The sequence below is a fragment of the Schistocerca nitens genome, chromosome 4 (assembly GCF_023898315.1).
Source record: "Schistocerca nitens isolate TAMUIC-IGC-003100 chromosome 4, iqSchNite1.1, whole genome shotgun sequence".
Taxonomy (NCBI): domain Eukaryota; kingdom Metazoa; phylum Arthropoda; class Insecta; order Orthoptera; family Acrididae; genus Schistocerca; species Schistocerca nitens.
Window position 1 is genome coordinate 853,978,919 of NC_064617.1, and position 72,089 is coordinate 854,051,007.

Sequence of the window (72,089 nt, forward strand, 5' to 3'; positions counted from 1 at the left end):
ATCTCCTGACAAATGATAAGGGTAGTCAGAATGGTATTCAGAAGTTATATGTTTTTTCTGTTATGCTTTCTGACTTGTTCCATACCCAGGAGATCCATCTCCTGTTTGGGTCTATGGAACATAAACTGAATCTGATCTAATCTAAGTGAATGAATGGAGGAATTCTACTTTCTACTGGAAATCGAATTTCAGAAGATTTACTGTCAGCTGAGAGTTTTTTTCTGTGGCAATGAAGGCAACATAGTTCTTCCTCTGAGGTAAACTGCTTGTAGAAGTTCATACCTATACAGTTGTGCTATGAAGATTATCCACAGCATTGGAACCTTGTTTGATCCAATTGTAAACAGTTGCAGTACCGAAGAGGAGGACAAACATACTGCTTCACATGTTGATTTAAATGTTAAAATTCAAACTAGTTGCCTAATTCGTTCTGATCCAGTGATTCCTACTTTTTTGGTCACCATCTAATCCTTATTATTTCATTTTCGGAATTAATTTGTGGGTGTATTGTATTGTGTGTTGAACTGGGAACCTAGAAACGACAGAGATGTTTCGTCCCACTGTGGAATCCAGGGTTATTGTGTGGTTTGGCCCCCAGTGGCGACCCCCCCCCCTCCCCCCGCGCCCAGGAACGTCTCATACCAGAAGACTGTAACACCAAATGTTCGCAAGGTAGAGTAATTATGGTGTATGTGTACATGGTGACAGTGTTTGTGCAGCAAACGCCGACATAGTGTAACTAAGGCGGATTAAGGGGAACCAGCCCGCATTTGCTGTGACAGATGGGGAACCACTTGAAAAACCGTCCAAAGGCTGGGCAGCACACTGGACCTTGACACTAATAAACAGGACAGATTCGTGGCAGAGACCAGCACACCTTCCCGCTCAGGAAGCAGCGTCTTAGACTGTGTGGTCAGTCAGGCAGGCTGGAATTAATTTAATTATCATTCAGTGAAATGTCAACATTTCCTTTAATTCTTTGGTTTGACGTCATGAAGTGAGTAATTTAAGCATGTATGACATTTTTATGTAAAAACTTTAAATATATCAGACTGTTTTACAGCAGCTACTGAATGCATTTCCACTGTTATTTTATTTCTTTCTCCATTGATAACATTGATTATCTGTTTTCATAAAATCATTGCCTTTTTATAGCAGTTTTCGATATGCCATAGGATGGTTTCTGTTTGTGTTGGATACACAACATCCAACACACACTAAATAAGGTCCTACATCCATCACTGAATGTTTATTTTCACCACTCGAGTTCGTTTTTTGCTTTGTGACATTGATCCCAGAAGTGCAGCGTTCACAACTAGTTCTGACTTCTACAGTAGAAGTCTGTTGAGTAGCTATTGTCTGTACGTCTGCTGTCAGTGGGCATGATGCTCATTGTTATTGTTTTGCAAGATGTTCCTCAAATGTGCCATAGGACATATGGAAATTTGATTTTTATTAGTAATTTATTCGCCCAATGATCGTTTTACAAAGACATAGGATTTGTCAGCTTAATACAAGCAAATCCGTTAGTCATGTACACATTGCTTGGAAATTCCTATTACAAGCCTCTAGGACCTGTAGAGGGGAGTAAGTATATAATATTTTGAATAGGAACACATATCTAGAAATGTGTTATTTTGTTTCTATGAAGGTTTCAATTCAGATGTTTAACTCATTCATTTTTGTGTCAGGAATTGAATTAGGTGTGACACAGTACAGTTATTAGGTAACAATTCGAAAGTACACGTAATGGAATATCCATTTATCACTTAAGTACATTTGTTTCTATTCACACTTAAGCTTTACATGTTTACATTATTCCATAACAAAAAAGAACTGAGGATATTCTACATACAGAATGTAATGTTTAAGTGTTAATACAAACAAATGTTCTTAAGTGATAAATTGATGTTTTGTTATGTTATGAACATGAGTTCCTGTTCAAAATGTTATGTACTCACTCCATGGTACAAGTCCTAGAAGTTTTTAATGGGAATTTCCAAACACCATATATATATATACACTCCTGGAAATTGAAATAAGAACACCGTGAATTCATTGTCCCAGGAAGGGGAAACTTTATTGACACATTCCTGGGGTCAGATACATCACATGATCACACTGACAGAACCACAGGCACATAGACACAGGCAACAGAGCATGCACAATGTCGGCACTAGTACAGTGTATATCCACCTTTCGCAGCAATGCAGGCTGCTATTCTCCCATGGAGACGATCGTAGAGATGCTGGATGTAGTCCTGTGGAACGGCTTGCCATGCCATTTCCACCTGGCGCCTCAGTTGGACCAGCGTTCGTGCTGGACGTGCAGACCGCGTGAGACGACGCTTCATCCAGTCCCAAACATGCTCAATGGGGGACAGATCCTTGCTGGCCAGGGTAGTTGACTTACACCTTCTAGAGCACGTTGGGTGGCACGGGATACATGCGGACGTGCATTGTCCTGTTGGAACAGCAAGTTCCCTTGCCGGTCTAGGAATGGTAGAACGATGGGTTCGATGACGGTTTGGATGTACCGTGCACTATTCAGTGTCCCCTCGACGATCACCAGTGGTGTACGGCCAGTGTAGGAGATCGCTCCCCACGCCATGATGCCGGGTGTTGGCCCTGTGTGCCTTGGTCGTATGCAGTCCTGATTGTGGCGCTCACCTGCACGGCGCCAAACACGCATACGACCATCATTGGCACCAAGGCAGAAGCGATTCTCATCGCTGAAGACGACACGTCTCCATTCGTCCCTCCATTCACGCCTGTCGCGACACCACTGGAGGCGGGCTGCACGATGTTGGGGCGTGAGCGGAAGACGGCCTAACGGTGTGCGGGACCGTAGCCCAGCTTCATGGAGACGGTTGCGAATGGTCCTCGCCGATACCCCAGGAGCAACAGTGTCCCTAATTTGCTGGGAAGTGGCGGTGCGGTCCCCTACGGCACTGCGTAGGATCCTACGGTCTTGGCGTGCATCCGTGCGTCGCTGCGGTCCGGTCCCAGGTCGATGGGCACGTGCACCTTCCGCCGACCACTGGCGACAACATCGATGTACTGTGGAGACCTCACGCCCCACGTGTTGAGCAATTCGGCGGTACGTCCACCCGGCCTCCCGCATGCCCACTATACGCCCTCGCTCAAAGTCCGTCAACTGCACATACGGTTCACGTCCACGCTGTCGCGGCATGCTACCAGTGTTAAAGACTGCGATGGAGCCCCGTATGCCACGGCAAACTGGCTGACACTGACGGCGGCGGTGCACAAATGCTGCGCAGCTAGCGCCATTCGACGGCCAACACCGCGGTTCCTGGTGTGTCCGCTGTGCCGTGCGTGTGATCATTGCTTGTACAGCCCTCTCGCAGTGTCCGGAGCAAGTATGGTGGGTCTGACACACCGGTGTCAATGTGTTCTTTTTTCCATTTCCAGGAGTGTATATATATATATATATATATATATGTGTGTGTGTGTGTGTGTGTGTGTGTGTGTGTGTGTGTGTGTGTGTGTGTGTGTGTGTGTGAGAAAATGCGCTGCTTTACTTGGTTGAACTCAACATATTATGTCATTATGTTTGTATATTGTTGGAACAAGTTAGTTTGATATTGTGTAAAGTAATTATGCATTGCTCGTTTAACCTCTCAGCATTTATCACTGTACACACCAAATACATGCATACATACATACATTAATACTTGTCATATGTTTTTTTTCAGCCTTTGATCACAATATAAAGTTGTTTGATGATGACTACTTTCAGTCGGTAATAACCATCTTTGGATCTACAATGCAAAAAATATACACCTAGTGGGCTGTGTATCTTTCAAAACAATACAGTATTTCATACTCTCATACATACTGGGAATGTACAGATAAAATAAGGTAAAGCGTACCTGCTTTACACCATGTCCTAATGTGATAAAGCCGTACTGGCATCATCGAAACATATAAATACACTCAGCAAAGCATTGTCACGTATAACTTAAGTATGATGTAAGATACGCCACATCTCCACACAGTCTGTACAATGCATACTGAAGTGCAGTAGCTGCCAGAAATACGTTTGCCGATATGCGTCACAGATGTCGCTACTGTGGGCTTGGATGTATTCTTCATTTACGTAAGAACCATAGTATGATGAAAATACAGTAGGTAAAATACCATAATAAGATGAAAATACATTAGGTAAAATACATGTAGCAGACTTTTATATTTTGGTAAGTGCTATAGAAACCAGTTGCGATAAAACAAAAAACGAATAAAGTAGCATATAAAATCATTTAAAGGAAATATAATAGGTTTTGGCACTTTCTTGGTGAATTTATGATCGAAAATAAAATGTACATAATACACTGCTGATAGTAAATTATAAATTACCTATGAAAGATTGTTTTGAAATATACACTGCCCACTAGGTGCATATTTTTTATATTTTAGACCTGAAGATGGTCATTACTGACTGAAACTGGTCATCATCAAAGGACTTTTTATTGTGACGAAAGAGTGGAATAAAAAATATTTGACAGTACCTGGATCACTGTTTGTATTCTCAACTATGTCGCAACTTGTAAAATTAATGCTTGTTCCATAGATCACAAATATAACATTTCGTAATGATGTGGAATGTGTCACTTTAACATAAGTCTTATTTACACAAAATAATTAATTTTTCTACAGTTACTACATCACGTCTAAAAATCATCTAGAGTAGAAGGAGTTGTCATTCAGAAATTCTTTTAATTACTCTTTAAATGTTGGTTGGCTATCTGTCAGACTTTTAATGCTATTTTGAAAATGACCAAATATTTTTGTGGCAGCATAATTCACCTCTTCCTGTGTCAAAGTCAGATTTAACCAGGAATAGTGAAGATCATTCTTTCTTCTAGTGCTGTAGCTATGCACTTCGCTGTTATTTTTGAACTGGTATGGGTTATTAAAACAAATTTCATAAGTGAATATATGTATTGCAAAGGTACTGTGATATCCCTAGTTCCTTAAATAAATGTCTGCAACGTGGACTCCAGCTATTATTCTGATTACACGCTTTTGAGCAATGAATACTTTTCCTCTTAATGATGAATACTCCAAAATATGTTGCCATATGAAAGCATGCACACACCCAGAAATTTTGAATATTCTACCTTAGCAGCAGAGTTCTGTTCATAGTCTATATTTATCAATGGTGTTATGTCATTTACTCAACAGAACTGCATATACTGTGTTTTCTCAACATTTAGCAACAGTCCATTTGCAGAGAACTGCTTAATAATTTTCTGAAAGACATTATTTACAATTTCCACAGGTGATTCTTGTTTGTTGTATGTGATTACTGTACTTGTATCACCAACAAAAACAACTGGAGTTGCATCTTCATGAATATGGAGTGGGAAGTCATTAATATATATTAAGAACAATATGGAACCTGAGATTGAACCTTGTGGGACACCATTCTTGATACTTCCCCAATTAGAGGGCTCAGCTTATTTTTGCAGACTATCTGTACCTACTGTTAATTTCAACCTTCTGTGTTCTTCCAGTTAAATATGAACTAAACTATTTGTGCACTTTATCACTCATGCCACAATACTTAAGCTTATCTAGAAGACTTTCATGATTTACACATTCAAAAGCATTTGAGAGGTCACAAATTATCCCAATGGGTGATGTTCGGTTATTCAATGCATTTAATATTTGATCAGTGGAAGCATATACAGCATTTTCTGTTGGAAAACCTTTCTGAAAAGCAAACTGACATTTTGTAATTACTTCATTTTTGCAAATATGTGAAGCTACTCTTGAATACATTACTTTTTCAAGAATTTTGGATAAAGCTGTCAGAAGTGGGATTGAGTGGTAGGCGTTAGCATCAGACCTATCCCCTTTTTTATGCAATGATTTCGCAATAATGTATTTCAGTCTATCTGGGAAAATGCCCTGTTTCAGTGTGGCTGTGAATCCTACTTATCTGTTGGAAAAAAGCTTTTAGTACTCTGTTGGAAATACCATCAATTCTGTGTGAGCTTTTACTTTTGAGTGAATTTATTGTTTTCCTAATTTCGGTAGGATGGTGGGTTGAATTTCAGGTATGGCCTCTTCCATATACAGCCTTGCATTTTCAACTGAATAGCTGAATCCTATTTTCTCTACCCTTAAATAATGGTTATTAACAATATTGTCTACTTCCAATTTTTTGTTAAAAAAACTTTTCATTGACTGTGTTTGAAATACAGTCTCACTGTACTTTCAGTTGCCCTGTTTCTCTTTCAACAATATTCCAAATTGTTTTACTTTTATTATCAGAGATGCTAATCTCAGACATAATGCACATACTTCTGGTCTTTCTAATAATTTTTCTTAATTCAGTGCAGTAGCTGTTATAATGTTTGTTTCTGGATCATTGTGCCTTATAGCTATAAGATATATTTCACTTTTCTGTTTAGAAGACATTTTTATCCTTTTAGTAAGCCATGGCTTTTTAGATAGTTTCGTACAATAATGTTTCACTGTTTTCTTAGGGAAACTATTTTCAAATATACTCACAAGAGTTTCAAGAAATAGGTTAAATTTCAAATTAGCATCAGTTTCCCTGTACATCTCACCCTAGTCTAAATGTTGCAGGCTTTCCCTAAAATCTTCAGTTGTTAATCGTTAATTGAATGCACCACTTTGGAGGACTGGTTTGCATTACTGTATGGAGGTAAGTCAGATACTGAAATTAGCTGTGTGTCATGATCAAAAAGAATATTTTTAACAGGAAAAGTTTTTATTTAATGAAATTTATCTTGGTATATAAACATTTTCCATCAGTGTGCTGCTTTCCTGTACTACTGGAGTAGAAAAACCAGTAACTGACATCAAATTGAAAGAACCAAGTAGTACTTAAAGGTCAAGCTTTCTATTGGACCCTTTCAGAAAATCTATATTGACATTCCTACAAACAATAAATTTCTTCCCTCTGTCTGCCAGATAGCACAACAAAGGATCCGAGTTTTTAATAAATGGCTGAAAATTTCCCAATGGGGACCTATACACAGCTGGAATTATAAAAGTACCATTACTTAGTTGAAGCTCACATGCACATGCTGTTATAAGTTGCTGTACACAAAATTTTTAGTTTCTGAAGTTTTCACACTATGATAATGTTAACATATATAGCAACTCCTCCTCTCTCCATAGTGTCTTTACCTACATGTGCTGAACGCTTATACCAACCTAGATTTACCTTTCCCACATCTGAAGTTATATGATGTTCAGAGAGGCAAAGTGCATCATCTGTTCCACCCTCAGTTTCTAAATCTTCTAAATAAACAAGAAGCTCATACACTTTGTTTAGTAATCCTCTGATATTCTGATGCAATATATAAACATTACTTTTCACTGTGCTTTTGTGAGAATCTTGCCACTAACAAGCATTATTTTACACTGTTCTTTCATGAGAATCTTGTGATATTTTAACATTTCTAATACTGCCTGTCTGAGCTTCTCATTAAGATTAATTTCAATCAATATTCGATGATTGGACACTGATATTAGCCTAAAAAATTAGTACTCCCATGAGTTTCAGTCCCCCTCCCCCCCTTAAAGATTGTGCTATCATCCCAGCCAATTTACGCCTTTCTTTCCTAATGAGATGCAGGTCATATCTTGTAAAGTCCCAGTTACCAATACCATCAACATTTGCAGGCCATTTTCGGGCTATATGACCATGTTTCTATCCCACTGTTAAATCTCTACGTCGTTCCATCTGCACGTTGAGATGCAGGTCATATCTTGTAAAGTCCCATTACCAATACCATCCACATTTGCAAGCCATTTTCGAACTATATGTCCATCTTTCTATCCCACTGTTAAATCTCCACGTCGTCAGAACTGTCTGTCTAAGGAAACTGAGTGGGCATCCCCTTATGATGAGAAGGATGTTGAGCTCAGAAAGATAGTGAGCACTTGTATTACGCATTATCGACCTAGGCTGTATGATTTTCCTGTGAGGAGCATTACATTGTGAATATTATAACGTGACAGATGTTTTAGTTGTCACTGTTTTATCAGTCTCTAATCTGAGTTTTACAAGACATTTTTAATTGTATCTGTATCATATCATAGTCGATTTTGCACTTCTTCGGGATAACACACATGCAGACTGGTTCCGCGTCCACGTCCTGTGCTTTCCTCAATCACGATTTTCCTTTCTGCCTCAATGGGACAAAAAGCATTTCATTAAGTCAAAAAGAACTACCACCGTGAACTGTCGTGTACAACACGTGCAGTGTGCACTTCTGTTACAACTATACCTTTTTCTATACAATCGATATAGTGATACAGCAATCGTTGTGCATTCAGTCGCGATAGATGGATTTGGGTGACTGAATAGTGAATATATTCTGTGCATGTGGTGTGCTTTGCAGTGTAGTTACACTTGCTCGAATTTGTGGATGTTGGTGTTTACAAATCTTTAATGCAATGCCACCTAAAGCCAAACCTGCCCAACCTAGTAAAAAGACGGTCGAAAAGAAGAAGGAGAAAGTTATAGAAGTATGTATGATTATGCTGTGCACGCAAATCGAGTTTTACCTGTTAACCTATAACAGCTGTTTTATTGTGTTTATTTATTAGCTTTAGAGCACATCTGGCTAAAATAATTGAAGATTCGTTTTATTTATTTAAATCATGCTTGACATGCTTTGTATTTTGAGTGATTTTTATTGGTAGAACAGATAAACGACGTGACATTTTTTTCAAATGTGGCGGCGTAACATACTACTCCCTATTTGGATTCGGGAAATCGTATTTTCGTAAGGTATCATTATCCTTGAATCACCAGAAAAGTTCTTAGAACTGAAGTATGCCTGCAATAACACTATATTGCCGTACTAGGAAACATGTCATTCTAGTAGGCATGTCCTTGCATTCTCAGATGTGAAAGTAGCTTAAGTGATCGGTTGCAATGTTGAAGTTTTTATATGGAATCGAAATCGCAGTACAAAATGATATTTTTTCGAACATGTAAAATTTTTCAAAGGGCTAAGTTACGTTAAAAGTCACGATAAAAGTTTGTTGAAACAACTGCACGTCCACATGATCCAGCCCAACAAAATGACGTAGGCCAAGTGGTTAATGTGTCCGCATCGCATTTAGAACAGTTTAGTGTGAAATTGCCGTCCCACCATCAAATTAAAGATTTTTGTCTTTTCTGTATATCTCTTACGTGAGTGGTTTTTCCGAAAGGAGTACGACTAACTTTGATTCCTATACAACGACCTTTATTACCCATTGTTAAAGCTGTCAGTGGCTCAGAAAGTATTTCAGCATGCAGCAACAAAAATATTGAATAATTTGCCCAGTAACGTAAAATGCCCGTCAGGTAGCGAAGCAAGTGCTAAATCTAATTTAAAGTAATTTCTCCTTGTCTATTTTTATTCCATTGACGAATGTCTAGGTGAAATCTGATAGCCAGTAAAATAATAATAATGTTAAGTTTAGTTGCACTAACAATGTGTTGACTAACTTTAATACTGGTCATGTGTACATTACCTGTAACTTACTCTTTCCATATCAATTCAATAAATGATTCGTTCAGATGAGCTTTGGAACATGTGGCAAATGTTGCCCAATTACAACCATGCTTCCTCTAGTGACATCATTGTCGATGGGGTGTTGTATATTACACAAAAGGACTTACACCTAAGATCAGTTATGTGTGGCTGGAGGACCTAGATATGATTTTTAGCTTATTCATAGAGTTATTGGTTTGATATCATCCTCTACATCTTTCTCCTCCCCCATCCCACTCCTGGTCTACTTTTTCTTTGCTATACACCTACTGCTCCCACAGAAAGCAGTTTCTCAAACTATTTATGAAATGTTCCGTAGATCAAACTCATGGTGAAATTTTCTGTTGCAGAATATCACAATAGTGATGCCTATTCATTATGTTAGCATTTGTGAGTGTGTTAATCAAATAAGTTATGTCTAAGTGAAACAGTCCTTTACGTCATTCTTTGTTAGCCAGTATTAGTTTCTCTGCAGACCAGTAACAATCATGAAACTTCCTGGCAGATTAAAACTGTGTGCCAGACTAAGACTTGAACTCTGGACCTTTGCCTTTAGTGGGCAAGTGCTCCACAATCTGAGCTACCCAAGCATGACTTGCAACCTGTCCTAACAGCTTTAAATTTTGCTTGTACCTCATCTCCTACCTTCCAAACTTCACAGAAGCTCTACTGCAAACCTTGCAGACTAGCACTCCTGGAGGAAAGTAACGATCAGTTTACGATGCCTTAGGTGAAAAACAGTGATCATACTGTAAATTTTTGTTACATATTTTAATCTCAAGTCACACAAATGGTAGACCTGTGATGACTGGTTTTGATGTATAACCAAATCAGGAAAACAAGTCCAGAGAGGTACTGAGATTGTACTCCTCAATGTACACAAACACTTACATGAAAAGATAAAAGATATGTTAAACAAGTAACCAAGGACACTGCTAATGAAGGATCAGCATACCTTCAAAATTTTACTTTGTAGTTATCCCAGCAATACAAGTCCTGGGAGATCAGGGCCTGTGTATTGGTTACTTCTGAGATAATATAATTCTGTGACTCACTCAGGTCCCTGTAGTTCACTAGCAGTGCACTATCAGTCATTCAGCTTGCGCATTCCCCACTGTCTGACAACTTCCTTCAACTAGTCACTATTTCTTCTCCATATCTTCTTAGAGGCTCCCCTGCTCTGCCACTGGACTAGCATCTTCATAGGAAGTTAAAATTGACCATAACTTTCAATAGTTTTACTGAGTTAATGTTTTGCTACTGACTTTATACTCAAACTGCAGGGATCCTTTTATAATACGTTAAAATTATGTGCCTTATTGTGACCCAAATCCAGTTTACTTTCTTTTGCTGGAGCTCAGAAGGTATGTAAGTAAGCAGTTATACGTTGCTCTGAGTCTGACTGCGAGGCATTTACTTGTTGCTGTGTAATTGCAAGGCACTGCCTGTGAAACCGTAATCCTTATAAATCATGATCTCGGCCACAAATTAATCTTGACACAGATATTGTCAATACAACAAAATCAGTAAAAATAAATATGTGAAGCTACTTTTCCAGCTTCTTTTTTGCATGTCTCTAGCAGCTCCCATCTTCTGTTATTCCAATAAGTCAATCTCATTTCAGGTTTTACGATTTTCAGTAAGCAAAATGTTTTCTGAAACTTTGTGGTAGATTAAAATTCTTTACTGGAATTAGGCACTATGCCAGAATCTTTTTTTCTGTGGGCAACACTTTTACAGACTTGAACCTGTTAGAGGCAAAGGCAGACTGCGCTGTAGAATGAAAGATTCATTATGGAAATTATTTCTGTTTATTTTAAAATTGAAACAAATTAGCCCTCTGTCACAATTTTTAGTCTCATTAACCAGCTGTCAACACTTCTAAGAGTGCCTTCATCAAAATTAAAAGTTTAAAGTGACCTATAACATAATTACACATTTATGGAAAAAGAATTTTTTAATATAAAAGTGTTAGTACTGACTAACAATACAAGACAGAGACAGTATTACATGTCGCATGTAAAATAAAAAACGGGCCAAAAGGGCTTTAGACTAAAAATTGTGACAGAGGGCTCATTTATTTCAATTTTAATTTATAAATGGTCACTGAACCAAGCGTCCATGTTCAAAACTTTGTTATTTTTTATTTTTATAATATTGTAAACACTTGCAAGACTGCAATGCAGTTGGTGGTGCCTATAAGAGATACTGAAATTGTCAAAGACAAATTGTTCATCTGTGTTAGACCCTGTGGTTGTGCTAATAGACAGTGTACAACCTGTGTAATATGTGAATAAAATATAATTGTTGGGAAACCATTGATTTATCAGTGCTTAGTTAAGGCCCTATTGTTCATCATCATCGGGAATACAGAAGCGTCAGATTCCACCCGTCTACTTTGACCCATGACGTCACCAATATGGCGAAAACAGCCATTCACTACGACTCCAATATGGCACCTATGATGTCATTATGTAAACTTGACAACAAAGATGAAAATAAATCGAGAAACCAACACACACATCTTCCTCCAAAAATATAATCAAACTAATGGGACAAGCTGGGAAATTGTGGGTTTTTGGGTGGGGACAAACTAAATTTAAACACATATTAACACAGACCACCATACAAATGATACAAAATGACGAAATAAACTGACAACACAAAATTCCCAAATTCCCCTACACGCAATATCCTCTGGAATTGGTCACTCCCCATAACCTATATAGCTCAACTGCAATTGTCAGTCCTCCAAAAATTACACCACCGCCACAACTATTGGTACCACAAAACCAACACCTAGACAAGCAGAACTGGAATTGAACGTATCCCTTGATCTGCATAGCTCAACAGCAGCTCACGATACCAAAACACCCATAGCTACAACCACACATCGGAATCTGACATTTCCCTTCACCTGTATAGGTCAACAGCAGCACACGATACCAAAACACCCATAGCTAAGACCACGCATTGGAATAGGACACTTCCCTTCACCTATATAGATCCACAGGAACTCGCAATACCAAAACACCGATTCCACCAACCAAACAACACAGAAGTACCCCATGAACCATCATAACACCCAAAAAATACACCAAAAAGAACGACTACTTATCTCAAAAAAAGTTCCGGCACACACACACACACACACATTACAACCAAAAGAAACTCCCAACCCACCACCACCCCAACCTCAACCCTCCTACCAAAATCAAAGACCCATCAACAAATAAAAACAAACAAACAAAAAAAAATCTCATTTGCATGCAACAACTCAACAACAACTGCAACAAAATAGATCCTTCACAACATAATCCCAAAACAACCACCACCTCCCCACCCACCTACCTCCACAAACATTACCAACTATAAGCCCCCCCCCCCCCAAACAAGCCACAGCCACCCACCCTCACAACACCACCTTAACCAGCCATCTTCAGCCTATACATTTTACTAGTTGCCCTTAAAAAAACCTAAAAATGCAGTAGCCCTCTGGGACACTCTTCTGCCAACAGTGCTCATCTAAATGAGAGTGAAGGCAAGAAGAGCACCTCTTCCCACTCCCAATAACTGACTTAACCGCCCCCAAAACCCCTCGTATTTGTACAAGCCCCAGTCTCATAATTTTTGAATTCCAAACTTTGGGTAGCTACTAAATGCAGATACCGCCTTTCGCCCAACTCCCTATAAGATGAAAAAGCATCTGAAATTACTGTACTGCCTTCTTCAATAAGCTCCTCAATTAATCCCACCAATTCCCTTTTCGTCCACCCCTCCAAAACCCTAAAAATGCACTCTGAAAAACCACCCCCAGCTACAAGCCCCCCCAAACCCATAAACAAACCAGAGACTTACCCCTCCCGTACTGCTTCTTCCCAAACTGCAACTCGTCAACCTCCACCACCACCCCGGCCCCACCCAACTTACCCCTGTAGTAAATATATTCAGAACACACTTCCCTACAAAATGACAACCACCCAAGAACTGTCCTCTCACTCACACCAATCTTCCTGCACACAAAAACCGTGAGAGAATCTGTAACAAAAATAATACGTCATCAACACAATCTCTCGCATGCCCAACCTAGACCTCTCGAACCAGGTACAACGCCTTATGGAGCGCCATATGTTGTTCCTATGGCACCGCCACATGTAGCTGTCCGTGGTCCGAGATGCAGGAACTTGTGCCAACCACATTTCCTGCTGACACACGCCACACCTAACCACTTCTGCCAGCAGCCCATACAGTTGCAAAAATTTTATAAGGGACTATGCATTGTCCCCCATGTCCTCACGCAAACGTTCACTGTTGTATTTATCCGTCATATCCATACCTAACGAAAGCAGCCACAAATTAAATTAAACAAATTAACACATGGCATACAGCAAACAGCAGTACAATAGCTGAGACACAACAAAAACTAAATTGTTCACTCACTGAAACCAACACCTGTCATAGTACAGTCAAAACCAATACCTTGCAGGATGAACAGCAGTACCAAAATGAACCCAATATAACACACAAACCACAAACACACCACCAGAAGGCACCACCCATTGCAACAAAATGACATCTATAAACACAACATACTCATAAACTAAACTGTGTGATGTCACACACAACACCCCCCCTTACGCCACGGGTCAAAGCCAAAGGGGCAGGATTGGACACCTTTGTTGACCCTCCTGAGCCAGTTCAATCACTATGTGACATGGACTCTTAGAGTAGACATGCAACCTTTCTTTGCTGTCAGACAGACATATTATATCATTGAGTAAGCAATCAAAAATTTTGTGTTTGCAGCAGTGTGCACCCATTTTTGTGCTAAAACCTTAATGTGGAGTAATTAATGTCATTTTTGCTTCTGGTTTTCATTGTTCCTTCTGAACTGTATTGCATCATTTACAGAGAACTTCAGGATGGAATAAATATACTGTGAAGCAGTAGTCAGAATGCTCAAATCCTTAAACAAGTGTCTGGAAGATTAATTTAGAAGATAAAGATAATAATTGACTGAAAATAAGCAAATTATGTCAATTTACAGATTTTTCTGGCCCAAAATTTTGCAATGATTTTAAGCACTAATGAGTCTGAGGTCAGTTGTTTTACGAGTTCCAAAATGTGCTGTTTCCAATTTAAATTCTCATCAATATGGACACCTAAGAATTTTGTAGTTCCTTGTTATGTGTTACACTTATAATTGGTGTAGTACCCCAAGATGTGCAGAATTGAATATGGTGTGAGTTTTTGAAATTGAGAACGAGACTTTCGCAGAAAATCGGTCAGTAATACTTTTAAGAGCTTCATTTACCACTATTCTGTTTCTGTATGTATGCTTTGATTGTTTAGGATACTAGTGTCATCTGCAATGTAGATTAATTCTGCCTGTTGTATACTAGATGGAAGATCGTTTACATATATGAAGAACAACAGTGGACCTATGATTGAGTCTTGGGAACCCCATACATGATTTCTCCCCTTTTGGAATTGTGTAATGTTGGTGAATTACTAACTACAAATTTCTGAATTCTTTTCGTACGCTGTGTCATTATCCATTTGTTAGCTACACCATCAGTCCCATAAAACTTCAGTTTACATAGGAGAATATTGTCATACAGTCAGATGCCTCTCATAGGTCCAGAAAATACCAACTGGTACTATTTTATTATTTAATGCTTGAGAAATCTGCTGAGTAAACATGTAAATGGCGTTCTCAGTAGAGTAACCCTTCAGATATCCAGATTTTGATTTACTGAGGTGAGATGCTGTTCTAGAATACATCACATTCTTGAAAAATTTTGGAAAATGATGGCAGCAGTGAAACAGGTCGGTAGTTATTGTCATCTCTCTTATCACCTTTCTTAAAGAAAGCAGTGTTCAAATCATACTTGGAGTTAGACAGCTTTATTTCGTTTTTTAAAATATTTTGTTGATGAATTCTGAATTTAACCTTGAAATACGATTGGCCGACTTTGTTAACTTTAGAAACTATCTTCTGTATAGTACAACCACTGTGTAAATTCTGATAACAACATGATCATCTTATCATTACCCTTTATATTCTGCTACATTAGCAGTATACCACCATCTTCCAATAATATCTACTGGGCTTGCACAAACAAGCCATCTCACAACTATGAAGAAACTAGCTTCATTCTACAGCACTAGCAAATCAGGGATTCTCATTTTGTAGCAAAACCTGTGCAAAACTCACATTATTGTTTGACTTAGCTACTCATAATTCGTTAAGATGTTACCTCGCTCTATATTAGTAGTCGGTATACTTTTAACTTTTCCAACAATATCAACATGGTTCTGTGGTTAAAATCTTAAGTGTTTCCTGTGTTTTTGGTAGCATGTTGTTAAAGTCCACCTACTTCTAGGTATACTTATATGGGTATGGTGTCTGTTCTTTTGGACATGTGCAGATGCACACATATTCCCCGAACTCTTACGGGCCTTGGTAAGAATGTCTTCCACGAGTAATGAGTGTGTTGGGGTGGGACACTACGAATGTAGTGTGTGGACATACGAGGCGAGGATGTGGGTCTCTTGGGAGGCGTGTGCGGGATAGTCCCTGCAGTCGCACTATCCTCTGTGCCCTTGGTGGCTCAGATGGATAGTGTGTGTGCGCCATGCAAGCAGGAGATCCTGGTCGGGGCACACATTTTCACCTGTCCCCGTTGATATAGATCAACACCCGTTAGCAGCTGAAGGTATTAATATAATTCTAAATATATATCCTGCAGTGGTGTTGAACCATCACAGGATAACACTTCGGCCTACTTGTCCATAAACTACTGCCATTTTTATCACTTTCTCTCTGTGTAGCAGCTCTTATTGTTGTCGTCTGCTCCAGAAAAGAGCTTATTTTGTGCTTTAGGTTATTGTAGCATGAGAAATTCTCTTCATCTCGAAGTAGTCTATTTTTAGTGCTTATCAGGGAAATGATTTAAAAATACTTTTTAATACAGTAGTTTTGCCCAAGAAAGGCAACTGCATTGACTTTTAGCTCTTTCTTCACTTACATGTCCAGTAATCATCCGTTATTCCGCAATTCATTTGGGTGAAATGATAAGACATAATATACTGTCTGTGGTTTATATATGGGATGTCCAGTTATATTAATTATGTAAGGCAAAGGCAAAAATAATAATCTTTAGCAAGAGTCCAAACCATGAATCAAAAGCTAGTTTGGTTTGTTTGCCCTTTAGTCTCATCGAATAAAAATCAATTTAAAGTAATAAACACATTTTGTACAAAAAGTAAATTTGCTCTCTTTCTTGCAGGATAAAACATTTGGTCTAAAAAATAAAAAAGGTGCAAAACAGCAGAAGTTTATCCAACAAGTGCAGCATCAAGTTAAAAATGCTGGTGCTGCAAAGAAGAATGATGAACTCAAGAAACAAGAAAAAGAAAAGAAACTGAAGGAACAGAAAGAAATGAATATGTTATTTAAACCAGTTTCAACACAGAAAGTTGAGAAAGGTAAAGTTTTAACAATAATGAACCCACTGAGAACTGTTTTAAATCTTGTTTATTCATTAAAACATTTTTTTAAAATTTCAGGTATAGATCCCAAGTCTGTGTTGTGTGCATTTTTTAAGCAAGGCCAGTGTACAAAGGGAGATAAATGTAAATTTTCCCACGATTTATCATTAGAACGTAAAGCAGAGAAGCGTAGTATGTATGTAGACATGCGTGATGATGAAGATACAATGGAGAATTGGGATGAAGAAAAACTGAAAGAGGTTGTTGAAAAAAAGCACGGTGAACAAGAAAGGAAAATGCCTCCAACTGATATTGTAAGTAATTAAAATAACACTCAAGCATTTACATTGTCAGTATTTTTCTGGTGGAAATGTAGTTTCTTTTCCTTGTTCAGAATTTTTTGGGAATCAAGGAGACAACGAAAGGCAGAAGTGCTGTGTCATTGATAGGTACACAAGCAAAAGGAACAGAGCTTGGCTGGCTTTCAGAATGTGCTTCCTTTTTCTAGCTGTAGGAAAAATGCACGTGTGCATGTGCACGCACTCTCTCTCTCTCTCTCTCTCTCTCTCTCTCTCTCTCTGTGTGTGTGTGTGTGTGTGTGTGTGTGTGTGTGTGTCTGGCGTGCACATGGTATGACAACCAACCAGCTAGCAACTAGAATGAATGGCCACCACCAAGCTGTTGTTGCCAAAAACAAGGTGGACCACCCAGTGGCACAAGATGCAGCAGAGTATGACATATGGGATGATGGGATGTCAGTGGCTGGTTCACAACCTGTGCCATCTGGGTCCTCCCCACCACCACCAGCTTTTCTGAGCTACGCAGATGGGAGCTATCTCTACAGCACATCCTTCGCTCCTGTAACTGTGTGTGTGTGTGTGGGGAGGGGGGGGCGGCACAGGTTGTGAACCAGCCACTGACAACCCATCATCCCATATGTCATACTCTGCTGCATCTTGTGCCACTGGGTGGTCCACCTTGTTTTTGGCAACAGCAGTTTGGTGGTGGCCATTCATTCTAGTTGCTAGCTGATTGGTTGTCATACCATGTACACGCCAGTGTGTGTGTGTGTGTGTGTGTGTGTGTGTGTGTGTGTGTGTGTGTGTGTGTGTGAGAGAGAGAGAGAGAGAGAGAGAGAGAGAGAGAGAGAGAGAGAGAGAGAACTATACAAGCTCTGTTCTGTTTGTTTGTGTACCTACTGATAATGCAGCACTTCTGCTTTTCAGTGAGTCCTAAACAATTTGTAAGTTTCTGTTCCTTTATTTTTAATTTTAAGTTTCATAGTTGTTCACTGAGGAAATTGGATGAAACTCTTAATCAGGTGACACAAGATTCAGGGTCATATGCAAGAATTTCAAGCCATCACTACAGATTGTTACATTATAGTACTAGATTGTGTAGGGTAGGTAAATCTTGGGGAGGGACAAGATGTATATGTAATAACTGGAACATAATTGCTTTCTTAACTGTTAATCCAAATGTGCACATGGTTGAGGTGTTCAATACCTGAACAATCTTGCCTTGGCAATGCTTTGCATTGAGTTAATAAAGAGCTGGAAACTGAATTGATGACTGTAATTGGATATACATTGCACTGGCGCCAGTTGGGATATTGGGAGGTGAGGTTTCAATACACCCCACCTGCATCTCAAGGGAGTGGGGGAGCTAAGGTGAGCAGAGCTAATTAAAGTGCGTGTCATTTATGATGGCGACCTAGTTTAGGTTCGTTCTGCGCATCTGACGTCACAAAACACAGTCAGCCAATGAACAGAGAACTACGTTGCCAGAGCTCGACTGCAGTGCAGAGCACGGACGAGTGTCTTCAGTTTTAGAAACGTTCAGTCATAAATAAAGTAATTGAACAAAAGCAATGTCTTGATAGTAGACTTTCTTTTATAGAAAGTTTGGAAAAAGCATTCTTTATGCCAATTGCTTCATATTCTATTAATTAATTAAGCCAAACAAGCAATAAGCCTCCTAATTCAGGCGATAGCAAGGAAAGGTGTTTGTATCATTCTCACTAACCGCTTTTTCGCAATAAAGAACGGCGGTAATTGTTTATTTTCTATTGTACTTCAACGAAACGTGAGTAATTTATAATCATAGCAACAGTGTTTGTCGGTATTTTGCGTGATATTTTAAAGTCCTCCGGGAGATATATAGAACGACGAGCTGCGTTAGCGTAATGGTTAAAGTGTATGGCTGCTGAGCGAAAGGTTCTGAGTTCATTCCTTGATCGGTGCTTAATATTTTCTTTATTTAAAAACAATATCGAAGTGTCTTACTTCATGAATTTTACTCGTTTGAATGTAATTTTTTGAAATTTCTAGTGGCAACTAAAATCCACCATACGGAAAGTATACGCTATGGACTTTTACCTCTGCACACTCTTCAAAATTTTGTGCAATGGTTTACTACATCTAATGCTGCACAATAACTGCATTGAACAGCGAAACAAAATTAAGTCATTTATGGGGAGAAGGTATCAGTCAAGAAGATGTGTAAAAATCAAATTTTTGGGCCAAATAGTTTTTGTGAAATCAAATGATAAAGTGTGTCAAAGCAGTCGAAACACCATGTGTCTGCACAGGTGAGCAGTGCAATGATGACAAAATCGCTCACATCGCGGAATGCGAGGAGCACGTCTCTGTAGCAGCGAAAGGGTTAATGTGGCCGTGGCAGCTTTACTTCATAAACTGCGCGCTTCCCCCTAAACGTAAGTTTGCAAACTATACTATGGCGCTGCTTCTCTTGGCGCGCACAACTGGCAACGCAGCAATCTCCCGCGTCTGGGCGAGCATGCGCGAACCGCCAAGATAAAAGAACTGAACTATTGTAAGATTACAGATAGTGGGGAGGGGCCCATGCATGATTAAATCCATGTTGTTATGGTTAGGTGAACTAAGTTATTTTAGGGCGGGATCATGGAAGCAATTTTCCCTGGCGAAAAAGTTTTTCAGGTGGTATAGAGATTTCTGTTATAGGTATAGGAAGGTAGAATGTACTACACTGGTATGCGTGATTACCAATAAGAAGAAAGAAAAAAAGTAATGATAAGGACAAACATGAGATGCACAAAATTATCAGTCGGTGCCCTGTTGTGCAGCGAGAGGCTGAAAAGAGTTGAACTTACCTGTCAACATTATTCTTGGGCTAACGGTGAGGGTAAGCTAATAATCACAAACGTGTCATTACTGTAAGCTGTTGGCTGCATTCTGTAAATATGAACTCTGTATCTCATTATCAGTATATTTTAACTTATCCCATGCATAGAATTCAAATGGATCTTTCTTCATTCATTGCTGTAATATCACTCCTCTCGGCGATGCTTTCATGCATTATTAGTTGTTGTGTGTGTGACAGTGAGATAGAGGGATTTAATTTGAGCTAAAGTCCTCCAGAGGGACAAAAAAAAAAAAAAAAAAAAAAAAAAAAAAAAAAAAAGGACTGAAAGGCTTTTGGTACGATGGGATCCTTGTATGATCTGATGTTGATTATGTGAAAAAAATCACTCCAGTTCTAGCATTAGTTTATTGCATATGGGCGAATTGAGTGTGTTTAAATACACGTGTTCAGCATATAGGAGGGAACATTAGAGGTCAGACCAGCATCTGCTCGCAAAAAGTGTGAAATCTAGTTGCAAGCTTTGTCACTCCAGCTAGAAATCCATGAGTTACCAACATAAATTGGAAAGGGTCCAGGTCATCCCTATTTCCTAGAAGGGTTGTTTAAAATAGTCTTGAACAACTTCTTCCTAATAAAAAGGGTGAGCTGAGATCTGTCGGAAAGGAAGTCCCAAATCCAATCACACAGCTAGTCCAATATTCTGCAACCTCTTATGTTGTTCACTTTGTGACAGTCTGGAACTCCAATTAGAAGAACAAAGTCTTTCACAACGGCACTGTTGTATAAAACATTGTCTGACTTCTTACAACGTCATTTCAGGGTACAACTTTGAACTTTCGATGATTACCTCCAGTGTCTTTATCAGGGGCAACTGATTATCAAAACATCTGATGTTGTGGTCTTATGTAGCCCATAAGACAGCTTCTGATTGGTTGGTAGGTATGTTATGCTGTCACAGATGGTGTCAACATCTGCACTGGTTACGCTCCTGCTCCCGCCATAGCGTAAACATTGGGACGAATCTCTCTGGCTCTTCTCTGCATCGGGAGCTCACTTCCAAGCATTGCTACCATTACGTCCACTGTCTTGGTTGAAGATCTTTCAACAATTACTTCCACCTTGTTCCTCAGGGGCAGCTGACTGTCAAAATTGTTGCTGTGGTGGCCTTCTATAGCCCATAAGACGGTTTCTGATTGGTCAGTAATTACATAAACCTGTCACAGATTGTGTTAGCACTTGCGCTGGTGGTGCCATCACTCCCGCCGTAGCATAAACTTTACAACAAACCTCTCAGACTCTCCTTTGGATCAAGAGCTCACTTCCATGCCCTACTAAGATTACATCTACTGTCACGTTTGAAGATTTTCTCACACATTCTTGTTGCCGCAGACTATTTAATTAGAGTCCCAGTTTGTAGGAGCCTGCGATAAAACTTCTGTTTTGTCAAACAGTTCTATGTTTGTGAGGCTGTGTTAAGCAACTGCAGATTTCTCCAGTTCTTGGTTTTTAATATGTCAATGACATTCTGCACGGAGGTCGAAAATGGTGCAGATGCACTTAACGATGTAATTGCTTGTTCAGTCACAAGGGATGTTATAAATCCCAGGGATCTGGAGGCAGAGGCTGTCCTTAACAGGGCGTAGCATCTCCTTTACCTTCTTCAGAGGTCCATCCACACCATTTGTGACCCCTGTGCACAGCCTCACAAGCAAACATAAAATACTGTTTGACAAAACAAAAGTTTTTCCTGGGCTCCTATATACTGGGACTGTAATTACAGCACAGAAATAAGATTTTCTGAGAAAATCTTCAACCAAGACAGTGGTCGTGATCATAGCAATGCTTGGAAGTGAGCTCCCAATGCAGAGAAGAGCCAGAGAGATTCGTCCAAATGTTTACGCTATGGCAGGAGCAGGAGCAGGAGCACAACCAGTGCAGATGTTGACACCATCTGTAACAGCATGACATACCTACCAATCAATCAGAAGCTTTCTTATGAGCTACATAAGGCCACAACAGCAGCAGTTTTGATAGTCAGTTGCTCCTGATGAAGACAATGGAGGTAATCGTCTAAAGTTCGAAGTTTTACCCTGAAATGACGTGGTAAGAAGTCAGACAATATTTTATACAACAGCGCTGTTGTGAAAGACTTTGTTTTTCTAGAAGGGTTGTCGAGCAGATGTGTGTGACTGTAGGCCCATATCACTGACATCAATCTGTTGAAGAACAGAGGAGTAAGTTTTATGTTAGTATATTACGACCTTTCCTAGAGATTGAAAATGTCTTCTGCCATAATCAACATGAATTCCGCAAAGAGTGATCTGGTGAAACACAGTTCACTCCACATACACAGCATACAGGTTGTTGGTGCAGCTACTTACTTCTGGAAAGTAGTAATTGGGGTTGCAGACTGCAACCAAGTTAGCAACATAAGAGGTTGTGGAATGTTGGACTAGTTTTTAATGGGATTTGGGTCTTACTGTCAAACAGGTCTCTGCTATCCCTTCTTAATAGGCTGTAGTTGTTGAATGTGAAACATACGTGTGTGTGGGGAGGGGGGGGGGGTGGCTTGCGCTTTTGTTTGTTTGTTTTTTATACTGCCAGAGGCTTTGTGACATGGTTCACAAACGGTTCTATTATGTATAGCAAACAGCAAACCCAAAACGCTAGACAACTGTAGTAAAATGCAAGTAGTAGTAGTAGTATAGAACATGAACACTTCGTGCAGGGTCTGACTGTTAGTTATAATGTACTGCAAGTAAATAGACAAAAAGACACAGTGGTGTTTGATTATCTAAATGAAAATTATCACTGGAAACAAGTCACAACTGTAAAATATGTGGGAGAATGCATTCGGAAGAGTTTAAAGTGGAACAGCTACATAAAACTTGTAAGGAAGGTATGTCAGAGGCTGAGATTTTTAATAACCTAAGGAGAATGTACCCACAAAATGGGTAAGTTGCAAAACCTATGTTTGCTGGTTCTTGGGTTTTTCATGTCAGTCTGGGACACTCGCCAGGTGGGATTAATAGAGAAGACAGAGATGATATAAAGAACAGTGTCATGTTTCATCTCGCGTTCATTGAGTAAGTGTAAGAGTTAGACAGCGTTGCCTAACCAACCTCAGTACAAACACTACAAAAGAGGTATTCTTCATGATGAAGAGATTTACAATTAAAATTCCACAATGTATGTTCTGAGAAGAGTCAATTAACATTTTGCTTCCTGCCGTATGCAGCTCGCAAAATGAGATGACGATTATAGAAATCTAAGCTCGTGAAATCCATTCTTTTCACAAATCTTTATGAACAAAAATGTACCCCAAGTACAGTCCACCACACACCAAAGAGTGGTTTGCGGACTTTAGACATAGCTGTCGCCACAGGAAACAATATCTGGTTATGATTTAAGAACAAACTTTTCAGTGATATTGAGTTGTTACCTTAGATGACACTGTGGCTTGTTCCTTACCACATTCTTCACTCTTTGAGTTAATCCTCCATCTTGGCCATCAATGTGGAATGTTAAACTGAAATAATTAATGAGTATTTGAGAAAAAGTCTATTGCTGATGAACTCTGAGGAAGAATATTGCCTGGTGTTAAGTTTGGACATTTGTTGAGGAGGAGAAGAGGGGTAATGGAAATGTGGGAGGAGCAGCTAATAAGCCCTAAGATGACACTATAGGGTAGCTCTTATACGGCTCATTTTTCAATGTTTCATAATTTTTCTTGGTCCAATCCTCAGTTTGATTCCACTCCATGTGTAAGTGAGCTGTGTGAGTTTTTGGCTCAGTAGGATAAGTCAAAGTGGTGCCCCTGGGCTTTCAGAATTTTAGAATCCATAAAAATAAAACCATCAGCTTCACAAAATGTTATTTCTGTAAGATAAACTAATTCATACCTAATGTATGGTAGGCATGTTGTCTCTCTCTCTCTCTCTCTCTCTCTCTCTCTCTCTCTCTCTCTCTAACTGAATATGAATTCATGTCAAATTGGTTGAAAGATGTGATGGGTCAGTGACCCAAGATGTAGAGAAACTGCCGAGCAAACTTAGCTGCTCCCTTTTGCAGCCCATCCTGGAAGCTCCCAGTAGTCTTTAGCTTTCGAAGGAAGGGAGCTGTCATAACAAGGACAATACTTTTGTCTTAAGTTCATTTATGGAAGAAAATTTATTTAATCAAGTATTACTTTCATGAAACTGGCAGCCGATTGCCATCTATCAGACATTAAAGGTGGTTTTCACAGTTTGTGGACATGTGAGTTAATTGTATATCAGTGTGTCGCTCTGTGTGTGAGGGAAGTGGCTATTTGTGTAGCAAGAACACTAAATCTGATTCGAGGGTTGAGAAACAGTATCTGAATTTCAAGCTGTGTATCAGCAATTGAGGCAACTACAGAAAGATGATGGAAGGTCAACCTTGACATAGTATGTGCTTAAGATTTAAATATTATTGCTATAAGGGGCATTCAAAAGGAAACGAACCAGGGGCATAATTACAGAAACCAGTACCCTGGCTGTTGAGACACTTGTCCCACTGGGACACAAAGTGGTGAATTTCTGTCTTATAAAGTTCCCGGGGCTGCGATGTGAACCAGTTCCGCACATACAGCTGGACGTCGTCATCCTCACAAGTGCGGGAAAGGTTATGCTGACAGTCTTCTTTGACCAAGATGGCCCCCTTCTGATTCACTTCCTGCAGCACAGGACAACAGTGAATGCCCAGCGTTACTTGCAAACCTTGAGCACCCTTCGCCAAGTGATCAAATCAAAACAACCAGGCAATCTCACCGTTGGGGTCATTCTGCTCCACGACACTGCAAAGTCATACGGCCAACATAGCCACGGCACTCCTGCAGAAATTCAAATGGAAGGTTCTCGGCCACTCTCCATACAGTCCGGACCTCTCTTCCTGTGATATGCCATTTTTGGTCCCCTTACAAAGGCTCTGAGGGGCAAAACGATTTGTCCCAGATGACAATGTCCATCTGCACGTGCAGAACTAGTTCACATCACAGCCCCGGGAATTTTATGAGACAGCCATTCACTGCCTTGTCACAGTGGACCAAGTTTCTCAACAGCCAGGGTCAATACTACTAACGTACAGGTAGTGTTTCTGTAATTAGGCCGCTGACTGATTTCATTTTAAATGCCCCTTGTACTAAAGAACTGATTTTTTTTTACTTTTTTTTTATTTCATAAAAACAGTCACAATCACATTTATTTTCTATTGTGAGTGCTTTGTCAGTAGACTGCCAGAAAATTTTGAGGCATGAGAGGTGTGGGTATCAAGATAAGACGAATAATATCTGTCAAGTGCGTAGCAGGTTTTTGAGGCAGTTTGAGAGAACAGCAACCTCGAGACAATTATAGGGAATATTTAGAGATAACTATTATCTTCTTGGAAAGCGCCATTTTGGAAAGTATCTTTCCCTGCTGCAGGGGCTATCTGTCATGCATAGTGGATGGCAAAAGTAATGTAGTGCTTCAAAATGTTTGTGTTCAGTGATACATTTGAATTAACAGCACAAGGAGGTAATTCAATTTGTGCTATTTATAATTTCATTAACAGTTTGTGTGTGTGTGTGTGTGTGTGTGTGTGTGTGTGTGTGTGTGTGAGAGAGAGAGAGAGAGAGAGAGAGAGAGAGAGCGAGCACTGTTATCAGTCCCTGCAGCCAAAGCAATATATATTTGTTTTGCCATGCTTCCAGGATTTATAAATATCAGTTTGTCATCTTTTGAAAATATAATGCGAGGGATTAGATAAAAAATTACTCCCCAAGTGGCGGCAGCGTGACACACATAAAAGATATTAAAATTCAGAAGCATTCAGAGTCAGTGGCTCCTTCTTCTAGCAGAAGGGTTGAAGAGGAAAGAAGAGGGATGGAAGAAAAGAACTGGAGGGATTTATGGAAAGGGATCGAGTTACAGAGCCCTTGGTCAGGGGAGACTTACTGGATGGGATGAGATGTCTGACTGTTGGGGTCTGCACAAGGTGTTAGTTGAAAACCTGAGAGCTTAAGGCAGAAGACAGGGTAATACACAAGGCATCGATTACTCCCAAAACACTGAGCACGAGTTAGTAAGAGTGGAAAGCTAAGTGTATTGGAAACTAAAAGGGAGTGAAGAAAGAAACAGTTACTGTGTAGAAATGCGTAGACCAAACAAATTAACATAAATTAAGGCAATGTGGGTGACGAGAACCAAGGACATATTGTAGTGCCAGTTTCTGACTGCAGAGATTTAAGAAATTAGTGTCTAGGGGGAAGAATGTAGATGGCATCTGCAACAGGATATTGTGTGTTGTCAGTATACATCCTCTGTTTATGCCTGTTGATTCTAACAGATAACTTAGTGGTAGCCATGCCAATGTAAAAGGCTGTACAGTGTTGACATAACAACTAGTGTATGACCTGTGTCATCTCACATTGAATCTCCCTGTGATGATATATATTTTGCCAGTTACAGGGCTGCTATAGTTGATGGTAGGAGGGTGCATTCGGCAAGTCTTACAGCGGGCACAGTCACAGGAGTAGGAGGCATAGGTTATGGAGATTGGACCAGAAGGAGCATAGGGTCTGACTAGAATATTGCAGAGATTGGGAGGGTGACGGAAAGATAATCGAGATCTGACGGGCAAAGTGTCAGACTGAATGGACCTCATTTCAGCGCATGATTTGAGGAAGATCAGGGTAGATGATTAATACATTCAAGACTAGGATAATACTGATTGACAAATGGTGTACTCCTAAGTTTTTAGTGATCTACTAGGCTTTTGTGTTAATTGAATCCAGTGAATGCTGTGATATGAGAATGGTAATGTATTGCTGTAAAGGCTCTGCATCTGAAAAGATATATTTGCCTCGAATGCCAAGGCTGTGTGGGAGGGATCATTTGACATGGAGAGGATGGCAACTATCAAAATGTAATACTGTTGTTTGTTAGTAGGTCTTATGTGAACAGATGTTCGTAGCTGCTCTGGTGGTGATGAAATCAATGTCAAGGAGTGTGACATGGAATTTGGAATAGGGCCATATGAAATTTAATTGGTTAAATGAATTGAAGAGATTCAAAGAATTTTGGAAGGTCAGCCTCTCCATGAATCCATATGACAAAGATGTCATCAATGTGTCTAAATCATATCAGGGTCTAAAGGCAGATGGGTCCCAGGAAAGCTCCCTCCAAGTAACCTATGAAAAGATCTTGGCATAGGAAGCAGCCATCCGGGTTCCCATGGCTGTGCCACTGATCTGTCTGTCTGTCCCTCAAAGATAAAGTAGTTATAGGTAAGTACGATAAGTACGAGGGTGGTTTGAAAAGTTCTCAGAATCACCACGAGAGGTCAGCGCTAGCACAACGAGCTGTTCACGCGATATTCACTGGACTGTTGCTGTAAACATGTGCCATGTCAGCGCTCTTGGAAGAGAGCTGTGGCGGTGACGTGGCTCTGTTTTTTCTCTTGCATAGTGATTTGTGAAGATGGGGAAGGGAGCGAAATAATAATAATAATAATAATAATAATAACAATAATAATAATAACAATATCGAGATTCGAGCAGTGAGTAAGTTCTTTGTAAAGAAAGGTATAAAAAAATGACATTCTTGCCGATTTCCAGAATACACTGGAGGGCTCTGCCACTTTATATTCAACTGTTGCCAAGAGGACAAATGAATTTAAATTTGGTCCGGAGAGCTTAGATGATGATCTGGGCAGTGGTCGGCCAAGATGTGTCACTACTCCAGAAATCATTACAAAAGTGTGCAAAATGATCATGGAGGATCACCAACTGAAAGCGCATGACATTGCTCATGCTTGCCAGGTGTTATTTGAAAGGGTGTATCACATTTTAACTGAAGAATTAGAAATTAAAAAAATTCAGCAAGATGGGTGCCATGACTCCTGATGCTGGATCAAAAACACACGAGAAGGGACAGAGCGGAACAATGTTTGGTCCATTTTATCAGAAATGAACAGGATTTTTTGTGCCGGTTTGTGACCACAGATGAAACTTGGGTGCACTACTATACCCCAGAGACAAAACAAAGCAGTGGAAACATGCTGATTCTCCGCCACCAAAGAAAGCAAAGACAATTCCTTTGGCAGGAAAGGCCATGACATCAGTGCTCTGGGATGAGAAGAGGATTCTGTTTGTAGTTTATCTCCCCACTGGGCAAACAATTACTGGAGAATACTATGCTGACCTCCTGGACAAATTGCAACAAAAGATATGCAAAAAACGCCAGGTTTAGCAAGGAAGAGTCATCTTCCATCAAGCCAATGCGCACCTGCACAAGTGCTGTTGCCATGGCAAAATTACATGAACTAAGGTATGAATTGTTGTCACACCCGCCTTATTCACCTGATATAGCTCCGCCAGACTTCCATCTCTTCCGAAAACTAAAAATTTTTCTTGGTGGATGGAGATTCACTTCAAGTGAAGAATTGATAGCCAGAGTTGACAACTATTTTGCAGGCCTGGAGGAAACTCATTTTTGAGATGGGATCAAGGAACTGGTACATCATTGAACCAAGTGCATTAATCTACAAAGAGATTACATTGAAAAAGTTTCAGTGATGTAAGTACTTTTTTTCAATTCCCTCGTGTAAAGTTGATTAAGATGAGCAGGAAGGACATTATAGGTTTAGAATCGAGTGGCCTGTGACTGAGAAAATGTTCAGCAGCAGATGATCATGTACATCAGGGATATTGGTATAGAGGGAAGTGGCACCAATGGTGACAATCAAGGTGTTTGGTGGGATTGGGACTGGCACAGGTTTCAGACGATTTAAGAAATGGTTGGTGTCTTTAATGTAGGAGGAAAGTCCTTCTACTATGGGTTGCAGGTGTTGATCAACTAAAGCAGATATACTTTTGAAGCTAGCAACAGTGGGGTGGCCAGGGTGATTGTGGATCTGCGGAAGAAGTTAAAAAGTGGGGTGGGTGTGGTTTGGGTTGGGTAAGTTCTATGGATTGAGTGTTAGTCCTAATGGATTGAGGCATTAGTCCTTGTGAGGGACCTGGGGTAAAAAGTAGGGACTACAGTTTTAATCACAGGGATGGGATCTTCATGGCAGATGCTATGTAGAGGTGCCAGACAGCTGGCATATATCTCCACCTACATAGTCCCATCGGTCGGTCAAGTATGTCAGTGGTAGATCCCTAGTCCCCTGGGATGATAATGATGGGAGTCACCAGTGTTTAGATAACAAAGAGCCTGGAGTTCTGCAGAGCACAGGTTAGCGTCATGTTGTAGGGACCTGAAGAATGGTTGTGAAGAAGTGTTGGATGTGAGGAATTCTTGGAAGGAATGATTTTGAGGTAGTGGTAATGGATCAAGTTAGGATCATTGTCAGAGCTGTTCAAGGCAAGGTTCAATGTCAGCGATACTTTTGGTACGGTTTTGGGATTGAGTAAGGATAATACAGATAATTCAGAAAAGGAGAGTGCTTTAGATGAGAAGTTCAGGACACTTTTCTATTGTGAATGGTTCTAGGGATTATGTGTTATCATTGGAGTGGAGGCAGTATTGAAGGCAAGGGGATGTTAAGGAGGTTGGCCAAGCTCAGTTTGTAGAAGAGTGATGGTGGTTGATGGTGTGGCTGTCTAGGTGTTGTCAACTTTTATGTAGCTTGTGTAGCTGTACAAAAAATCAATGAAATGGGCGCATTATTATTTCTGATAAAACAAGAACATTTTTCACCAGATTTGATTTGAGTGGTGAGTTTCTTAAAGCATATACTTGGCAGTGGAATGAGAATGAAGATTTGGTCAACATTCCACACCAATAAACTAGAGTTTGTAAACAATAAGGCAGAAAGAGGCATCAAGCCCATTGTGGGCTACAATAAATTATTTGTAAAAGATGACAAACAGAAGTAGTACCTGCTTCACATTTTATCTGTGTATCGTCATAAGCTTTTAGGTATAAAAAAGAGAAGTTATCAAAGAATTTGGTTTTGTAAAAGAGAATTGAATTTTCTCATCATTTTTGCCTCTGAGATGTACAGTTTTAGATTGAATTATTAAATTTAATACAGTAAAAAATTTTATTTAGCTGAAAGTAATTGGTTAATCAGCTACTTCAGTGGTTTTTTTAGGTAAAAATAAATGAGTTATATTTCCACCACCAAATTAGGGACCTAGGGACGTGGCTTCTCATTTTTGTTTGGTGCTCAAATTACATGCAACTTATTTTTTTCATGTAACAGAACCAGACTAGCACAAAGAAGACCTTGAAAAATGTGAACCACACTAATGGTAGAATAATCATTCTTGCTTGGTTGCATATAATACAACTATTGTATGCGGCACTCTAGTATTCTTAGTTATCAGTACTTTTAAATTACTGTGTCATAGTTATGTTGTGATTGCTGGGGGGGGGGGGGGGGGCAAAATATTGTGATACTACTTTTCTTCCCTTTTTAAGTTTTTAAAGCTATAACTATTAAAGGAATTAGAATGTTGGCAGATGTTATTTGATGAGGAAATTAAGACTTCAAGTTGAGGGGTGAGATCTGTGTACACCTGTGGAATTGAGTGAATTATCATTTAGGGTTCAACTCCCTGTGTTTTATCTTGCTGGACAATTTTGCATAGTTTCTTAGTTGTCTATATTTGTGCTAGTGTTCATGTTGCACATTTAATTACTCTTGCAGATATGTAAGTACTTCATAGATGCCCTGGAGAAGAGCAAATATGGATGGTTTTGGCAGTGTCCAAATGGCACAGGCTGCATTTATAGGCATGCACTGCCACCAGGTTTTGTATTGAAGAAAGATAAAAAGAAAGAAGACAAAAAAGATGAGATTTCATTAGAAGATCTGATAGAGCGAGAGAGAGCAGCACTTGGTGCACCTTTAACGAAAATAACTTTACAAACCTTTACCACTTGGAAGAAACGTAAACTAAAGGAAAAGAAGGAAGCTGCATTGAAAGAGGAAGAGAAGAAAAGAATAGACTTCAAAGCTGGACGCCAGATTGGTGTAAGTTGTTATTTCAATCTTTTGTTACTGTACTTCAGTTATCAAAGCATTAGCATTTTGCTCCATTTAAAATTCAAAATGAAAATTTCCTGTGACAGCAGTAGGGTTTTATTGTAGTTCATACCTATAGAATTTGTTTTCATACATTCTTTGGATCATTTTACATGGTTGATAACACTGCTGCTTATCTAGATTTGCACACATAATTTGACAGTGTGACAAGCTCTTTGGTATTTGCTAATATGAAAAAATATATTAAAATACAGTCAGTAATAGGTTGTCCTAAAACAGAATTACAGGGCATTTTTAAAATGACTTTACCCAACATTTAACTATAGTCTTGAAACAGTTTTGTAGGAAAGTAGGTTAAGTTGTGATGGACACCCTACACTAGTACGAATCACGTTGTTACAAATGTTGGTGATGATTGTAGCAAAGATGGCTGCCTTCACTGATCAGATTGTGCTTGCTACATGCTTTGGTTTGAGAAATCGAAGGCTATGACAACTATGCAATATAGTTTTTGCACCCAGTACACTAAAGATCATCCCAATAGGACTACCATTAAGGTAGTGTTTTATTGAAACTGATTGATTGCTCGATAATCCATTTAAAAAAAAGTCCCCAGTATGGCCACGTAATTGTAGAGCAAGTGAGTTAGAACGCTGTTAACCAACTTACGAAATCAACTTGCCGCGTTTCTCATACACTGAGTGTCCCACATGTGGCTGCTGTGTGTTAAAAAGACATTTGCGTCTCAAACTGTACAAATTAACAATGCTGCAAGAGCTGAAAGACACTGATAGGATTGCATGGAAAGGCTTTTATGGGGAAATGTTACATTGGATGATAGGATGAAGATAAAGGTTTCATTGGAAACATCTTTAGTGATGAGCCAACTTTTCACTTAAGTGCTAAAGTTAATAACACATGTGTAGGATTTGGGGCAATGAAAATGCACAACAAACTTGGGAACATCTTCATGATAGCCCAAAAGTTACCACCTTTTGCGCATTGAGCATGAACAAAATTTACAGCATTTTCTTCTCCCAAGGCAATGCAATCAACGGAGTAGTGACTTAACAAGGTAGGAAAATGTTTTTTTATTCCAGTCTTTCATCACAATATCAATTCTTTTGACGATGACCAGTTTCAGTCCGTAATGACCATCCTCAGATCAACAATATACAAATATATGCACCTAGTGAGCAGTGTGTCTTTCAACACAATATAGCAATACATATCACAATATACTATCATACAACCAGGGAAATGTACAGATAAAATACGGTAAAATGTAACTTTTCTAACCATGTCCTAAAGTGATAAGGCCATAATGGCATCGTCAAAACATATAAATGTAGTCAGCACAGCATTGTCACATAGTTCTAAAAATAAGGTGTAGAATAGGCCACATTGTCCACAGAGTCATTATTGCTACTTGCTACTGAAGTACAGTAGCTACCAGAAATCTGTTTGCCTACATCCTACCTAGATGTTGCTACTGTGAGCTTAGATGTAATCATCATTTATGCAAAAAACATAATCTGATAAAAACACATTAGGTAAAATACATGTAGCGGACTTTTAAATATTGATAACTATCATAGAAACAAAGTGTGATGCAGTAAAAGATGAATACAGTTACCCATATAAAATTATTAAACATAAATATATGAAGATAATAGGTCCAAACCTTTTATGGTGAATTTACGGTCAAAAATTAATATACGTAATGCATAAATTACCTATAAAGATAAATGTCTATATGACAGCTGAAAAAAGACAGATCAATGATCAGCGCCCTCTGTTGGATCGGCCATCAGGATGTTATGTTGGCGTGCACCGATCATAAGAACTTACACTAGAGGGCTTTACATACATTGTGATATGTCTCCCACAGAAAAGGTTAAACAACATATTACCAGTCAATAAATAAAATTATATTGTCTGGCCATACATTCCATGAGTAGGTAGGACATAGTCAGTTACAGGATTAGAGTGACTAATGTATGGAAGTAAAGCAAATGCCTACTGTTCTCGACATAAAGAAAAAGGTAAAGGAAAACATAGAGACTCTACATACTGTAGAGAAGACATGTTATGTTGCATACAGGCACAAATGAAAAGAACTTGCACAAAGCTTTCAGCCACAGCCTTCATCAGCAAAAGAGAAACACACACCATTCATACACACAGGCAAGCACGCCACACACACACATGACCACCAACTCCTGCAGCTCAGGCCAGAATGTGTATTTAGATACGTTGGATCACTTTTTAATTCCACTGATTGATGAGGCTAACCAAGAATACAGCATCCATTTACTCCAGTTTGGTAACCCCACTACACTGTCTCACCAACATCTGGGATTTCCTCAATGACCCCTTTCCAGATAAATTTATCGGTCTAGATGAACCAATTGAATGGCCTCAACATTCATCAGACTTGATGTTAAACAGGGTACAGTTTAGGAGACTGAAGTCAAATGAAGAATTGAATGCGTGTGTTGAGTTCCTTAAAATTCACAAATTTTGTTCATAACTAAATACAGTTCACTGGTGCTATCTTCCAAACAGTTAGGTACCATTTTAATTATTGCTTGAGCCCCCAGTAGTGATATTAAACACACAATAAATTTTATTAAAAGTTGTTGAAGGCTGAAGGACATAGATTGATATTCAGCAAATCGATCAGAAACTAAGTCCCATTGGCGTCCCAAAATACAGTTTTGAATGCTCAGAAATAAACAGGCCAACAGTAGCATTTCGGCTGCTTAGTGTGGTGGCATTCATATGGAAACAGTTCCACAGCTACGATTTTTGCAGCAAAGTCCCATTTGCTTCCAAAAACAGTCACCAAAAGACACAACACATGAAAATACACAAGTTCCTACTGTGTTCCACACTGAAAATATCCTAAATCTGGATTCTTGATGAAAAATTTTATCTTCCACTTGCACACACATGCGGAATTCAGTGAAGTAAAACACTTCCGGAGCCACAAAATTATCATCAAAGAGTCAGATTGATAATACAAGTCCAGCGTCAGCAAAGGCGCACAGAACTCTTTTGGAGCTCTGTATCAGCTATGCTTAAATACTCTCAATCTGGAATTCTCGAAGCTGTGTTACGTAAATGCTTTCCATTGACCACTTCGTTGCACAACTTTTACATGGAAGAGCAATCTTAATTCTGTTTGCACCATCATATGCGCACTCAGATTCTCATCAAAAAACATACATTACACAAATTTGTAGGTGCAATAGTTCACCCAGAATTAATGTTTTAATGTTTTGCAATTATCTTTGCAGAGTGCGCAAATAGCTTTGTCGACTTGTGTTGCAAAGTAATTTCACAGTTCTTTTTAAGGCACACATTCCATACAGATTTGAAGCATTCTTTCTGATACACTGATCAGAAGTTACATATATACAAAGATTAAACAAATATGGGCAAAACTATGAAAAATTATTAATAAACAAAGACAACATATCATAATAATTACAAGTATTGAAAACTAATCATGGTGAAATGTGTATAATGACACCCACTATCATACACTGCCTTGCTGTTTTAATTCATTATTAGCAACCAATTAATGAAATTGTTGTTTTACCAGTGAAATATTAATGCTGCGAATTATACAAGTATGTCAGTCATTGCATTTCGATGAGACCTTTAAAATAAGCACTCACACTGCTCTGTATCTGCATTGGTTCAAAAGTTATAAATTATTCAATAAATTGCACATGTTGCAGATTTGTTCGTTTAATATCTTTTGATGTAAAATTCATATAAATCGTATCAAAATCTTGACTAAATCATCCCAAACTCCTCTTTCATTTGGTGCATCATACTTTGTTGTACTAATCTGTGCTTGCATGTAATCAATGCAAACTTGGATAAAGCATTGTTTTAAAGCTGTGTGCTGGAACTGGATAAACCCTTGTGGCATCTCGTATCTGCCAGCCGCTTGAAACTGACAGGTCCACATAGTGATCTGCCGCTGACCACTCACTCGCTGCCGTCTTGCCTCACCGGCCTCCATGCGCACACCCTCTAAGTGCAACCCATAATCAAACTTCTCTCTCCAAATGACGCAGAACCATGTTTACACCATTCTTACCAGCTACTCTAGTAGAGTGTAAAGCAATAATCTACGGTGCTATTGAACAAGTTACACTTCAAATACGGCAGTGAGTGTAATAAGAAAGTGTCGTACATTAATTAAGAAACACAAAATTCAGGGAGGACGACGGTTCAATCCCGTCTCCGGCCATCCTGATTTAGGTTTTCCGTGATTTCCCTAAATCGTTTCAGGCAAATGCCGGGATGGTTCCTTTGAAAGGGCACGGCCGATTTCCTTCCCAATCCTTCCCTAACCCGAGCTTGCGCTCCGTCTCTAATGACCTCATTGTCGACGGGACGTTAAACACTAACCACCACCACCACCACCACCACCACAAAATTCAGGAACCTGAGGTCTTCACTAGCATCTAATGTTTTGCAGCTCAGAAAAAGTACCATTGTGTATATTATGTCTGAATTATATCAGTTGTGCCACTACTCTGGCCAGGCCATTGAGTGCTGTGTCCCTCCATTCCCTCCCTGCACCTGGCTGTAAAAGCAGCATCCCCCTCTGTCATCCACTGATGACAGGGCTCCCTCTAGCTAGAAATCCACACCACTGACCCAACATCCGCCAGTGGCTGGAGGAACCAGCCAATGGCTGGAGGAACCTCAAACTGCAAGTCCCAGGGCTACTCGCTCGCCTTCTGTTCCACAATCTAAGTTGCTGTCCAAGAAATCAGTTTCATTGGTCATCATTCTCCAAAACTTAGTTTACCGTGCCCAGGCAAAGCACAATTTAATGATGTTGAAGAGTAGACTGAAGTTTAAGAGAATTACCCTGGAGAATCTTCGTGGAAAGAAGGGGAATTCCGAAGCACTGAGCAATATTGAGATTAGTTTGAAATTCTCTAAGGGTGTAAATACTGCAGTACTGAATATTTCAGTGGACAGTTTAGTTGAAGAGGAATGGATATCTTTCGAAAGGGAAATCACAAAGGTGAAACAAACATAGGTACTGCTTTGCCAGCACCTTGTGAGGTGGTGATCACAACACTCCAATATTTACCGGGCCTTTGTCTGATCCCAACTGGACTATGTTTGCCAGGTTTACAGCTCAGTGTTCTTTCAACTTTGAAATTATTGGACCCACTACATCAGCATGGAGTAAGTGTATGTTTCCGAGCACCTTTCATATTAGTCCCATAGGCAGATCTTCTCTCTTCAATTCCAACAGTATCAGCTCTTGCTCACTTACGCATTCACCATACGACAGTTTGCTAATTGCGTGACCTATCTAACTCCTTTTTCATACAGTGGATTTTGACCCTCTGGCACTTACCTTAGGACCAATCTGTTCCAAACACTTTGTTTCAGTTGCCCCCATGGCCTTTTGACTCTGTTCTTCTCAGTTTTTCAAGAGCATCAGAGTGCTGCTATCATTCACACTAATGTCCTAAATCCCTTGGTAGGACAGGATATCTCCCAACAGTCAGGAGTAACATTGACTGCTGGGAACATGAAGTACTTTTACAACAAAGTTGATAGGTATTAACAGAGTTCTATGTTCTATTAAACAGGCTTCCCTCGACCTCATTTTAATTTGCAATAATGCAATGAGCAGTCTTTGAGCTAATATTGTTGTTACTCTTGTCTCTGACAGTTGTACGTACTGCCTGCAGAGCTGTCTTTCTCTGGGTCTCACGTGGATATCCTGAAGAAGGAACTGGCTAGCCTTTGGCTAAATAGCTGACTAATCACCTAACATATGCTTTGATGATCCTGGCTGTGGTTTCTCTGGTGCAGAGATGGAGAATCTAGTGAGCTACTGCCTCTGCCCCCTACCCCCTATTCTCCTCCCATTCCTCCCAGATTAAATTTGTCAGTACAGACAGTAGCTCAGACCCTAGTGGACTGATCTCCCCCTCTGGCTCCCAACATAAAAGAATGGCCTCTAAATTGTTTGCCTCTGATAAGACACAACATATGGACAATTTAACTTTTTCTTTGCCCCTCAGAAAGTTCTTTCTATTCTCAAATTTAACATTTTTAAACTGTTTTTGGGTTGAGGTTAAACTGGTTGGCATTGGAGTGTCTGCTGTATGTTGGGCCAGGGGTGGGGGGCTGATCAACCCTACCTCCTCCACCAGCCGTCCTGATAACCCCTTTTTGCTCTTTCTTTAATTACTCTTTGATACAGTTAGACATTCTTGCGCTGCACCTTATATTACTGCGTTGGGAGTGCGCCCTCAGATAAAGGTGTATACACTCTAGGCCAGTGGACGGCAACCATCCACTTTGTCGGTTGAGATTTGTTAAGTGTGTACAGGCAGCAAATCGGAGCCAACAAAGTGACTGCTGGTCTTGGTTACAATCCCGAATGCCGGCGGTAACATCAGAGCTTTGGTGGTGGGTTGACCATGGGACCTCTCTGCTAGTATGGTCACCAGGTTCATTGGTTTGTTAGTGTTTTTTATGTCTGATTGGTGTGTATTAATTGTGTTTAAAAATACTGGAGTACAGAGTGGAATACGGACAGCATTAAAGCTGATAGTTTTGACATGAACATGAATGTTTATGGGGCCCTAAGATCTGGGATTATAAAAACAAACTGAAAAGGTTAGACTCTTGCAGGGAAATAAGTGAGCTGCTATAAAGTAATCTCCACAATGTGAAAAAGATATGTAATTTTTATCGACATTTTTTTTTGCCGTTTACGGCAAAGGGAAACACACAAAAATGAGAGTGCCCATTAATTTTTCTGGTGCAGGTACAGCTCCCCTAAAAGAGGTGTCATCGTAGGAAACTTAAAGTGTACACAATTCAATAACAATTTGCTATCTGTAGCTTTTGTTCGGAAAAAAATATGAAATAGTCCATATTCAAAGTCAGCTTTAAGGTCAGTCAGTTTTGTCCCTCCACACTGTTTCTACTCTTTGAGAGAGGTCATGGATCAGCATTGTTTCTTCTTCTTTTCCTAATGACCAGATTGTTGCAGTAAAATAAATGTTGCAGATGTGACAACTGCTAAACCCTCCTCTTCTCTCATAACATGTGCCAGTAAAATTGTAATTAGAATGCTACTTTAAAATGATAACAAAATGGAAGCACTGTTGACAAGTTATCGGAGCCAACTGTGATTACACATGGTCAAATTACTTTTTCACAACCCCTTACTCTGGTGAGGATGAGAGGCCAAACACGAAAGCATTGGCAACAAACATTTGCCTAGATCCAATGGCTTTTGTTTCTTGGTCTAGTGTGTGTGCTGCTTAACACTCCAGTGAAGGCAGTACCTTAAAGATTATGTATCGTGTACACTATCTGATTATGAAAGGACAGTTAAATAAGTTTTTAATGCATCCTCTGAGAGAGTGGATTCTGTTCCCATCTTGAACCCTTTGACTATACAGGGACGGGTGTGGGAATGTTGTGACAGGGTCACTTCCTGCCACATGCTGAGCTAGGAGGGCTGGGGGAGGGGCACATCTCTGCTGTCAACTGTGCATACCCACCTTCGGACGTGATAATTTTTCTCATCTTGTTTTACTGTTGCTCATCCTACTGGTGTTCATTATGTTTTCAGTTTTTTCCCCTTCACTAGTACAGATCTTGTCTCCATCCATCTAGAAGGATTTTTTTATTCCCTAACTGTCTTACCCCTGTGTTGGCAGAGGGGTCATATGTGGGGGAGTCGCCTCTCACTGTAGTTGAGCCCTCATCTGCTCTGTGCCCTGAAGACCATCCTGGCCTGTATACTTTTGTCTCTTATGCAATTATTCCTCATCGTTGGTATCAATACTCCTCTCAGGGCCTTGATTTTTACCACTTGTACATACTATCACAGTTTTATCAAATTTATGGCTTACGACACTAAGGTTGGTATTACACTGTCAAATTTCTTTGGCAAAGAAATTTGATCAAATATTCATCTTATTTCTTTGACGTGGTGCAACAAGGGTTATCACAATGTCATCAAATATTTCATCACAGTTCCTTCAGAATCGCTGGTGTGTAGTAACAGAAGAACTGCATGATATCAACTGAGAAGTTGCTATTTTAAATGCTGTTAGTTTCATACTTGCCAGTTACTAAACAAGGCAGTGATTTTCCCTATACAAATATGAACTGCAGTTAAACTAAGATTCCCCCCCCCCCCCTGCTAATGTTAACCCATAATAATAATAATAACAACAACTGATTATAAGTATATCTGCTTGCTTGCTAAGTAATAGCAATTTTTTTAAATTCTGATTGTAGTTTTTCTCAAATTTCTTTACAGATTTCAGGCTCATTTTAGTAAATTCAAAAATAGGCATGATTTTTTTCATTCTTGGACATGAGCTGCTGGATATTCCTTATAAAAGACCTTAAGGTTTTGTTCTTGCTTATATGCATTGCATGTACCTGTCAAGTTTGTCTTTCCCGGCTCCAACATGTAGTCCTATACCATGCCCACCTGTGAAAGTTTCTTCTTTACCTACATTTCTTAACCTACAGCTAGTACTTATCCCTTTACAGTTACCAAAAAACTCAATTCCTGTTCACTCTCGGCTACTACTGCTGCATCATCAATGAATTGTATGCTGCTGATTTTCTGTTCTTGACAAGTAACAATAATTCGTTGCTTCAATATTATGAAAAGGAAAGTTACCACTCACCATATAGCAGAGATGCTGAGTCGCAGACAGGCACAACAAGAAGACTGCCTATCTGTGACTCAGTATCTCCGGTATATGGTGAGTGGCAGTTTCCTTTTCATAATATTGTTACATTCCATCCTGGATTTCCCATTGTTTAATTCTTTGCTTCCCTATTCAATGAACAAATGAACATCAGTGGTGGCAATGAACTTGCCTACATCTTTTCTGGTTTTGACTTCATATACGAGTTGCCAATGCGGACTATTTTAATTTGTTTTGAAGAGAGAGAGATTGGATTTCCATCTCCCTGCCTAAAAAGAAAAATTATTCCAGATTGTAAAACACCTTTCCATAATTAAAGCACCACAAGAAACAAAATGTGATCACCTTTGCATGTTCACCAGGCTTCTCCACTACACGTATGCAACACACAGTCATTTCGCAATATGTTTATACATCCCAGCCACTTGTAGTAAACAGAAGCCTGTCACTTTCAATGATCAACTCTAAGGTAACGTAGTAGATTTGATCAAATAAATTTTATGAAAGGCAACATTTGACAAAATCCTGCTGTAGTGACAGGCAGTTTAAAAACTGCTTGCGGCAAAGTTTCTGAGGATTGTTTTTAACCATGACTTTAAAGTCCACTGTATTTGATACAGTGAGTAATTCTTTATATATAACAACACAGAATTTATACAAGTAAAAAATTTTTCCCTCCTGCTCACAGAGCTGTGTTACTGTAGAACATTTACTTCATGTCCGTGACATTTAAGTGCAGCTAATACTGTTGTATTAATCCAGTGAAAAAAAAAATGTGATTGTGCTTTCTGTTGCATGTCACATAAACTGTTTTTATTTTATAGATGTCGGGAAGAGAGATGTTTTATTTCAACCCTGAGCTCGCAGCGGCTGATCAATGTGAAGAAGGTGATGAAGCATTTGATAGCTATAATTTGCAAGAAGAGGATGAACAGAGAAATATTGAGGTAAGAATAATTATTTTGTGTAATGTAGCGTAAGTTGTCCCATACTTTTCTCATACTCCTTTCTTTTACCACAGATGCTGTTTGGATTAAGTATGATCCAATAATAATACAAATTGAAAAGAAATTTTACTACTTACACTCTGTGAAGGAAAACGCATATATATACATGGGGGGGGGGGGCTATGTTTATTATTTGTGTATTGTGCGTACTTCCTACTTTCAGATTATAGAACAACGTGTGTAATTTTTTTAAAACTGAGGCTGTTATTGGGGCTTTAACATGGGACTGTTTGTATGGTTAAAAAGGTTTGAGTGTTTTCAAAATATGGAGAGTTCTTTTGTCAATAATGTATCTACAATCAGATAGGTCCCTGCAAACCAGCCAGACAGTATCTCGTGACACTCCATCACTGCCTAGTCCCTTTCTTTATTAATTCACATTATGATCACTGTAGTGTAGAAGTTAGCATCTTGAGCTACTAGTTTAAAGTTCAGTCCCATTCAGTGTCAAGTTCTTGTGTAAGAAAATATTCTGTGAGGTGATGAAAGACTGCTCTAATAAGAATGAATCATCCTCATCCTGCCACTGGCGTTTTCAAGACCGTGACTGCTGAAGAAGGCTCAGTACACTCTTTTCCTGGAGATGCAAAATGTCCCCTAAATGTATGCATCAGGCATTATCAATTTCATTAAAAAGATAAGCTAATGGAACCAGAGCATTGAAGTCACAATTGTGAAGCAGGACGACATAGTTTTCTGAATTAATCTCACATTAGCCAAGTTGTTTACTTAAACGAAATGTAGAGAAAAACTTGACCCATTTTTCTGGATCTCAGGATAAAGATTTATCAGGAAGGGCTTCAGTCAGTCTAGCTGTTAATTACTAAATTGATGATAGGTGAAGTTCTTGGTAGCTTATCCAACCATTAATTTGTAAGTTTACGTGCCTATTTCATAATTCTATGTTAGGGAAGTATAAATAACGCCTCAGACAATCAGAGAATAACTGAAAGTGAAGTGAGATGACAAGTTTATAGTGAATGGAATATTATAGTATGGCCAGAAGGGAAAGTAGAATACTGGTAGCTATCACATTCAGTGGCTGCTGGTACAGTAACTTACAATGGAGAGGAAGTTGTACAAGCCTTTGAATATTTCTTTAACTGATGGAGAGGAAGTTGTACAAGCCTTTGAATATTTCTTTAACTGTTTGTGTGATTTTGGAGATAAATCAAAAATACAAACTTTATAACTGAAAAGAATATCATTCTGAAAGTAAGGTTGGATCAGGTTATAAAGATTTTAAATATGTGAAGAAAGGAAATGATGCTGTAGGTATTACACCCTGCAACTATTCATCCTGGCGAGTAACTGATGGAAATTTTTTTGGAATTTTATGTGATGCTCTCTGTTTTAAAATAGCAGTGTTTTACAAACTGGTTGTTTAGTCTAATGGTTATAGTACGTCTGCAATAGATTGTGTGTTCAAATATTGTTAGGTGCTTTGAAATCTTACACTTTTAAATCTTCATTGAAATGATTTTGACAGTTACTTGTATTCGGTTAATTGGTTTTAATGTAAATTTTTTATTTCTATTCCTTTGTGTTATTTTAATCACTGTATTAACATTTTCAGTTGTGCTCATTGTTAATTCCCGTTATTTTACAGTTGGAATCTTTGTGCATGTGAAGTTCAAATATTTAAGCATTTGAAAATGACAATCTATTGTTTAAAAAGCAAAAGATGAAATACAACAATGGAAAACCCAGGATGAAATGTAACAATATTATGAAAAGGGTAGTTCGTACTCACCATATAGTGGAGATGATGAGTCACAGATAGGCACAACAAAAAGAATGTGCGTGCAAGTGTGTGTGTGTGTGTGTGTGTGTGTGTGTGTGTGTGTGTGTGTGTGTGTGTGTGTGGGTGGGTGGGTGGGTGGGTGGGTGGGTGGCGAGCGCGCGCGCACACACACACACACACACACACACACACACACACACACAGTTTTTACTCCCTCAGATCACTAGGTCGTCTACAAAGGCCATCACGGTATTATTCACTTCGAATCTTTCCACTACCTTGTCCATTCTGTCATTCATGGTAACCACAAAAAGTAAGGGACAGTGCCAACCCTTGTTTTAAACCATTCTCTTCTTTATTCCAACTGTTGCGTGATCTGCTGTAAATAGGTTTTACTTTCATTTTACATTCCTTTCACATTGTTAGTTGTGCATTACTGTAAACCTATGTTCTGTTGGGCATCCACACCTTACTGGTTAATACTCTGTGTCACACCGTCTGGTAGGTTATCAGCAAATCTTGCCTGTACTCATTATGTTCCTCCTGTAGCTCCTTTACCTCAAATAATAGTCTGTTGTTGACCTTCACAGCCTAATTATAAGCTGCTGTTCCTCCTTTTTCTTCTCAGTGCTGTCCCTTATTCTCATTTGTAGAAATCGGATATTTCCACACATAAGCAAATCATACAGGTAATGTTGTTGTTATAAGAGAAAAATTAAACATTAACAGCCCCTGTGCCACCCATACTGAATATGTACACAGCAACCATACAAGACAGACAAATGATGTACATGCACGACAGACAGATATAGCCCTATTACAGAAAGGCATACTGCGTCCCAGCGTCAAACTGTGTAATGAATGTATTACCCAAATCCACAAAAATAATAACGGATAGAAACATTGTAAAGTTAATCATGTTGATTACTTGATCAAGCACTGTTTCTTTACTGTAAGGGAGTACCTAGAAAAACAAAACTGTATTACCAGTTAAGCATATAGAGCAATAAAAAATTGGGTAATATCATTGTCCACTAGAATGATATGTAAAAAATTTCAAGAAAAGTGTTTAGTAATTAACCTTGTAGCGGGCGTGCTGACTTTTGTAAGATGAGCGAGTGCACAGCACACTCTGCATGCATGTAAACAATAGCTATCTTTATTACCAAGGTAAACTGCATGAACAAAATTGCAGTTTAACCTTAGGTCAATTAAACAATAATACAATAAACTAACAGTATATGAGCTAAGTAATTGTTTAATTAAACAGTAACAAAATAAACCTTCCTTCTATCTCTTTGTTGTTACTCGCAAGTGTTACCCCACAGTAATGACTAACTCGAAGCGCTAAACAGCGCAATTACGTTAGATCCCTGCCAACCAGTTGTGTGGTTACTATTTATCTCGTAAATAACAGCCTCATTGTGGGATTGTGCTATTAGCTTGGAATCTACGTCGTTTCCTTGCACCAATTGTAAATTTTTTTCTAGCCTGGCTTTCTGTTTATCTTATTACTGCTGCTCACTTGGACGTATGATAACAACTTATTATTGTGTCAGCTGAAGCAATAATGAAGGAATAGTTGTGGGCATGCAACTGTAAAACAAACGGTACTAAATAATGTTATATGTGATTGGCACACTTTATGTACAGGTGTGCCCGATCAAGGGTTAAGGAATATTCCAATGTCTTTTGTACATTGTACAGTCATAGATTCACAGGCCCAATAAATAAATAATAAAATTAAATACATAGAAGAGTTAGCCCTCTGAGTTCTTAATTGCATATTGTTTCCTTTCTTCCAGTCTTTAGTAATTGTCTCCTCCCTCCAAACTACCATCATCACATTGTATAGCCACTTCATTTTCTCCTTAACTCAAAAGTTGACTCTAGCCTCTTGATGCTCTTTTATCTTCTGCTAAGTGTGATTTCATGCTTAAACTCACGTCTCAGTTGTCCTCTCTGTCTTTCCTCCACCAATTCCTCGATCACAGCAATGAGCTGGGATGAACAGTGGAATAGGTAGTTAACCATGTTCCTCCTCTTAGCAGTGGTGTTTGAAGTAGGCTTCTTGTCTCCTGCTTCTTGCTCTTTTTAGCAGCCATTCATTTGAGACACCATCAGTAGATGGTATCTTTAATATCGCATCTCAACTTTAAAGCATGTGAGTTTCTGGCCCACACAAACATAAGCTCCAAATGTAGCTCCTTAAGAATTGTTTCTTAGTAGTCACAGGAACACTATTAGACTACAGTAGTTTTCACCTCTTGATAAGTGATTCACTTGCCTGGCTGATCTGTTTTTAACATTTAGATGTGATCAATATGGTGAAGCACCTTTTACATCTCATCTTCATTTCATCCTAATAATACAATGTCATCTGCAAAACAGATCATTCTCAAGCAGTCTTTATTAATTGTTTTCCTATTACTACTGGTTATTGAGAATTCCTTAATTGTGATTTCTCTGTGTTAATCAAATAATAGTGGAGAGAAACCATGCCCTGTCTTACTCATTTTAATATTTTATCGTATGGTCTATTTTCCTACTGCTTCTGTATAGTTCCAGCTGCTCTTAACATTTCTGTTGTCTCTTTATCCATACTTGATGCTTTTCTTAGTGCCCAGTGCAGATTCTACTTCGGTCAAAGTCAAATCCTTTTCCATCTCTTTCCCTAGATTGTTATCCATTTCTTCCTTGGGCATCTCGTAATCAGTGATCCAATCTAGATCTAAAAGGACTTTGGAGCTCTCTTTCTACATTACTTCGCCTTTTCTTATAGTTTACTTTTGTTCCATTAACATCCACAGCATAGTGGAATTTGTACACACCTTTGCTCTTTGCATTCACATTTTCCTCCTCTCCTCTGCTATTATATTCTTGGTTTGCTTCTTGGTAATGTAGTCATCCCTTGCATCTTGTGAACTTTGATGAAACCTTACTCTAAATGCTCTGTACTTCTTCTGCCATTCTTCTTTAACTTGATTGTTCACTTAGCTGTTCACATCCATCCTTAACGGTTGCTTGTTCTTCCACAAAAAGATAATATAGCCTCAACAATGGTTGACTTAAACTTCTTCCATTCCTCTTATAATGTTCTGGGTTCATCTACTGTGGCCTCTAACCTGATTCTGAAGGTGCTACCTTTACACCAGTGACGTGCCTCTTCAGTTTCCTGTCAAAGACAGTGCAGTAGTCCACAGCATACATCCTTTTCCATTTACAGCTGTACTATGGTATTGTATGAGTCTATCATTTCTAGTACCAAGAATTGCCAGTAACCAACTCATTTCTCTTACAGGGATTTAACTTTGTCTTCTTGGTTTGTGCTAACCCCTCCTTTTGCCAATATCACATGGTATCCATTTGTTTGTGTGCCAGCTTGGGCATTCAGGTCACCAGTGATGGTTGTTTTCAGGAAATTTATCTGTTTTTGCGTTTCCTCCTCAAAGTTCACTCTTTTCCGGAATTGGGTAACCAACTTGTGGAGTGTATAGCTGCAGTATATCAAAACTCCATCCCTTGACTGGTAATCTTCATTCTGTAATTTATTCCTATAACTTCCTCTTTAAGTCCATTTCTCCAGACTACCCCTACCTCGTTTCTTTTTTCTTACTCATTTCCACTCCAGTATAGCTGGAACATCTGCTTAGCTCGTTTCCTTCTTTGGTAGAATTGGCAAAAGAGTAGTCTTGACATTTGCCGTGGATTTGATGCGGCTGCTTCGTGTGTCTGCCTTAATCAATCGTGTAATGTGATTTTGTATACGTCTCAATGGCAGTGCCTCAGTGTCATCACAGCTCCACAGACTGTTTTCATCTACAACTGTCTGTGGTTCAGAGTTGAAAGCTGGCAACAGCACTGCCAACTTCAGGGATCTTCTTTCACTGACTGTACTATAGTTTCTTTCACCTTGTCTGTATGAATCTTACCATGGTCAAGTTTTCTTTTTTCCAACAAATCTGCAGTTTCTTCTGTTTTCCCTGTCAAAAGTCTGTAGGCCTAGTGCTCCTGTTCCCAGTCCATTTCCATACCTATGTTGGTTTCCTTTAGATTCAGCCTTTCCAAGATTTGTTTGTGATTTGAAAAAATACATGCTCCAGTACTGGCGTGCTGGGCGTAACATAGTTTCACCAGAGCCATGTCACTGAGTTTCTGTGGAGCCTTCACAACTACTGTAATAGTCAGTAAGAGTACGTCACTCTAACAGGCATTCCGCTACTTCATACTTAAAGGTGTGGTTGGACTTACGAAAGACTAGACTTTAATACTAATGTATACATAGTGATTTGAAGAGAGTAATACTATTCTTAGCTCTTTGGCAATTGTTATTAGACAGTGTAGTTTTATTTACGTAGTAATTACCTTATACTGTAATATTTTAGAAATAGATCTACTTTACACAAATTATGCTACAGCTGCAACTTAAAAAATTCCTCACATTTTGCAGTATCGCGAAATACGGCTTGATTTCCTGGGACTGGAAGCACAAGAGGTTGACGGAACTGGAACCCAAGCCAAGGAAGATAGGCTGAAGCAGGCTGCTGCAGAGCACATATCTACAAATGGTTATATAAATGAAGGTATTTATAGATCATTGAGTCCAATTTATACAAAATTTATATCATTTTGGCGGTCAAAAAATTTCAAACTATAATTCAGTCAGAGTTGACCATTTTCTAAATAGCTAGTAGGATCATTTTCTCCTGTGAAACACCATTATGATTGCATAAACAATATCCAGGATTGGTTTTCAGTATCAACTAAGACACCTTAAACTTGCTACCTCATGTAAAGTAAGTGTTAAGGTGATTCCAGAAGTCCATTTCTATCCTGATTGTTTTATGTAGATGATGAAAGGTGCTGGTTGCTTGTGGTTTAAGGAGAATTAGAATAGGTATACATTCCTAATTGCATGACAGTTACAGAAAAGATGAAAGTTTCATTTCTGAGAAATTTTTATTCTTAGAGTACTTGAAGCACAGTGAATCCAGTATTTTATTCCCACATGCTAGTTAGCCTATGAAATAAGAGATCACAGCTTTTAAAGGATTCATTGAATTCTGCCAAGTGCATTGTGTTTGTTATGTTTTTTCAGTACACCGTCCTCTGCTGTAGGTTACACAACTACCTGGTAAAATATATGCATCACCTCTGATGTGTGAAACTGTGATAACTAGGTAATTGTATTTCCAATGTAGCGCATGGAAACAGAGGCTGATTTTGCTACTTATCAACAGGGAATCGAAGAGTGTGTAAAAGTGGCAGATATGGTAGTAGGAAGGTGTAATTGGGCTAAAGATCTACGTCCGTATAGAGTACTCAGTATAGAGTACTTTGGGAACAACTATCATTTCCCTCCTTTTCCATTCTGCTCACAAATGAAGTCCCTGAAGAACTACTACCATCAGGCATCCATAGCTGTTCGAATTTCTCTTATTGTTCTTTTGTGATAATGTATGAGAAATGTGTAGGAGGAAGTAATATGTTGCTCAAATCATCTTGGATATATCATTGATAAATTTTAGCAGTAAACATCTGAGTGATGCCCAGTACCCCTTTCGCAGCTTCACCCAATAGAATTGGATGTTCATCTCTGTGATCCTCTCCTTTGTATCTTCTGTCTCCTTTATTAATCATACATGGTAAGGGTCCCTGACTGACAAACCATACTCACCAGTTGGGGAAACCACAATTTTATAAGCAACTCCTTTCATGGAGTAATAAATTTCCTCACAAACCGTTATATGGACCTGCCTGGTAATTTTGTGTACCCAGTGAGGGGGCAGGAAAGGCCAGCTGCCCTCTCCGTACAGGAAAAGAAGACTTCACAAACTGAACTCGCATCCTCCCCACCAGAAGACAGGCAGATGTATTACATTGAAGAAAACTAGTACATCTAATGGGTACTGACTAGTAGGTGTACCCAGATGCATTTTTTTTATTACAATCTCAAAACCATTTCGTCATTTCTTGGGGAACTAATAAGCAGGTGGTGCCTCACAGCCTGCAAAACTTTAAAGAACATCATCATCTCAGAAATAAACTACTGATTGAACAAAAAAAGATTTATTACAAATTACAATTGTCAGGTCATCATAAAATGTCAGTACAGTATACATACTGAATATAGTACTATGCCATCAGTAGTAAAATATTAATTTTTGGATTCTGTAATAGTCATAACCGTTGATGGAATATCACATAGCATCACACCTGTGACACTTGTATTGTTTCAGTCTTTCAGATGTGATTCACGCAGACTGACAATACCATATGACTTATATAGTCATGCTGGTTTATGATTCTTTCATCACTGGTTATAATAAACCACTATGTAGTATTATCTATGTTAGGTATGTTGGATTGACATTGAATGTTACATGATAATCTCTAGGATCAAAACTGATAGTGAATAAAATGTTTTTTGTTCATTCTGCAGCTTGTCTTGGTGAATATTTTGTTCGTTAAATACTGTCATTTCTTTCTCTTCTTGCCTTCCTTTAAATTACCAAGATGTCTTTTCAGGTATTATAGAGTGGAGCACTCTCTTCTGTGAGAAATACTTCATTTATTTATTTATTTATTTATTTACTTACTTATTTTCTCCCATTCAAAAAATCCCCATCCACTCATCCGTATTCAGGTTTTTCTATGTATTCCATATTCATTAAAGGTGGATAGGTGGATGCTGGGATATTAACATCTAAATACATGCTTTGCAAGCCACCATAGAGTATGTGGTGGAGGGTACCTTGTACCACTACGTGTCACTTCCTTTCATTTTCCACTTGCAAATGGAGCAAGGAAAAGAGACTGCCTATATGACTCTGTACAAGCCAGAATTTCTCATATATTCATGATTTCTATGCAAAATATATGTTGGCTGTTGTAGAATATTTCTGCAATAAGTTGAGTTCTCTAAATATTCTTGATGGTGTTCCTTGAAAAGCATTCCATCTACCATCCATGGATTTCCATTTGTGTTTCCAAGGCATCTCTATAATACTTGCATGTTGATCGAACCTACTGGTAACAAATCTAGCAGCCCATCTCTGAATTGTTTTGATGTCTTCCTTTAATCCAACCTTGTGGGGATCCCAAACACTTGAGCAGTACTCAACAATGGGTCACGCTAGTGTTCTATATGCAGTCTCCTTTACAAATAACCACTTTCCTAAAATTCTTCCAGTAAACGGAAGTCAGCCATTCACCTTTCCATTACCATCCTCATGTGCTCACTCCATTTCACATTGCCTGCAGCTTTATGCCTAGACATTTAATTGGCATGACTGTGTCAAGTAGCACATTACTAATGCTGTATTTGTATATTGTGGGCTTGTTTTTCCTACTCATCTGCATTTCTTTTAATTTTTCTATGTTTAGAGGTAGTTGTCATACATTGCACAAACTAGAAATTTTGTCTAACTTACACCAATGACACCTTCCTGTACACCACAGCATCATCAGCGAGTGCCACCCATGACTGCACTCCCTGACCATCAGATCATTTGTGTGTATATAATGAATAAAAGCAGTCCTATCACTCTTCCCTGGGGCTTTCCTGACGATTCCCTTATTTCTGATTGAATAAGTCCATGACTAGTTCCTGATATACCCACTTGTAACCCTGGTGCTTGTATCTAGTTTCTCCTACAGTTGCTTTGTTACTGTGGTGATGTCTGACATGTTATTTAGCAGTGGTCTATACCATTTGCTAAGTTTTGTTTATTTTGCCCCCATTTATATGTTCATAATGAAAATATATTAAACAAACACTGACTTCTTCCACAGGTGACAGTGAAGCTTCAGCAGTTCCTATTAATGAAAGTCTTTTCCTTGATGATGATGAAGACCTGGAGGCTCTTGAGGCTGAACTGAATGCATTGGAAATGGAACACTGACCTTGGAATGGTGTCAACTCATTCATTGCCCTGAAATCTTAGCATATGTATATTTGTTTATATACCTTATATTTCTGCTGAGTTGACACTGTAACAGATCACTCCAATTCTACTGCAGCATTAAAGAAATGTTGTGAAAGGTGGCAGTAACAGTTTGTAGTTTTTATTTATCCAATGTTCTTAGATGATTACAAACATGTTCAGACCTGCCATTCATCAGTTTTGTTGTGTTGTGTGATACAGCTATCTAATGCAAACTATGACTGCATGTAAATGTTTGACATCCTCTTGAACACTTTCCGTGCTTAAAAAATTGAAATAAATAATGTAGTAGCAATTACAGTGTATGTTTACCCTCTAGTTCTGTTCAGTTCTGAAAGAATCTAGTGTCTAAAATTAAGAGATACACTTCTTATTTTGGCTTGTATTTTTTTTTTAATACAGATTGATTTTAAACAGAAGTAGTAAAATAATTTCAATACAGAAGTTTATTAAATATTTATGTTATTTTTATATCAATGCAGTTTTAGTTTTGAGAGTTAAAAGTTCAGCTTAATTATTCTTGATACTCAAAAGTGTACTAGTACTGAAAGCAAATTGTTTGTCAGTTAATTATGTATGAGATGTGATTAAAAAAGATGGGAGTTCTTGTTTTTCTTAAAGAATAGTTATTCCACAACTACTTTATCCCCTTCAAAGTAATTATTCTCAGATATCACACACTTGTGCCTGTGCTGTTTCCAATCTTGGAAGAACTGAAACTCACTTTTCATTATGGTGTTCATCTCATTCAGCAGTTCTGTTTTTATCTTATCATTTGTGGCAAAACATGTCCTTTCATGATTCTCTTCAGACTTTGGGATAAAAAGAAGTCACATGGGACAATATCTGGCAAATATGGTGGTTCAGGCTACATTTTTTACCAAAAAATCATGAACAAGCATTGAGGTGTGACTTGGGAGTTGGAGCATTCTCGCGATGCAGTTTCCATGAGTGGTTCCGCACATTTCTGGTAGTTTTCTTTGGATTGCTTCACCCAAACAACACTTAACTTCCGGGAAGTATTCCTTATTGACCATATGACCATACAACAACAATTTGTGATGTACTATCCCATTGTAATTGAAGAAAACAGCAAGAACAACCTTCACCTGTGATGTAACTTGCCAATTTTTTTTCAGTCTTGGCTCATCAGGTAGTTTTCGTGGGGACAATTTTGCCTTGGTTTTGACATCGTACCCCTATACCCATGTTTCATCACCTATTGTAACCTTCTTTAGAAGTTCTGGATCATTGTTGACTTCATTCAGCAATTCCTGAGCAATGTCTATGCAATGTCAGTTTTGCTCAAAATTCAGCAATTTTGGAACAAACTTTGCTGCCACATGTTTCATTCCCAAGATATCCGAAAAAATTGCTGGTCATGAGCCAAAGTATATTTCGACATAATCATCAGTAACCCCTCGGATGGTGATTCAGCAGTTTTGCAAATCACTTTCTTTACTTCTTCCACATTGTTGTCTATCAGTGATTTGCTGGGAGGTCGACTGTTATGTTCAACATCTTCTCAACCTCTTTGAAACGTTTATTCCTCACATAAACGCTTGTCTAACTCGTAGTAAAGTCACTAAAAGCCACAGTGAATATTTCAAATGCAGTTCTGCACTTTATTCCATTTTTCAAGCAAAATTTAATGTAAATTTGCTGACCCATCTTTTTCAAAAGTAAAAATTCGTTAAGCACTCGAAAACACACACAACCTTTTCGACTGTCATCAATAAACTAAATGTTCAAAGCAGCTGAAAATGCAAATGGACATCAGGAACGTGTGTACCAACAAGATAAAGAGATTTACAAATCAGGTGTAGAAAGCGTGTGAAATTAAAGAATTCCTGTTACTTTTTGATCACACCTCGTTTCTTTACAGTGTCTTCCATTTTGTTCCTTAATCTGTTCTGAACTTATTATTTTATTTCTATTATTAAGGAAATACTGATGGCCATAACCAGCAATTGTAACATTCAGATGTAAAAAAAGTAAACCAGTCATCAATCTGAAAATTAGTTGGAGCACAAAAGTGCCGTACTAAGCATATTTTCGTCTGAGTTTACACATTCTTCCCTTCCTTCCAGCTGGTAGTTACCTCAGCCAACCTGTTGCAAATAGACCTGCACTTTAATGTTTAGTCCAAACTACAGTGTGTATTTGCGCGCGCGCACACACACACACACACACACACACACACACACACACACACACACACACACCTATTGGCAGCTTTGAAAACTGCAGTTAAAAAGGTGTACAACTAATAAGTTATTGAACCCTATAGTAACGTAGATTATTAGTTTGTGAGTCGCTGAGGGTATGACCTGTTAAAAAATGCTGATTGGGTGAGAAGACTGTGAAAAGGAGAAAAAGCAGTGACAGAGTATTTGGACCCCAGATGGAGAGTGAATGGTAGCTGTGGCAAGTTTAAAACTATGTAAATGGTTTCAGTGGAAATAAGCAAAAGTAAATTCGTTTGCTATGCTTTGTGTGGCCTGGTGTCTGTGTTTGATGTTTAATGTGTTGTTGAGTGAGGTTCATTCTGGCATTTGTTTCTGTGTCTGTGCACAGTCTTGTTTCATTCTGCTCTTTCCTCACTTTTACAATGAACAGGAATCTGTTATTTAGTAAGGTAATGTCCCTTTTGACTAGGTAATTCTACAGTTTCTCTCCATTGAAAGCTGTTTTAGTTTTTTCTCTCCTAACCCCATTTTTTCATGGTTTTTATGTGCAAAAAGTGACTGCCTGTACACCTCATTACACACCCTAGTATATTTTCATGCTCCCTACACATGGTATGGCAACGGCCTTGCTGTAGCGGATACATTGGTTCCCGTGAGGTCACCGAAGTTGAGCACTGCCGGGCGTGGACGGCACTTGGATGGGTGACCATCCAGGCCACCATGCGCTGTTGCCATTTTTCGGGGTGCACTCAGCCTTGTGTTGCCAGTTGAGGAGCTACTCGACCGAATAGTAGCGGCTTCGGTCAAGAATACCATCATAACGATTGGGAGAGTGGTGTGCTCCCACACCCCTCCTATCCGTATCCTCCACTGAGGATGACACGGCGGTCGGATGGTCCTGGTAGGCCACTCGTGGCCTGAAGACGGAGTGCTTTTTTTGTTTTTTACTCATGATATACGACAGAGACAGTCTTCCTCAAATATTGATTCTCTAAATTAACCCAAGAGTGTTTCGTGAGAATGATGTTGAGATTCCCATTTGAGTTCTCTTAGCATCTTTTGCATATCCTAAATTCTGTTTGACTTGTGTCATGCCTATTGACAAGTACTCAAAACACAGCATCAGCAAACAAGCATTTTGTATGCAGTTTCCTTTACAGGCGGGTTATACTTGCCCTGAATCCTCCAAATAAATTTTCCAGGCAGTATGCAATGTCATAGAGATGAGATTCTGTGAGCACTTCTTGTCTTGATCACTTCGCATTTCACAAAATTAATTCATAAATTAGTTTTGCTTTCCGTGGTAAGCATTTCTCAGGTTTGTTCAGTTTCATATCACTTTGTGGTATTTAAATGATGGTCACCAAAGCCACCCTGCAGCACCAATTTCCATGTGATGGTGACGAGCCTCGTAAAACCTTTTCTTTCCTCATTGATCCTGTCCTAAAGGAGATAGTTTCAGTTATGTTTGTCAGACAGTCTTCTCCTTGGTTGTCCAACATGTCTTCCGATTTGTAGTCATTTTGAGGAATTTTTGTGGCTATCCTGGTTTATCCAATCTAAAATGCTCATGCCATCTAGATTGGCAGAGTTTTTATAGTACACTGAAGTTTACTCCTGCATCCATTCTGTTCCCTTTGTCTCAGGATAAGTCAATTGTGAATTACCTGCACTTCACATGACTATGTTTATTTTGAACCCTTGCCAATTCTTTGAGAGAATCTCCTTTTCCATTAACATTTCAGCACTAAAAGCACTTATTTCTCAGTAAGAAGTAATGGCCTCAAGACAAACTGCTTTTCTGGGCAATATACTGAATGTATGGTTTGATAATTTTGCGAACCCAGGATATTTTATCATTGGTAACTTACAGTTACAAATTGAATTAAATAAATGAGAAGAGATCCTTCAACATTTACTCACCTCTCACAATCACTCTGCTCTCAAGTTAACTACTTTGCTTGCCCTTCTGCCATTTTATCTTCCACATCTTTTATTCTCGTTTTGTATTTGTTGTATGGCTATCTTGCCTCTAAAATATGATTCCTTATGTATTTTCCATTTTTTTCTCTCCCGGTCTTTCTTTCTGCTTACAGTCGAACTCTTTTTGCTCTTTCCTCGTCTTTTTATATAGTGCTAGTTTGTTTATTATTACTGCTTTTGGGCTTAGCTGTGCCCTATTTTAGTAATGCAGGACTTGAAGCAAGACTTATTAATACTTGCTGGACCTCTTTAAAATAGGATGTAGAGTGACTACTACTTCATCTATTATGTGTAAATCTCCCTTTAATATTCTCCTCCTCCTCCTCCTCCTCCTCCTCCTCCTCCTCCTCCTCCTCCTCCCAGACTCCACCGTCTTTCTGTACCTTCCTGTTTCTCTGTATAAACTTACTGCTGACGAAAGTTCTAAAAGCATGTGATAATATGTGTATTAAAAAGGAAAAGCACTGTAGTCTGCAAAATTATATTTATTTTTTCACAAACTGGCTTTCAGCTCCTCTGGCCATCTCCAGATGACAATGGAATGTCTCAAACGAAGATAAACACAATGTGTAATTTACACGGATATTATGTCAGAAGATACTGAAATAACTGTCTTTAATAGGAAAACATCACCTTTTGGTCACATGGAAATCATTACATTATCTAAATAAAAAAAGGGGGGGGGGTTAACAAAGTTTTTATGTGGAGATAAATAAACAACAGATGAGGAAATAAGATGGATTTGCAGTTTGAATCCAGGATTTGTAGCAAAAACTTAATTTAATAAAGGGGAAAATGTAAATCAAGACTGATCATTTAATACTAAGCCAGCATTCTATGTCGAATGTTTGTTGATTTCCAGCAGCATCATATTTCTGCTTTTCTTGACATCGCAAAACTCCACATTCTACATTATATGAATGGTTGTCTTTGAAAAGATGATCAGCAAAGGTTGAATGTCTGTTGACCAGCATACAGAAGTAGTGTAATTTTACACATTTCTTTCTTCGTAGTGCAGGGTGTTCCAGTTATCTGATGACAGCCTACCAGGGCGTTGCAGGCCAGCCATGGAAGCTGTACATACCATTTAAAAGGGTCCCCAGGCTGTACAGACATACGTGGCTTGTTGTCAAGTGTCATTCGAGCACTGAAACAGGCATTAAGAGTGTTACAGTGAAGTTTGTGAATGCAACAATGGAAAGAGTGAATTATTCAATTCCACAACAAGTGTTTGTTTATGATTCGTAAGTGTGTACAGAGTCCACTCATACTGCTCACAGATTTTTTGAACATAAATTTCCAGGTATTTGAGTTCAGAGTCATGAAGCAGTTCACAAATTAACGAATAAATTTCGTGAAATGCAAAGTGTTCAAGACAACAAGTGCTCACAGAATCTCATCTCCATGACTTAGCATACTGCCTGGAAAATTCTCCTGAAAAGTCTCTTAGACCTCTTTTGCAGCAAACACAAATAATGTTCACCTCTGTACGAAAAGGTGCTAAGCTGCTTGAGCTAAGGTTCTATAAAGTATCATTAGAAGAAGAACTTCAACCTGGTGATACTGCGCACAGGATTAAGTTTTGCAAATGGGTTTTAAAACAAGTGCATGATGGTGAAATGGATTCTTACCTCATTCTGTTTTCAGAAGAGGCTTGGTTCCATTTACGTGGGTATGTCAATTCCCAAAACTGTCGACATTGGAGCACAGATAAACCTGTTGTGCTTCATGAGGAACTCCTTCATGATCAGAAAATACGGGGGTGGTGCACAGTTAGTGGTGACAGAATAATAGGTGCTTTTTTTTTTCTTTTTTTTCTTCTCTTAAAATGATCCACTTACAAGTGAAAGATATCTGCAAAACATTTTGCAATCTTTTCTTAATGAACTGAAAACTTCGCATTTTTTCAACAGGATTTGACAAGGTCTCCTATGGTAAACAATTCACGATGTGTTCAATTGAAACAGTCATTAGTAACACTACCTGACCCGCCAGAAGTCCTGATTTAACTCTGTGTAATTTTTATTTGTGGAGTGCACTGAAGGACAAAGCCTACACAGCAAATCCTCACATGACAGAGGAACTTAAGGATAATATCCATGAATCAAAAAATTCAATATCTCTGAGAATTACATCATGTGGTTAATAATTTCTTGAGATGCATGGAAAATAATGGCAGCACTTCTGGCATTCTGTTGCATGACATGGGTGAGTACAAAATTTATTTGCTTATATTTTAACTGTAGTCATGTCATACTGCAGCAGTAGACGGGTGACGTGCATCTGATCGCTGGGCAACAGAGTGCTCGCTGTCCAGCAACTAATGTGCCACGCAGGTAGTTGTCAGATAAATGGAACACCTTGTATATTATCTATCATGGCAGAGGTGTAGCAGCCGGCCGTGCAGTTCTAGGCGCTTCAGTCTGGAACCGCTATGGTCGCAGGTTCAAATCCTGCCTCGGGCATGGATGTGTGTGATGTCCTTAGGTTAGTTAGGTTTAAGTAGTTCTAAGTTCTAGGGGACTGATGACCACAGATGTTAGTCCCATAGTGCTCAGAGCCATTTGAACCATTTTGAAGAGTTATAGCCATTGCTGGAGGTGATTTGTAGTTCTGTTTTAAAAGACTGATTCAGATGGTCAGTCAGACAGAACTGTGGCAATTAGGCTATGCGTGAGAGAAACTGGAGATAAGGAACAATGTTAGTAATTAAACTTTTTTTTGGGTGCTGCCAAGTTATTGAAAATATTTTATTAATAATGTATGAATAATGGACTTCTTTCTTAATCAAAGTGACAAACTTTAAATTTTTATATGCGTTATTCCTATTTTTAGTACTGATTCCATGTACTGAGTTGTGGGCTTAGATAGAGGAGGATAGAGATTACATTGACAGATTTAATTAAGAAATAAGTATTTAGGAAGTTATAGTTAGCATCCTCGGTGACTTGAAGAGGAGTCTGAAGGATGTTCTTCAGTTAACAGTACTAATAATGCATTTTACTCGTTTTTGAACTCTTGAACACTTTATGTTGGCTTGATGAGTTACCTGAAAAGGTGATCCCTTATAATGTGGACTGGAAGTATGTGAATTATGTAAGCATTTTTTTATTTCTTATCATCTATATCTGACTACATCCTATAACACTACGCAGTTTCATAATCTGCTGAAGTGTAAAAGAATTTATTGCTGTTCATGACAACAGCTAATGTGAATAGTTCATCAGACGGGAGTGTAAATCCAGCAAAGTACAAATACTTAACTTCTTCTTTTCTACTTTGCCGCAACAGCTGATTCTTGCAGATAATCTGAAATTCTTCCAATCTGCAGACTGTATGTGTGATATGTATAATAATAAAGTTTACAGACACACCATTTTAATTAATACTGTTTACCGTCACATTGTTAGGACCAACAACAAACATCTGACGGAAGACTGATTTGGTGGCTACGATGGGTTAATTTTTACAGACAGACATTGAGCTACAATTAAAATTTTACACTGAGTTGACAATTCGGTTGGCACAATACTTGTAATGTACAGGTAGATGTTTATAAATACAAAGGTCATAGTAATTTTTATGTTTTCTTTGTAAAATATGAAATGTTCAATTTAACAGCTACTCAAATTATTTCCTTCTTTACTTACATCCAAACTAGTTAATGAAAAGAGTTCCTAACGTATATTGAGAGATGAAATTAAATATAGAATTTCATGACATAAACAAAAATTATGTAACGTCTTGGTTATCAGAAAGTTAGTTTTGTTTACATTATTGTTTGATAAAGCCCTCATCATGAACAGAACAGTTTTAACATATTAACTTGTTTCTATAGTTTTGATCATGTGAAAAGTTTAAGAACATGTAATAGAAGTACATCTGGGTTAATATTACATTGAAATATGACGGTAATAATGTTTGATAAATTACATTGTATTACATTTTTGCAAATTACAAAAGAACCTGATAATCCTACCAATGTCAGCAGTACCTTTCAATACATTGGACATTATTAGCGTAATATTTCCCTAAGGTGATTTTTACTCATGTTTGGCTGTTTTGTATTTTTGTCATTTGGTATTGTTTGAATCTATGGTTACATGTATTTGATCAGCTGTTATGTTCAATCCACATTGCAAATAGAGATTTGTGTAGGTACTTCAATAGTTCTATCACATGAACTTCTAACTGAATCCATTATATTTATTTTATTTATTTATCTCTTGTTCCGGTGATCCATGTTTTGACACTATCACAGGATATGGAACGTGACAATTTTACAAGCTTTTGGCCAGAATTTATGGTAATACATAAAACAAAACAAAAACAGTAACTTAGGTCCCTCTACAAAAAAATACATTTTAGAGATAGATAGAGATTACAAAACAAAAAACAGTAACTTAGGTCCCACTACAAAAAATATGTTTTAGAGATAGATAAAGATTACAAAATAATAAGTGTTACAGAGAAATAAATATTGCAAAATATATGTTTACAATAAAAATATTCAGTATTACAAATTTGGGCATACATTTGCAATTTACAATACAAGAAATGTTAAACTATGTAGATCAGGAACGCTTCTATTGTGTAAAATGATCCTTGCAATAGGAACTGCCTTAAGGTTTTTTTAAACAAGAGATCATCATCTACCAAACGCTTAATTCTTGAAGGGAGGCATTAAAAATCTTACAGCCACTGAAATAGTCTCCTTTCTGCACCATACTTAGATTTGGCTGTTCATAGTGGATATCATGTTTCCTTCTAGTATTGTGACTGTGATATGCACTATTCAGCTTAAAGATGGATTTTTATTTCCTTATGAAGCACATCAACGAGAATATATATTGTGCAGTGGATGTAAGTATTTCAAGCTTCTTAAAAAGATTCCTGCATATGTCTCTAGGATGGACTCCATACATGATCCTTATGGCTCGTTTTTGTACACACAGTACCTTTTTAGCCAGTGGCTGATTTCCCCAAAATATAATTGCATGAAAGTAACCATAATACGCTGACTTCATGGTTTCCATATTTCAATAAGAAGAAACAATGCGTATGTTGCTGAACTTAGTCTTTTTGCACAGATCCACGATGTGGTTTGACCAATTCAGTTTGCTATCAATATGCAAGCCTAGGTATTTTGAGGAATCTACCCTGGTTATTGTCTGCTCACCTATCTTTACAAATATTTCCTCATCTTTTGATGTTTTGTGGAACTGAATGTAGTTTGTTTTACAGTAATTTAAAATAAGACCATTAATGTTGAACCAGTTCACTGTTTCATTTAAAACCTTATTTGCCGTTACCTCAAGTTTATCTACTGACTTATCAATAAGTAGTGTAGTGTCATCCAAGAAAATGGTGAATCTACAATATTCCGTAGAGAGAGGAAGATCATTTATAAATATAATAAAAAGTAGGGGGCCCAGAACTGAGCCCTTCGGCACTCCACATGTGATGGTACCCCATTCTGAAGATACTGGGACACCATCTTGACTATCTACTACAACTTTGTTGCCTTTTTGACGGATATGAGTCGAGCCATTTCCCTGCTGCACCACTTATACCGAGATGTGCAGCTTTTTGTAAAAGAATTTGGTGATTTACACAGTCAAATGCTTTTGTTAGGTCACAAAATATGCCAATCACTTTCAGTTTTTTGTTGATAGATTCCAAGAGTTTGCCAGTAAATGCAAATATTGCATCTTCCGTTGACAAACCTTTCTGAAATCCAAACTGACTTGCTGAAGCTATTGTGTTCACCGAGATGCTTAGCTATCCTGGCGTGCATTAGTTTCTCTGAAACCTTTGAAAAGCTTGTCAGTAGTGATATTGGCCTATAGTTAGCAGTATCCGTCTTATCCCCCTTCTTATACAGCGGTTTTACAACTGCATACTTAAGCCTCTCAGGAACTATTTGCTTAAGTGACGCATCAAAAATGTGCCCAAGGACTTTACTTACATGGCTGGAGCAGTATTTTAATAATTTGTTAGAAATGTTGTCAATTCCAGCAGAGTTTTTACTTTTCAGGGATTTAATAACTCTCAATTTCTTGAACAGTGACTGTTTTTTACCTTCATGCGTTGTACTGAACCAGGTACTCTAGCTTTCAAAACATTGATGGCTTGCTTCATGGACCCTTGTAAACCTATTTTTTCTGTTACTGTTAAAAAATTGTTGTTGAATGTGTCTGCAACTGTTTTTGGATCGCTAACAAGATTACCCTCACTTTTGATTTGGATATTTTCACTACAAACTGCATTTCTCCCCATTTCCTTCTTTACAAATTTCCAGATAGTTTTTACTTTATTGCTCGAGTTGTCAATTTCTGCCTTCAAGCACATGTTCTTTGCTGCCTGAATGGTCTTATTCAGAACTTTATTGTAGATTTTATAGTGTGTAATCCTACTGTTGTCATTTGAACTCCTGGCTGCAGCATATAGTTCTCTTCTTGTTTTACAAGTGATTTTGACGCCTTTAGTAATCCAAGGCCTGTTTCCGGATTTGAACAGGTTTTCTCTCACTGATTTTTTAGGAAATGCTTCTTCAAAAAGGCTTGTAACTTCATTGATAAATATATTAAATTTTGAATTAACATCAACTGTAGCATATACAGGAGACCAGTCCACAAGCCATAATTGCTGATTAAAGGTTTCAGTGGTGTGTCTGTTTATAATCCTAAATGTTTTCCAGATGAAATTTTCTTTTCTTTGTACATTCATTTGGTTTAGAGTGAGGAATTGCCCTTCATGATCAGAGAGACCATTTATAATACTTTTCATGGTTAAATTATTGCAAATATCCTTATCTACAAATACATTATCTATTAAAGTGCTAGAGCTGGCAGTTACTCTAGTTGGAGTGTCCACCACTGGTACTAAATTGTAACAGTACATTAAATGTTCAAAATCTGTCTTGTTTCTATTTTCTGTTAAAAGGTCCACATTGAAGTCACCCATAACAATGATAGATTTAGTTTTCCTAAATAGGTGGGCCAGAAGTGATTCAGTTTGTCTTAGAAATACATTTAGATTTCCAGCAGGTGCCCTGTAAACAGCCAGAACAATAACAGTTGCACTGTCTGCTGTTAACTCAATGCCACACACCTCAAAATGTTGTTCATCACAGTATTTGCTTAAATCTAGGGATTTATACACTATATTATTTTTTATAAATATTGCAACACCACCTTTTTCCACTGGACTCGCATTCGGGAGGACGATGGTTCAATCCCGCGTCTGGCCATCCTGATTTAGGTTTTCCGTGATTTCCCTAAATCGCTCCAGGCAAATGCCGGGATGGTTCCTTTGAAAGGGCACGGCCGACATCCTTCCCTAATCCGATGAGACCGATGACCTCGCTGTCTGGTCTCCTCCCCCAAACAACCCAACCCACCTTTTTCCGTAACAGATCTACAGTAATGAGTAGCTAAACTAAAGTTATAATCCGAAGAATTCAACACTGTCAACCTCTTCCATCTGATTGTCATCATATTTAGACTAGTTGTGATCACATATTAGCAGTTTCGTTATGATGAGTGATGGTAAGCCACTGTATGTTCAATAACATCAGCTGCCCACATGTGCCTTCCTGTTTGGATAAGCATAGCTCATGATGTGCTACCTGCTCTCTCCACTTAGAAGCTGTCTCAGTGCACAATGGGTTGGCATGCACAGTATCACTGCCAAGCAGTGCACATGGAAGGGCGTGGATAGGAGTGTGCATCATGCTATTGAAGTAGCTCTATGTTATACAACATTTACATTGTGCAACAAATAGTATGGATTAAACACATTGAAGATTCTTTAAGCATTATATTCATTACTTTGAATTATATCCCGTAGCACATATCGAGCAATGAAAGTGTTTTCATAGATATGGTATAGTTCAAAAGTCAAAAAGTAAGCAGCTTTTTCAAAGATTTTTTCCCTAATTGGTGTAATATTCTTAAAATTAATAAGTATGTTATATTACACACTCTGAAGTACCCTATGTTCTTCCTCAGGGTTCAAGCTATCTCCTTACCAAATTTCATTAAAATTGGTTCATACCGTGTAAATTGAAGGTGGAGAGGAGAGAAAGGAAAGGGAAACGTCAGCTGCATCGGGACTTTATGTGGAATCAACAGTAATGAGTGAAAATGTATGCCGGACTGGGATTTGACACCAGGATAGCCTGCTTACCCGGCAGCTGTGTTAACCGTGTGCCATCCGGGTGCAGTGTTTGTCGTGCACACAATATTTTAGCATGCCCTGGCCGACCCACACTCCGACTTATCCACAGCCAGAAGGAACAGATGCCACACACTCATATAACTGATTCATCTCAATGGGCAATGAATCCACTACCTTCAGTGCAGATGTACAATTACATTCGACATTCTATGGGAATCTCAAAGTAGTGAGCATGGAGAACATGGACAGGGACTGCAGATAGTTCTCTTTACATGGAAGTATGGGTCAACTGCATGTCTGACAAGATAGTGTGTGCAGTTGCAATGAACTCTGTGTCCAGGTAGCACAGTGGTTAACACAATTGCTTAGTAACCAGGATGGGTTCAAATCCCAGTCTGGCACACAGTTCATTCACTGCTGCTGATTCCACATAAAGTCCTGATGCAGCTGACATCAATAGTCCCTTTCCTTTCCTTTCCTTTCCTTTCCTTTCTCCCGTCTCCAACTTCAGTTTGCAAAATACGTATCACAGCCGTGTGTTGCCTGTTCTTTTTGATATGCCCAAAGGACCAATTACAATGCATCCATATAATATAAAATGGATTCAGCGGGTTAATAATAATAAGTTTAAATGTTATGCATGATGTTACAGTTTCTTATGCATCTCTGTTATGACACCATATATCCTGAATTATATGTTTTACAGTGATATAATTTTGCAGGCACATTCAGTGGTGTATGCGATGCGAATGTAGTTAGTAGTAAAGAAATAATACATTGAAACTTCATACCTTATGTGAAGATGAACAATGAAAATGTAGTGAGTAATCAACTTTTTCGCTTTCATTGTTTTCTGTCAGCAAGAAAAAGTTTCATATAGGTTTGAAATTATACATTAAGTTCATTGCAAGTCACTATGAGCTCTTGTTCTCAGACATTGGACGAGTAAAATCTGGTCTTTTTGTGCATCGTGGCCTACACCTACCCCTTTGATAAGCTAGTGTTTCGTAGCCCTACAGTGATAATTTCCAGACAGTAACTGATGGTGTGCACCAAGCTTGGCTGAAATATGTCCGGTGATTTTGCAGGAGATTTGGGACATACATACAGACAGACATTTTTGTAATGTCTTGATATCTTTAGCCTCTATGGTGCCCCACACTATACTCAAGTTACCTGTGAAAACACCATGAAAATTCGTCTTGTAGTTTTGGATATTCTCGTGTTCAGAGAAAGACAGACACAATGGTTTTACAGATTTATTTACAGTGGGGAAATCTTTTACAAGCTCTGGGCTGCATATTGTGTATCCTTTTTAAGATTAGTGACAATGAACTGCCTAGACTCATTTATTAATGTCCATAAAAATTTAATTAACCACTCTGTTAGTGGTACAACATTAATGTTGTTTTAAGGTGCTAGCACTGTCTTCCTTTCAGTTTGTGTTAACTCCCATTTTCCTCTGTGTGCATTGGCTAACAGCTTTGCCATAGTGGTAACACTGGTCACCACCAGATCACTAAAGTTTAAGTACTGTCAGACTTGGCTAACATTTGAATGGGTCACCTCCCTGGTCTGTTGAGTGCTATTGGCAACTGGGGTGCACTCAGCCCTTGTGAGGCCAATTGAGGAGTGTCGGCTTGGGTCACAAAAACTGACAATGGCCAATGGAGCAGTGTACTAACCACATGCCCCTCTGTATCCGCATCCACTGACACCTATTGGCTGAGGAGACACGGCAATTGATCGGTACTGTTGGGCCATCCAAGCACGATTCAGATGGAGCATAGTTTTTTTTCTGTGCTGTATTGTCACCTGCCACTGAGTGTAAGCTATTACATAGTTAAATTAACTATGTACATAGAGACTTTATCAAGCTTCATTTACTGTTCCTGATTATAAGTTATGGGCACAGATACATAAGTCTGTTTTTCAGCATAGTGGCGGAGTTTCTGGTGATTTTGTGAGTAATGGCAAATTTGACATTACCAGCATAGTGATGACGTGGTGTAATGGAACAGTTATGCATGAGTGTTTGCAGTTGTCTAGAAGGAAAATCAGGCAGTGTGAGAATTCCAAATATTCTGAGGAAAAGGCTCTTTATATATTATCAGGGGCACAGCTATTGAGCCCCTGAAAGAGAAAGAAGCTGAGAAAGAAACAGGGCTGCAAAAGCACAAGAACATTGTGATGTAGATGGAGGTGGCACTGCGCACTCACCTAGTTTTGTGTACATCAGCTGACATGTGGACTAAACTGAAGACCATGTACGAGAATGTGTCTGCACTGAGCATTCACCTACTTCAGCAAAAGTTCTCTTGCTCCAATTTGGTGATGGCTCAGCGATAACAGTTATGTTGAAAATAGAAGAAATCAACACTAAATTGAAGCAAGTCAACACTAAATTGAAGCAAGCGGGTGACCCAGTTTCAGAGAAAATAATAACTAAGGTGTTGTGTCATTGCCAGAGAGAGATAAACATTTCCGTTCAGCATGGCCCAGAAGTAAACAATGAAAGTTACTGTGGTTGTCTGTAGACTTCTTGATGTGATTCGGTGCAGTACTGTAAATATGTTTGCAGGCAACGGCATTAGATTTATTAAAACAGTACTTAGTGGAGTGCTGCATATACTTGAACTGAAATTCAATCTGTTTTTGGTAGGAACTGTGGTGGACAAAGGTATGTGTTTAATGTCAAACAAGGAACAAGGTGAATTTTGAACAGTGAAGATGAAATTCGTGTGTTATCCAAGTGTGCCAATAAAATTTATTGTATTGTTGTTTTCTCTGAACAGATTACAGTCAGAACTATCAATGGTAATTCTGCCCCCTGCAGATAAAATGCACTCTGCTTGACGGTAATGACACTGGTGGCTTTTCATTGGTCAGTATTTATAGTTGTCTGGTAGATTAGTCCAAACATGATGAAAACTTGAGAATTTGACATCAAAAAATTGTGCCATCAGAACATTATGCATGTGTGAAAGTTCTTGTCACATAAAGGAGCGAATTTCATTGACGACTTCGTCGCCTGTGAAGAGTGTTTGGCAGGTAAACAACTTTGCTGACCCCTCTCTCTCAGTTCATCAATAGCTAGGCCCCACTTGAATTGGTTATGGCAGATGTCTGCTGACCTATTGAGATGCATTCATTTGGAGGAGCTATATATTTTTTTGTTTTTGAAGGATGACTCCTCATATTATTGCATAATATCTTTATGAAACAGAAGGATGAAGTTAAAGGTTTGATCAGGAATTTTGTTGGAAAAGCTGAGAGAAACTAGTCTGAAAATAAGTTCTGAGGAGTGATAATGGAATGTAGTTTCTGAATACTGATTTAGGTACATTTTTGAGTAAAAATGGCATAATCCATCAAAGAAGATCCAAGTTCACACCACAGAAAAATGGAAGAGCTGAGAGAGAAATGCACACCTTGCTCTTCAGTGATTTCAGGAGTGCCCAAACATTTTTGGGCTAAACCAGTTTGATTTACTAAGTCAAACTGATCCCAAGTCCTGTCAGAGGTAAAACTCCTTTTGACAAAGAATTAACCTTAGAAGATTTGAAAGTATTTGGGGTTCATGTGTCTGTCCTTGCACTCCAAGAAGAGATTTGCAACTATACTCCAAAAACAAGATAGGTTTATTTATGGGTTATGTTTATGATGTGAAGCGGTACAGAATATTTATACTTCCATAGTACACTGTCTATTGGACTTGAAGCATTGTGAGACATGTTCATTAGTATTTCAAAGACAAGTTACCATAGTCGTTTGGATGGTTTCACTGTGACAATCTCAATGATGTACCAACCTAAAACAAAAATCGTAAATATTTTTAACTGATCTGTTTTACCTTACATCTAGTGACGATCTATGACTAATACCAGTTGATGATATATAGGACAAATAAAACACCTGATGATTAAAATTCATTTTTTAAAAGTATATCCACCTCCCACAAAGAAAATTGAGATTCACCAAGATGTAACTTTCTTTCTGCCAGCAATATCTGAAAGGGAGAAGGAAACATATTCCTGTGCAATAGGATCAGATGCTGTTTATTGTGATGAAGAGAACATAAATAAAATTTCAGGATCAGAGGGTCAGAAAGAAGAAATGAATATTGAGGTTGTGGCTTACAGAAGAACAAGAAATCAGTGAAGACAGAGAAAAAAAGAGAAGATTCTTTTGAGGATGCAGAGGAAAATATAGATGATGGTGACATGCAGTCTGAGACCCCAAGAGGAATATTCAACACCCAAATTAAGAGGAGGGTTATGAGTTGGGTAGTGAATGATGGCCCCAGCACCTACACTGAGGATCTTGTAGCGATACTGAAAATTTGAAAAATGTTATAGCAAGTCAGCTTCAAGCCCTGGAAGAAAATACCAGTAATACATGAATTTATGTGTGTAAGCGAAATTATTGCAATGATATAACACAAAATGGATTTTTAGGCAGGAAAGAGATGAGAAAGATACTATTATTTCTTATCGAGCTCTTCACACAACTAAAGGTTTCCAACTAAGACTGGCTTATTCACTCCTCAGAACTTATTTTCAGACCAGTTTCTGTCTCAGCTTTTCCAGCAAAATTCCTATAGCTGTCAAAATTTTACTTGTTGGCTAAGAAAGTTGTGTTAAAGCACATTAGCCCAAATTAGCAACAATCTGATCTGACGAAGCCACTAGGTAAAATAAAATCAGAAAAATTTAGAGCCTTGCTTAGACTTACTTACAGCTTGTAATTTAGTTTTTGTACCACCAATAATTAACATTGAGGGATGGTATCAGTGGTACAAATGTTAATGTTGTGCGTTATTATCATCCGCCATTGAGTGTAAGCTGTTACATATTTAAATAAACTCTGTATTTTTATTGAGTTCATTTACTGTGTCTTATTACACACACTTTCTAGAAATATACTTCATTTTCTATTTATAGCAAAGTGTGTGTCACCTGTGAATAAAAGTAACTTGGCACCTGCTAATGTTGCTAATGAAAGGCCATTAACACTGTTACACATCTAGCTTTCGGCCACAATCTTCTTCGGAAAAGAAAACGCACATACATTCACACAAGCAAGCACACTTCACAGACACATTACTCTGCTATCTCTGGCCACAAAAATTTTCTGGTCATAGAGGTCATTCCTCCCTTCCCCCCTCCCCCTTCTGCCCTTCTGAAGGAGGCTCTGGCAAAATACTAAATATGTAATAGTCTTTTCATTGTGCCTGTCAGCAACTCAACATGGCATCTTTATGTTAAGCAGCAGTCTATCTTTTTCATAATATTGTTGATACTCGTACCTGGAGTTTCCATTGCTAGAAAGGCCATTAATATACACCGGAAAAGGTAAGAACCTTAAGATGGAACCCTGTAGACCACCACATGTAATTAGTTCCCTCTAGAATGATGACTGACAGCTTTGTACAGGACTCTTTCTGTGGTATCACTTATGGATACCACCCCACAGCCATCAAAGTTGGTAATGAAATTACAAGCTCCCATCAGACACCAACAGTGGTTGTGCAAGACATTGCAGACCCAATGGAGCATGCACACTGTGTGAAGCCTCCAGCAGCTTTGTACCATGGGTGCTGTCTGCCACCGTAGTACAGGATGGCTGGTGACAGCCAGACAGCAACTTGCATTTGGATCCTTTTCGCTATATGATGCTACACGGACATCACCCAGTTGCAACTCTGACATCATCATTCACGCTTAGTTTGGAGAACCTCATCCCTGTTTGCTATTGCATCAGTTAGACTCATTTCTTGCTGCATTATCTGTAATGAGTGCAGCATTTTGGTAACGAACATGATTATGATGTGTAATGACTGTCAGCATTACCGATTCACATGCACAATATTTATTTATACACATTATACAGATAGATACAACTTAAACGCTTGGCATCTCAGAACTCACTGCCCAAGATCCAGAGATACTGAAGTTGTGGTGCAGGTCATCTCTGGAGATGCTGTCTAGCTCGTACTTGTCTAGATGTCTCGGTCAGCGCAGCGGTTTGCCTATTCATGATGCCAGTACTGGCTGAGTAGGTGGTACTGGAGGTGCCCTCATTAGGTCGCCCGCCGATGGTTGTACGTGATCCTGTGGTGGGGATGTAGGCTGATCCTGTGTTCGGTTTTCTGTGTTGTGGTCTGGGGCTGACACATGTAGGATGCTGGCCCTGGATAGCATAGATAACAGTGCAGCTTTATCAACTGACTGTGGTATCGGTGTGGAGCGGTACAATGATCGTGACACCGTGCTGTTGCCCACCTGTCGCTTTTCGTACATGGCAGATACCACGATTGTTGTGTCATGTAGAGACACTGTGATATCTTCTGGAAGGTAGTATTTGACTTTGACTGTGACAGGAAAGGGGGTTGTGTTGTGGCGCAAGGTCAAAGGGGCGGTATTATTTCCCAGCGACTCCTCCCAGGTGTATTGACGGACACAGTAGTGGGTTTTCGGGCTAGCGTGATTTCGAATGTGTTGGATCCCCATCCTAGTAATTTATACAGTCCACTGTATGATGGGTGTAGCACTAGCTTGATGATGTCTGTGCATAGCATTACGTGGGTGCAAGTCTTTAGGTTTTTGTGCACAAATACAGTGGGTGTTGTGTGACATGATGGCGGTGGGACTCCGATGCTGCATATCCATTCTCTGACCCGTCTTACGATGTCTGGGAGGTCCTCGTTGCCTTCTTCTGTTGTCCGTGTGACAAATTCCGCTGGGGCACTAATCACTTCACCATAAAGGATCTCCGCTAGCGAGGTGTCAAGGTCCTCTTTGTGGGCCATTCTGATACCCAGCGGCACCCAGGGTAAGGCACATCAGTGCTGTTTTCAGCATGTGGTGCCACCGTTCCACTAGGCCATCCAACTGTGGATGGTAGGCTGTGGTATGGAATCAGTGGCAGCCGCAGGAGAGGCACAGTTCTTTTAACAGGGTCGATTTGAATTGTCTGTCCTGATCAGTTCTTAGTGACTCAGGGCAGCCAAATCTCACTATCCATAGGTCGTTGAACAATCTCGCCACTGTCTCCACTGATATGTCCCTGAGTGGAGCAGCCTCCACCCACTGAGTCATTCTGTCGATGACCGATAGGATATAATGAAATCCATTAGATTCAGGTAGTGGCCCCACTAAACCTGTATGTGTGTGGCAAAAATGGCACTTCCTGACAGGGAAGCTCCTTAACAGCGGCTTGTGCCCTGTCTTCACCCTCTGGCAAGGAATGTACGCTCATGTCCAAGTGGCACAATCCCTCTTCATATTCGCCCACACACAACGCTCCAAAACTAGTTTTGTTGTAGGGTGCACTTCGGGGTGAGCTAAGTGATAGAGCATGTCGAATATTGTTCGGCGATAGTTGGCAATGACGAAATGTCATTGCCTCCCCGTTGAAACATCGCACCGAACTGGTTTGTTGGTTCTGGGCATTGGGCATTGTCGTAGTTGTAATCCCATGTCACCGCCTGACAAAAATCATTTCAGGTCCATATCTGTTGCCTGTTCATACGCAAGGTTTTCAAAATCCAGCTGAGCGGTCACGGCCGCTAGGCGGGACGTGTAGTCCACATCCATATAGTCTGCACTGCGCATGTGGCGAATGTCAGTTGTGAAACTGTGAGATGTGGTCCAAGTGCCTAAACCTGTGTAGTGTGGCATTGGCAGATGGTTTCTTTACTGTGTCAGCTAATAGTCGATGGTCTGTATAGATAGTAAGTGGTCTCCCTTCAGTATCATCGCGGAAATAGCGCACTGCTACGTGCATGGTCAGTAGTTGGCGGTCGAAGGTCAACCACTTCCTTTGAGTCTGTCAGTTTCCTTGAGTAAAAACGGAGAGGTTGTGTCATCCCTGACACTTCCTGCTGTAATACAGCAATGCCCGGCACTTCCTGCTGTAATACAGCACCTATTGCTCGGCCGCTTGCGTCTGATGTAATAATAAGAGGAGCATTCGGTGAAAGTAGTGCGAGTGTTTCGGTGTGGGCTAGTTGAGCTTTAATGTTGTCAAATGCAGTTTGCATCTTGGTTGTCCATGTTAGCTTCCTGTTCTTCAATGCATTTTTCCCCTGTAGAGCTTCTGTGATGGGAAGTAGAGTTTCAGATGCATGGAGTACGTGTCGTCGGTAGAAATTGACAACGCTGAGAAATTTATGTAGTTCTTGGTAATTTGTGGGAGGGCACCAGTTAGCAATCCGCTCAATTTTGTCCTGCGTGGCCTGTCTGCCTTTTGATTTGACTAGGTGGCCGACAAACATGACACAAGGCTGGTACGGTTGGTATTTGTCAGTATTAATTTCAACCCCGTGTTGTGACAGCTTGTCATATACTGCATGCAGGTGTCATTCATGTTCCTCTGTGGATTTTAGGAATATAATTAAATCATCTAAATAGCAGTAACAGTGTGGCACATTGAAAAACAACCCATCAATGAATTTTTGCCACGTCTGTGTGGCATTTTTAACGCCAAATGGCATGAATAAGAGTTCGTATAAACCGAACGGAGTGATACTGGCCATATTGCGAACATCCTCCGAGGCCATAGGTATTTAGGATTACACTCTTTTACAGTCCAGTACACTAAAGATGTTTGCCCCTGCCAACTCGTGTGCGAAATCTTGGATATTCGGGACAGGGTAGCAGTCTATAATCGTTCTGGTATTGAGGTACTGGTAGTCACCGCAGAGGCACCATGTACGACCTTTCTTTGGCTGCATAGTGATAGGTGAGGCCCATGCAATGTCTGAAGGTCTGATTATATGGTCCTGGAGAAATTCTTCAATGGCTACCTTGGCCGCCTTGAGATCGTGGGGGCTAGACGGTGAGGGCAGCAGTGTACAGGTGGCCCTGGAGTTGTATTAATTCTGTAGACGGTGCCATCAGTAACAACGCTGTTTTGTTTGGCAGGGGTGATCCAGGGGGCGGAATCCTGTTGTCTGATTTGTCTGCAAGGGTAGTAGCCTGGACAGTGGGTAACAAGAGCAGAAACACTGTTGTTGTTCAACCCACTTGCGAGAACTATGTCACCAAGTATAACAGGCAGTGTACTAACCTGTGTACCTGTGCTAGTGGTTGTATAGTTATCCTGTGGCTCTCAGGTGCGCCGCGCT

The 72,089-nt window shown here is 39.0% G+C and overlaps 1 protein-coding gene across 1 annotated transcript; it reads left to right on the forward strand.

Moving 5' to 3' along the window:
- Window positions 1-8,364: 8,364 nt before the first annotated feature.
- Window positions 8,365-52,613, forward strand: LOC126253295 (zinc finger CCCH domain-containing protein 15 homolog). The gene is made up of 7 exons (XM_049954525.1): window positions 8,365-8,531; window positions 16,843-17,041; window positions 17,123-17,358; window positions 30,827-31,153; window positions 40,734-40,856; window positions 47,111-47,243; window positions 50,455-52,613. Exons 1-7 carry the CDS (start codon window positions 8,460-8,462, stop codon window positions 50,562-50,564), a joined length of 1,200 nt encoding a protein of 399 aa, XP_049810482.1. The 5' UTR covers window positions 8,365-8,459; the 3' UTR covers window positions 50,565-52,613.
- The last annotated feature ends 19,476 nt before the right edge of the window (window positions 52,614-72,089 follow it).

Coding starts and splice junctions, on each gene's coding strand:
- LOC126253295 (XM_049954525.1), top strand. CDS start 8,460: ATGCCACCTAAAGCCAAACCTGCCCAACCTAGTAAAAAGACGGTCGAA. Junction 31,154..40,733: donor AAGCTGGACGCCAGATTGGT/GTAAGTTGTTAT, acceptor TTTATTTTATAG/ATGTCGGGAAGAGAGATGTT. Junction 40,857..47,110: donor ATGAACAGAGAAATATTGAG/GTAAGAATAATT, acceptor CACATTTTGCAG/TATCGCGAAATACGGCTTGA.